Below are 72,089 nucleotides of genomic sequence, written 5' to 3'. Positions count from 1 at the left end.
CTTGACCTTTGACCTTTCATTTTAGTTCTTTGGACTCATTTGTCCCAAATCTGAGGAAAAATGTCCTCCATTTTTTCCCATCACACAACCAAACAGGAAACTGAGACACAGTCATCATCCCATCCACACGTCTGTTCTTTAATGAGGAAAAGTGCACAATAAACAACAGTGACTGTCAGTAGGAGCTCCAGCGACTGCACTGAGGTGGTTCCATCTGCGTCTCAGTTGCAGAGGTCGGTGGAACAGGTGAAGACGTTAATAAAGGGGCTGGTCTGCAGAGTGAAGGCGTCTGCTTGACTGATGCACCTCCTGAAATATGAGGAAACTGGAAAAGAAGAAACAGAATGTAAAGGTTTTGAAGCACTTGGATCAGTTTAACAAATGAAGAGACACAAAAATGGAACTTTATTCACAAAAATGTAAAAATAAAAGATTCATAATTTACAATAATTAAAAAGAAATTTAATATAATTTAACCCATAAAGACCCAGTATTACTTTTATGGCAGTTCCAAAATATGTTTTTTTTAACTATATGCAACTGTTCTTAAGTGATTTATCACCATTTATTTTGATATTATCCTCTGCATTTGGCATTTTTTTCAGTGAACATCAAGTATTTTCCTCTACCTAATGCATTGATCATGTGGATGTTCATTAAAGCTCAGATTAAAGTTGAGGGTTATTCTATCAAAAACAGAGAAAACTGAAGAAAAAGTCACTTTTTCAGCCAAATTTCTCATTAACTGGTCATAAACAAACTGTGTCCATCCACTGTCATCGATCCAACCCCATGAGTTTTACTGGTGAATCAATGTTGTAGAAGATGACGGTGTTTCCAAAAACCTATCAGTAATGACAACTCCAAATTTTTGTCTTTGTTTTAATGCAAAAAAAGTAAAATTACTTCATCAAAATGTTCATATTCATCAACTATCCTTTTAGGAAAAATAGGAATAACATGAACAACTTGAATTGTCTTAAGAAAATAAATACAATTTTCCCAGTATTCTGCCTCAGTTCATCATTTACACATGTACATTTCAACATACAGATCACAGTGGATCTACAAATACACAAAACATTTAATAACAGGCAGAATATTGGTCAAATTGCATTTATTTGTCTTAAACATTTCAGGTTGTTCATGTTTGTTCAGGTTATTCACATCTTTTGTGAAAGGATAGTTGATAAATGTACTAAACTGTCATTGATCCAACCCCATGAGTTTTACTGGTGAATCACTGCTGTAGAACAGGGGTGTCAAACATGTGGCCCGGGGGCCAAATCCGGCCCGCCAAAGGGTCCAGTCCGGCCCGTGGGATGAATTAGTGAAATACAAAACTTACACTGAAGAAATTCACAATCAAGGATGTTAAAATAATTGTAGGTTAATTCATTCTAAAGTGGGTCAGACCAGTAAAATACTATCATCATAAACTATAAATAATGAAAACCACAAACTTTCCTCTTTTTTTAATTGTAAAAAAAAAAACAACGTTAAATTACACAAAAAATTTTATATTTACAGACTAGCCTTTTACAAAAAATGTGAACAACCTGAACAAATATGAACAATCTGAAATGTCTTAAGAGAATTAAGTGTAGTTGTACCAATATTCTGTCTGTTATTAAATGTTTTGTGTATTTGCAGATCCACTGTGCTCTGTAAGTTGCAATGAACATGTGTAAATGAGAAGCTGAGGCCAAATAATGGCATAAATTGTTAAAACTGCACTTTATTTTCTTAATAAATTTCATTTTGGTCATGGTTGTTTATGTTTTTCACATTTTTTTAAAGGATAGTTTGTAGATGTAAACATTTTGATAATCTAATTTTACTTTTTTCCACTCTAAAACATAGACATTAGACATACAAATTTTGGAATTGATATTATTTGTATATTCTTATGTTATTATTTTAATCATCCGGCCCACTTCAGGTCATTTTGGGCTGGATGTGGCCCCTGAACTAATATGAGTTTGACATCCCTGCTGTAGAAGATGACTGTGTTTCCATGGTAACTACAGAGCCTCTGAATGTCCAAATGGGTCGTATCTGATGACCATGAAAAAATGACAAACTGCATTTTACACCAATTATTTACATGTATTGATAGGTTCAGTGGTTAAGGAGTTATTAAACATTTAAGATCAGTGGATGGTTTTGGTCGTCGGTGGCTGTTTGGGTCTTTATGGGTTCATTTACAAAGTGTTCGTGGGTGTCTTGGGTTCAAAGCTGCAGATAAAGGACTTACTCGGTGGCTGAAAAATAGCTCTGATGCAGACGTCTAATGGTGATGAACAGGTTTCCACTTTGTTGATGCATGACGCTCCAGCTCGAGGTGGGACACAGCGGTTGCACTTCAGAGCCTCCGCTGGAAAACAATCCGACATCATCCATTCTTAGTCACCATGAAACGACTAATTGACTTAAATTGATTGAAAAAAATTTAAAAAATCTATTCTAATTTTCCTGAATCAAAACTTCATTTTCTTAATTTTGCTGTTGTTAGACATTGGTTCCACTGCTGTTGTTGCACACGGACATTTATTGTGATGCACATGATGCCAGGATCAGTTAGTTTGGTTTGCTGTTGTTTATATCTATAGATATTTTCATATACTTTTATACTGTTGTTATTGTTACTTCTATTTAGATATTTTTATGTAACCTTTTACTTTTATACTTTTGATTGTTGTTCAGCTGGTTCTGGAATAAAGGACAAGTTGTTTATCATTTTCAAATGTCATGTTTACATGTTTACTATTTTTTTCACCTGTTCAAATAATAATTGAATTGAATCTACTGAATCCAAAACAATCATAATGACTGGATTTACATGTACGCTGTTATTATATTTTTCCCTTATTCTGAAAAAAACAATATTCAGAATAAGATGTTTACATGGCCAATGAAAATGAATATTTCTCTGTTATTGCTGTTTATGCAATTTTTCTTTGTCTTTCCTAAGTGATTTATCACCATGTATTACAACATTATCCTCTGCATTTTACATTTTTCTGCGTAAATTGAGTATTTTTCCATATTTAATTCACTGATAAAGTAAACGTTTATAAAAGCTCAGCGTAAATTCAAACATTATTATATAAAATCAGAATTTTTTGGGGGGAAAAAGTGACTTTTTTAGCTAAATCTATCATTAACTGAACATAAAAACAAGTGTCTCCATCCACTGTCACTGATCCAACTTCATGGGTTTTACTGGTGAATCAATGCTGTAGAAGATGATGGTGTTTCCATGGTAACTACGGAGCCTCTGAGTGTCCAAATGGGTCATATCTGATGACCACGAAAAGATGAATAACTGTATTTTACACCAATTATTTACATGAATTAAACAGTTTAGATCAGTGATGCTTTTGGTCACAGGTAGATGTTTGGATCTCTACGTGTTAAACATCTTCTAAAGTAAATAAATAAATAAATAAATAATCATAATAATAATTTAGTCATATTCATAAGACTGTCGATATTCTCTGTTCTGATTTTTAACATTAGATGTCTTCCATCCAAGGATTTTTGTCTTTACAACCCAAAAAGTAAATTTCACAAATTAGATTCATTTTCTGACCACACGCTAAACATGTCCAAATAATCATAAAACCAGCATATCCCACATGTTTGAATAATGGTTGACCTTTCACCTTTTGACCTTTTGACCCTAACTCTAACCCTAACCTATTAAACCCTAGCCCATTTGTTTCCAGGGGGAACCATTTCAACGTGACACAAAACAATGGATTATTCTTTGGCAGAAGCTTCATTCATTTAAACCAAGATATGATCAGAAAACAGTAAAGGTAAGACAACGACCACATTATCTGTTTTTTTTTACCCACAAAAGAACCATGAGAAGGCTGGTGTTATATTAGAGAAAACTCACCACAGCTGATGCACACAATGAGGAGGATGACAGTGAACTGTAAGACTTTCATTTTTACTGTCTTCTTGAACAACAAATTACTGTGGAGGGACACGGAAACAGGAAAAAGAAAGTCAAACACATAAAAAATAATGAAACTTTTGCTCATAAAACACTTAGAAAAATAAAAACACAACCATTCTACCCACATTAAACACTGAATCCCCCTGTAGTTATTTCATTTTTCTCCAAAATCTCTCGGTTTAAGACAAATAAACCTTGTAAAATGAAACAGTATTGAACTCATACCTGTTTGTGTTTGCTTCAGGATTCTGTCTTTTGCACTGAAAGAAAGTGTTGTGGAGATTTTTATATAGTGTGGTCGATGGAATATGTTGAAACGTGATGACATAGTGGAAATTTAGTCTTTTCTATAGTTGTGTGTTGTCATTGTTGTGTGTTGTCATTGTTGTGTGTGTGCTGACACTGGTTGAGAAACAAAAGCAAATAGTGATTGTGAAACTGAAAGGCCTGCCTGTCTGGACACGCTGTGGACAGGAATTTCCCACAGTCATCTGATCATATTACATGATCAGAAACACAGTGTTCACGTCATTTAAACTAATACATTACAACACATTTGTTCTAATGCAGGGGTGTCAAACATGAGGCCCGTGGGCCAAAACCGGCCCACCAGAGTCCATTCCTCCCATGGGATGAATCTGTGACATGCAAAAATAACACTGAAAATATTAAATTATTTCAGTTCAGGTTCCACATTCAGACCAATATGAGCGAAAGTAAAATACTATTATAATAATCTATAAATAATGACTCCATTTTCTCTTCGTTTTAGTGTAAAAAAGTAAAACTACATGAAAATCTTTACCTTTATAAACTATCCTATCACAAAAAAATGTGAATAACTGGAAATATCTTAAGAAGTAAATGCAACATTTTCGTGCATGTATTGTTCTTGTCTCTGTTTAATTGGTTGCTGTTTTTGTTTTTTTTTATAATTTTTCTCAAATTTTTGTACACTTTTTGTTCTTGTTTAATTTGTTCAAATTTGTTTGATTTTTTTTTTTTTTAATTTTTGTTTATTTTTGTTCATTTCCTTCATGTTTCTCAAATGTTTGTGCATTGTAAAAAAAAAAAAAAAAAAAAAAAAAAGAGAGAGGGAGAAACTAGAAAGGTCTGAGGGAAAATAACTGCAATTTGACCAATATTCTGCCTATTACTAAATGGGTTTTTTGGATTTGTAGATCCACTGAGGTCTGTAAGATAAGATAAGGAACAGTATTATTCTTATTGTTTTATTAAGAAATTCAGGCTCTTCATGTTATTCCCATTTTATTGTAAAATTTTCATGACATTTTACTTTTTTTGCATTAAAAAACAAGAAATATTTTGAGTTGTTATTGCTTTTTAGGTTGTAATGACAATTTTTGACCACTTTTGTCCTCGACTGTATTTTACTTTATTATTTATTGATTTATTTTTAAAGAGAAATTCAATGCAAGTCTATGGGCTTTTTAGCAGAGCCCCTAGTGGCCATCAGTGGTATTACATTTAACCTTGCCTCATGTTCTCTGTTATTAGAACATATTCCCTATAAATGTAACACACCTGTGGATAAATTAACCATAGAATCAGAGCTTGTTTATTATCTGCAGACCTTTATTACATTAAAAGTCACGAGGATAAACACATAATATTTAATAAATTACACTGTATACACTTTATCTGCTTTAACAGCTACATCTACAAACCTCTACTGCACAGGTGTCAAACATGCGGCCCGGGGTCCAAATCCGGCCCACCAAAGGGTCCAGTCCGGCCCTTGGGATGAATATGTGAAATGCAAAAATTACACTGAAGATATTAACAATCCTTTCAATCCACATTCAAACCAATTCAATCTCAAGTGGGTGGGACCAGTAAAATACTATCATAATAACATATAAATAATGACAACTCCAAATTTTTCTGTTTGTAAATGTAAATATTTTCATGTATTTCATGTATAATTTCGCAAAAAATGTGAATAACCTGAACAAATATAAACAACCTGAAAAGTCTTAAGAGAATTAAATACAATTTTAATAATATTCTGTCTGTTATTTTAAATGTTTTGTGTGTTTGTAGACCCACTGTGATCTGTAAATTATAATGTACATGTGTAAATGATAAACTGAGGCAGAATATTGTTAAAATTACACTAATTTTTTCAGTTTGTTCATGTTATTCACAGTGTTTGAAAGGATAGTTTGTAGATGTAAACATTTTCATAATGTAAATTTACTTTTTTCGCTCTAAAACATAGAGAAAAGTTTGGAGTTGACATTATTTATATATTATTATGTTATATTGTTATATATGATATAATATTTTACTGGTTCAGCCCACTTCAGATCAAATTTAGCTGAATGTGACCCCTGAACTAAAATGAGTTTGACACCCCTGCTCTACTGAATGTAAAATAATTAATAATAAATGAAACACAGCTGATTGCCTCATGCTTTACATACTATTGTCTGCATACGCTGTGCACTTCTGCCCATATTGCCCCATATCACACTTGCACACAGTACTAAATACATGAGCATGTCAGTGATTAAGTGATGTTATTGTCCAAGTGAACTTTGTGTGCTGCCGTCAGCTGTTACATGTCGTACAGATGACTCAACCTGCCCTAGAACACAGTGTGATTCAGCCAGATTCAGTCAGAATCCTCCCAAATATTAAAAAAACAACAAAAAACAACAAAATGCATCAAAACAAACCACAAATACTTTATTACTTACTTCAGTACTTAGCTGGAGTTTTCAGGTGTTTATGCTTAATCTTATTTTTCTCACTACTTTTGTGCAGAACCAACCCACATGAATGTAAAATGGATGTAGACACACACAGATATGGTGATAATGATCCAAAATGATAATGGTTATTATCTCAGAGTTAATAATTCTAACAAAAGCACCCACATAAACTGCCCCAGTCAGTGTAAGTCCTGCACAAAAATAGACTGTAATAGTTTAGAATGATGTTAAAATGACCATGAAAATGAGCTTTTGCATAACATTTTCTGGTATGAGGAACCCTTAACAACCCCCTTATTGTAAATACACCAAATAAACCTCTCAGCAAATTAGTGGAAAACGCTTTAATTATTTTTATTACGTATTTTATTTTAAATGAATTAGTGTCTTCGATCTAAATCAGTGCATCAAAGTGGACCAGACCAGTAAAAGGACAGAACAAAAACCTATCAATAATGACAACTCCTAATTTTTGTCTTTGTTTTTATGCAAAAAAGTAAAATTACTTCATCAAAATGCTCATATTCATCAACTATCCTTTTAGGAAAAATAGGAATAACATGAACAACTTGAATTGTCTGAAGAAAATAAACACAGTTTTCCCAATATTCTGCCTCAGTTTATCACATTACACACACGTACATTACAACCTACAGATCACAGTGGATCTACAAATACACAAAACATTTAGTAACAGGCAGAATATTGGTCAAATTACATTTATTTTTTTTAAACATTTCAGATTGTTCATGTTTGTTCAGGTTATTCACATCTTTTGTGAAAGGATAGTTGATAAATATGAATATTTTCATAAAGATAAAGAAACTAGAGGTTGATGTGAAATTGGACAATTTCCATTTAGAGATGACCATCAGCTCCCTCTGGTGGCTCGAATGTTGGTTTTCTCCTTATAGATGAAATAATGTGTTGTCTCTGTCCTATTCTCACATGGTCACAGGTCCTTGGTGTTAGATTTTCACCCTGTACCAGGGGTGTCAAAATCATTTTAGTTCAGATTCCACATTCAGCCCAATATGATCTGAAATGGGTCAGACCAGTAAAATACTCTATAAATAATAATAATAATAATAATAATAATAATAATAATAATAATAATAATAATAATAATGTCAACTGGCAACTTTTGTCTATGTTTTAGTGTGAAAAAAGTAAAATTACATCATGAAAATGTTTATGTCCACAAACTGACCTTTAAAAATCTATCAATTCCACATACAACTTGATATTTCTTAAAACAAATAAATACAGTTTTAACAATATTCTGCCACAGTTTATTATTTCCACATGTACAGTTTAACTTACAGATCACAGTGGATCTACAAATACACAAAACATTTAATAACAAACTGAATATTGATAAAATTACATTTATTTCTCTTAGGACATTTCATGTTGTTCATATTTGCTTTGATTGATTTGATTTTACATTTTTTAACAAACAGACAGTAAAACAAAAAAAGTAAAGACGTACGAAACAGAGACGTCAACAAGCACAGACAGGGTCATATCAAAACTGAAAATACAACGATAAAGAAGTGGGTCAATGAGCCACAATATTATCCCATCATGATCAGAGGGTTGAGTTAGTTTGGGTGTTGTCCTGTTTCAGTCCATGTCAGATCATTCACATATATTCTCATGTTGCATCAGATCATGTCCCGTAAACCTGCTGACAGAATTACATCCATCATTAAACATTTATGCACATTTTCCTGGAATGCATATTTACACATGTTGATAGTAAAACACACAGATGTTGACATATATGTGTATTTCTCATGAGAAAAACAAGGTGTTGTCCTATTGGGGCGTCACATCTTCTGGGATAGATGTCCATTTTAGCCAATAATTAGTAAATATTTATTTATTTATTTATTTAGTTAGTTAGTTAGTTAGTTAGTTAGTTCATGGTTGTGCATTGCATCAGTAAACATTCAATAATCATCAAGTAAACAAACATGTACACACCCATGCTTGAAAAGGAGCAAGATGAAGAAAATCTTATATTTCCTGCCCCCTTCTAAATAATAATAATAATAACCTTAATGGTCAGCCATACACAACTAGTTATAAAATCATACTGTATAAAGTCAGACAAACCAACTAAATACATAGAAATTTGTCCAAATTCTAATTCAAAGAGAAAGTTAGTTTTTCCATACGGTATATTTCTTTAATAATTCCAATCCATTCCTTCTTTGTTGGGGGTTCTTCCCTCAGCCGTTTTCTTGTTATGGCTTTTTTACAGGCTGCCATCATTATATTAATCAGATATTTGTCTGTAGAATTGACTGTGGGTGGTAGATTTCCAAAATAAACTGTGCAGAAATCATGTTTAATCTCAAACCCCATTATTGTATTAATCAACCAATTTTCTAAGATCTCATACCCCACCTTTAAATGTGAAGAGAACCTCATTTAGAAGTGACCACAAAAAAAGTTCTCAGTGTTAAAAGGGTCATTTAGGCTAAAATTGAACACTTAAGTGCTGAGAGATGCTGAGGAACTATATCTGTAATCCTACCTGTCCTATTTCTGAAATGTGGACAGAATGCTTGATGACCCCAAATCTCCCATTTCACAGTCAACATCCTCCTTTGTCCACTCTTTTGCAGGAATAGTGATACCTAAACACGTTTCCTCCTCCTTGGCTTTTATTGTCATATAATGCTGTAATGTAATGCCACAGGAGGGTGGTACTGACGGTCAAATGCTACAAAAGGCCACTGTGAACATGTAGAAATTTATTGGACTTTATATCCTGAAGGAAAGTCACCCAGGTAAATATGTGAAACTACTTTTTTTGGCTTTTTATGTTATTTTATATACACACTATATGGACAAAAGTATGTGGACACGTTGAATTCAGGTGTTTCTTTTCTAACAGGGGTCTGGGATACAAAACAATAATGACAAATGCCATAATATAGTTTTAAATTGGGATAAATATCATTACATTGTATCGGTTAGTTTGGTTTGAATTGTTATCTTTGTTTCTAAAATGCCTCAGAGATGGTTCTTACTCAAACATCAATATTTAAAATCATGTCATGGATTAAAAAAAAAAAAATAGGAAGAATGTTGAGGGAAAATAAGTAAAAACCATTTCTGAGGCATTTTGGAAGCAAAGATCATTTAAACCAAAGTAATTAATGCAATGACATTTATCCCAATATAAAACTATATTATGACATTAGTCATTATTGTTTTGTATCCCAGACCCTTGTTTGAAAAGAAACACCTGAATTCAGTGTGTCCACATACTTTTGTGCATTAGTGGATGTATATATGCAAAGCAATCCAATCAGGGAGCACTGAAGAAGCTATGCCAGGATATCTGATCTTTTTTTTTTTAACAAGTTTAACCCTTTTCCATTTTTATTGATTCCTGTGCTCACTGTAAGTGTGGTTGAACAGTGTGAATTCTTTTGTGCTTGTGACTTATTTTCTATTTCACAGTGTCTCAGACAGTCATCATTTTCCAAGGAAACAGTAGAAATGAAAGGTTTCCAGTTCGCTGTTGTCCTCCTTATTGCCTGCATCAGCTGTGGTGAGTGTTTTAAGCAGCTCCCCGAAATATATGTAAAAAAAAAACAAAACAAAAACAAAAAACAAACAAACAAAAAAACCCTCCAAAACACCTGCCTGTTCTCGTCCTATAATCAGACGGTTGATGATGTTTTTTCCTCTGTTTGGACTCTATTCAATAACTGTGACTAACTGTGGTTGATACTGGTGTGATTTGCAGCTGAGGCCCTGAGATGCTACCGCTGTATTCCGAGAGGTGGGTCAAGATGCTACCGAACAATTGAAACGTGCTCCAGACCTAATTCAGTCTGTGCCACCGTCATTTTCACATGTAAGTAAAACAGCTCTGTTTTTCACCCAAAAAAGGAACTGATATCCATCTCAACATGACATGCTTTTAAGATGGAAAATAAAGGTGTACATATACACTTTAAAGCCCCTTTTCCACTATAAATGTATTTTAGGTCTGTTTCCTTCATATTTACAGGTCTAGATCTGGTGGAATGACTTTAATAATTACAGTCTCCAGTTCCAGTATCTGTTATCTCCATGTGTTCTGAAACTCAGAACAAAAAGCTTTTAAATATTCTGCTTCCAAACCTACAGGAGGAGATAAAACTGAAAAATCTGGTCTCTGTAAACACATTTAAAGTTATTTTAAATAAATGGGGGGAAAAAAGAATAAATCTGGATGTACATGTTTTTCTAACTGACAGAAAGAACATTTTATATATATATATATATATATATATATATATATATATATATATATATATATATATATATATATGTATATGTATGTGTATATATATATATGTATATATATATATATATATATATATATATATATATATATATATATATGTATGTATATATATATATATATATATGTATGTATATATATGTGTGTCTATGTGTGTGTGTGTGTGTGTATGTATATATGTATATACACACACACACACACACACACACTTTTAGCGCCTTTTAAATGAAAGTTGGTGTGTTATATGTATGTTTTAAGTTTGGTGTTTTATGTATGGTTTTATTATGTGTTTTATGTGTTTTATTGTGGATGTTTGGTTGAAATTTCTGTTATCTGTAACTTCTGCTGCTGCTGTCTTGGCCACAACACTCTGGAAAACATATTTTTAATCTCAACTTTTTGTGTATGTGCATGTGCATGTGCATGTGTATGTGTATGTATAAGGGTGCTTCTATGAAACTTGGTTCATTTGGGGTTTTTTAGACCTAATAATAATATTTCCCCCCAGTATGCACCTAATGATGACCTCAGATAAATGCAAAAAAAAAAAAAAATCTCTTGCTCTGAGCAATCCCATAATTAATGAATTTGTAATAAATATTAGGGCCAAAAATAGGACCAAAATTGGGACAGGAATAGCTACCTAGGTGTCAGTGCATTTGATCTGAAAACATGGCTGTAAATGGTCTTATATAGACTCTAACTAAAGACACTGGGTTAAATTTGATGATCCTAGTGCTTATTTTTATCCAGACATGCAGGTTTTTCATGATTGGCAGTCTCATTCCAGGTTTCGTGTGTAACCCATTGTGTCCACTCATGTTACACACAGAACCTGAGTGATTTTGCAACAGTGGTCATTTTTGTGAAGCGCTCTGCCTTGCATAATTAGTTTGATTCCCAAAATGTACCTGTGAGAGAATAAAGACGTATTAAAAAAATTGTAGTGTGTAATTTTCATGTCCTTTTTACTGTGCTACATGCATATTTTTGTATAAAAAATAATATAAAAAATATAAAAATGTGTTTTATCTGAAAAATAGAGAGTCTTTTATCTCAACAAATATTTATTTTTCACATAGACCCAAAGTGCTTCCAAACTTGCTTCATAACATTAGTCTACATTTGGTTTGAATATTTAGCCCCCATGTCCTGTTTTAGGGACCAGTTTCATAGAAGCGCCCATAAGTGTTTGTCCAATCACATTTCAGCATCACCTGTTGTCGGGTAAAAGAAACCTGCCTTGAAGCTCAAAATCAACACTGATCCCATTTACGTGACCATAAAAATCTGATTACTATTAGGAATCAGATAATTAAAGCACGTTCATATTCATAAGACCAGGTCTGTTCATCCTGAACCTTTGGGAATAACATTGAACTGAGGAAAACATAAGCAAAAATAATGTTCAACATCTCAATTTTTGATCAGTGGATGAAAAATCAGTGGATCTTTGTCATTAAATTCACTCTTTTCTCTTCTACAGACAACTACTCCTATTTTAAGAGGTGCGTGACACGTTATGAAGAATCAATATACCGAGCCTACCCACATCTTTTTCATATCTCCACCTGCTCTACTGACCTCTGCAACAGATGAAGATGAGGTTTCTGAGCAGAAATTATGACGCAAATTATGAGGCATTCTGAGAGTGCTCATAAATGGTCATTTAGTGACATGATACAGCGACATGTAGTCTGGATTGTGAGTTAGAATATTGTGTAAGCTGTGTCCTTATTAAAGAATAGAAGTGCATTTGTGATGACTGTGTCCCTGTTTCCTGTGACCTGAGGAAAACTAAAGGAAATGACCTTTACCATAAGTTCTGAAAAGAGACAAAACAGTCAGTGGATGCGATGATGCTGAGTGAATAGGTTTGATTTAGATCATTTACATTCTATCATAGCTTATCTTTTATACCACTTTATTTATTCTTATTGTATTTACCTCTTTTTTTTAATTGCATGACATTTAAATAGCAAAGTGAGTAAGAAACAGAATCTAAATTCTCTGTATTTGCTGTAAATCTAGTGAATTGACAATAATAATAATAATAATAATAATAATAATAATAATAATAAACTCTGGATCTTGTATATTATTGGAAAGGAATTTTTAAATATTAGTAAAATGTTAAAGATGTCTTGCACCTTTCTCATTAATCTTGCACAACAACCTAAAAGCTATTTACAATGACAGTGATAGTGCAATACAGTAACGGTGATAAAAGGTGAGGAGATGCAAAATGTATTTATTTATACAATTAAAACAGGGGTTCCCAAAGTGGGCTACGTGTACCCCCTGGGGGTACTTGAAATGATTTTGGAAAAATACATTAAATAAGTCATCATGTACTGAATACACAATAAATAATGAGAATTACTGCTGAGATATAAAACACAATAAATACATTCATATAACAGTTTTATTGTCAATCATCTTGTTTAAAGCTTTGGTAACATTTTAAGAACATTTTATTTTATATTATTCAAAATGAGTTTGTCTGAGTAGATAAGTAATTATTTTTGTTGATGAAAGGTTAATTTATTGATTAATGACCAATTTAGCGGGAGTTGGGGGTACTTGGATAAAAAAGTATATTTCAGGGGGTACTCCACTGTAAAAAGTTTGAGAACCACTGAATTCAAGTATAGTTTTACCTGTTGAATGAAAATTTGATGAATTATTGTTTGCAAAATCACCACATATTTACCAATGTGTTGACAGTCTAATAAATAAAAGAAGTGTCACAGCTGTTCACAGCTTACAGTCATGGTGTCACCTCAGAAAATAAAAATATATGTAAAAATGTAAGATAACTGTTTTTACACCCATACATTCACCCAAACTCTCATAAAACACAATAGCCCCCTTGAACCCCCGCACATAACACAGAACATGGTACACAAAATGTCCAACACCCACAATGCAATGCTACAATATACCGCACCACGCCACAATATTTAAGTAAAGGAGCGATACATGAAACAGCCTGTGAGAACCATGTAGAATCTGCATTCAAGTGTGGTTTGAATACATTTTTGGTCGTGTCATGTTGCTGTTACTATGTTGTTCTTGACCATTTTGTTCAATTTGCTCATTATGTTGTTGTTTTTAGTTATGATAAGTTCAGAATGAATTTTCCTCTACATTTAACCATTACCAAATGATTTATCACCATTTATTAAAATATTATTCTCTGCATTTAGCTTTTTTTTGTGTGTAAATCATGCATTTTCCCATATTTCATTCACCGATCATGTAGATGTTCATGAAAACTCAAAAATTCAAAGGTTATTATATCAAAAACTGAGAAAACTGAAGAAAAACTGACCTTTCCAAACAAAATCTCTCATTAACTGAACATAAACCCAGTGTGTCCATCCACTGTCATTGATCCAACTCCGTGGGTTTTACTGGGGAATCAATGTTGTAGAAGATGACAGTGTTTCCACGGTAACCACGAAGCCTCTGAACGTCCAAATGGGTCATATCTGACGACCATGAAAAGACGACAAACTGTATTTTACACCAAATGTTAGCATGGATTGATTGGATTAGCAGATTAACAGGTATTAAACGGTTTATATCAGTAGGTGGTTTTGGTGGATAGTTAATAATACGAGCAAATTTGACTACTGAATGAATGACATTCTTGTGGTTCAAACACGTTCTGTACATGAAATCACCTGGTAATACAAAAATTGAGTTACAATTAAATTGACACTTTATTGTTAGATAGATAGGTTAATATTTTAAAATATGTTTGTAGTTATTTAGAACATCTGAATTTATTAAAGATTATAATGTAAATTGTCTTTTTCATCACATGTCTAAGAGTAGGTAGGTAAATATTTTTTTTATTTTAAAATACATTTGTAGTTGTTTAGAACACTTTGATTTATTAAAGATTATAATGTAAATTGTGTCTCTTATCACATGTCTAAGAGTAGATAGGTAACTATTTTATATTTTAAAATATGTTTGTATTTAGAACATTTTAATTTATTAAAGATTATAATGTAAATTGTGTCTGTAATCACATGTTTAAGGGCCCCCATTTATAAGCTGAGGACTGCCTCTGGGGTGTCCTGGTACAAAATGTATCTTTTAAATGAATTGTCGATTTTGACTGTTTATAAAACATTTTGTAATAAATTGATTGATTGACTGATTGATTGACTACTGGTATTATTATTATATATTTTTGTATTATTACAACAATTATTATTTTCCTCCTCTCTCTTTCTCACTTTCCTTCACACTTCCCTCTTCCCCTTTTCCCTATCGCCCCTAACCAAGCTATATTGTTTAGTTGCTCTTTACATTTATTATCTTTTTCACTGTAATATGATGTTGTCGTTGTTTGTCATTACTCTGTCGTTGTTGTTTTTTGTTTGGTTATTTGTTTGATTTTCCCTTTGTTTATCTGTTGTCGTTGTTTTTCTGTCCACAATGTCTTGATAACGATCACTAATTTAAAAAAAAAAAAAAAAATTTAAAAAAGAAAAAAAAAGAAGATAGTAATACAATAAATGGTGATAAATCACTTAAGGATGGTTAAATATAGAGAAAACTTCATTTAGGAACTGACACAAATGTCCCACTGGGTCCTTCTGGGTTAATGTAGTCTCTTAGTGCTTGAAACAAAACATAATGAACAGAATCATCAACAAAATGATAAAAACCCAGATGTGACTGTGCTGCAGACTGTCTGGTCTAATTGGTCCAATCAGGAGGCTGCGCTGCACCTGCTGGTCCTCAGGCTTCAGGTGAGTGTGTTCACCTTTAACCTGCAGGAAACCCACTGACTCCACACTTCCACTCATGAGTTTCCAGCTGAAAACCAGCGCACGACTGTCGGAGCTGCACTGCTCTGAGGCGCTGACGGACTGGGACCTGGACCAGGAGCTGAAGCTGCAGACCACCACGGACCACCTCCACCACGGTCAGGTTCAGACTAGTACCAGAATGTTCAAAACCTCCTCATAGACCAGGAGGGAACGAAGCATATGGAGTATATCACCCTACATCTGTTTTAAATGTGGATTGATTGTTGGTGTTTCTGTGTTCGACAGATGATCAAGTGTGTGATCAGTTTCCGGTTCCGGGGCCGAGTGATCGAGCTTCCAGAAGAAATGATGACTTCATCTTTTATGACAGAACAACAGGTGAAACAAACAGAACCTGGTCATTTTATATCCTCATGTAATTTGAGTTTAAATGCTGCAGTAAAATGCACTACAGGACTTTACCAGAGTAAATACTTCTATTTATCTCAGAGACAGATATTGTACTTTTTACTCCACTACTGACATATTCTTAACTTTAAATCCCTTTCTCTGACATTAACTGATTAATTATTTTACCACTAAAAATATGCCACAACTTTAATAACAGATCTTAACAAGATGCTCATTTGTGATGATGTGATTATTTTGTCAGTCATAGATGATTATAAACTGTATAAAATGGATGTTAGATGGTGGTGAGGTTATCCCTGGAGTTGTAACAGTATTTGGCAGATGGAGAAATAGAACATTTGAAACATCAGATTTGACAGAAAACAGAACAAAACAAATGTGATGAACTTGATTATGAAATGTGTCTATAAATATTTGCAGTATAAGTTTTTGTGTTATAGCTATCAGAGGTCTAAAAAAAGTGTAAAAAAAAAAAAAAAGTCCTGTTTTCAGACAGATTTTTGTTTCCTTTATCATATCCTCTATTGTTATACATAGAACAGATGGTAAACTCAATACTGTTGGACAAGTTGGTTTTTTTATCAAGAAAATAAGCAAAAAAAAAAGATAAATGTAGATAAAACTATTAATTACGTAATGTGTAGGGTTTTTTTTTTTTTTTTTGACAGAGTACATAGTTTGTCTTATTGCATCATTTTCATTTTGTTGCACACAATTTTGGACAAATCATCAAATCTGTAATTCAGTTTAAAGGCTGATTATTCACTTACTTATTTCTACATTAATTAATAATTACATTAGATAATTATTGGTTCTGACAGAAAGTTGAAGGATCCAGAAACTTACTGAATATTTTATGGCGTTTATGACCGATGGGAGACGACAAAAAATGAATGTAAAAGACACAAGATAGTGGAAATGTCACTAAAGATGCAATGAAATGAAAATGCAACTGACACAACAAGATGAACACATGACGGATGCAACAGGAGGAAATGCTGAAAAAGATGTAACAAGATACAACTGTTGGAAAAAGCTGCATCAACACAAAACCACACCTGTCATCTAAGTGTTTTTCTTTTTTAATTTCAGAAACGCTGGCTTTTGTAACTTCAAACTACAGATTCAGGCCATTTTTTTTTTTTTTTTAAGTATAAATTTTATTCCCATGAAGCCAATGTGATGACTGAGGATGTTGTGTTGTGTATGTATGTATTTATTTATTTTTTCATATTTCTTCATCCTCAGACAAGTTTGTGAAGCCCAGCCCGTGGCTCATGGTCAACCCCAACATCGTTTGTCCCATAAACTATGGGTTAAACGGTGAAAATGACGGCGTCCAAACCCCTCTGTTACCACCTGTGTTACCGCCTCCGTCACCGCCTGTGTCTCCGCCTGAGTTACCTCCTTTGTCAACGCCTCCGTTACCACCTCCTTCGGCCATGTTAACCTCCCGTGATGCTCCACGGCGCAACTCTGCATCGACCTTGCGTCAGAACCAGGTAAACTCTGCGTCAGTCACATGTTCATATAAACAGCAGGATGTTTTCATGATGTTTTTTTTTTCCCATTTTGAGTTATTAGCACCCATGTTTTGTTTTTTTGTTTTTTTTTTAATTGGATTAAGTCCCATGTCTGGATTGACCAACTTTAACAGGTGAATGATTTATGTCCAAATGCATAAAAAAGCCTCTTTGAGCCAAAACCTTCATCATTTTAAGTCCTCACATGAATTGAAGAAAATAATCAATTACAATATAATCAGTAGTGGTTATTTGTATGCTTGGAATAGGTAGAAAACAGGTGGTGTATACATTTCTATGTCTTATATAAATATATACCCTATAGTTTTCTTACTTGTTATTATTTTGTGTAGTTTGTCTGCATTACCTTATGCATGCATATTTTTCTTGCACTTTATCCTGTTGCTGCATTAACCGGTAAATTTCCAAACTGTGGGATCAATAAAGTTTCTACCTATATTTATCTCTTTATATATCGATTTATCTGTACATCCATTTATCTAACCATGTATATATCTATCTATTTATCTCCTATATATGTATTTATCTCCCATATGTCTGTCCTATCTGTCTATATTCATCTCTATATATCTATCTCTATTTAGTTCCTATACATCTCTATATAGCTATATTTGTCTCTGTATATTTATCTCTAGCTCTGTTCATTTCCTATACATCTATATTTATCTATATATCTATCTATCTCTATTCATTTCCTGTATATCTCTATTTATGTTTCTATCTACTGTATATACATTTATTTATTTTTCTTTCTATTCATTTCCTATACATCTCTATATATCTATCTCTAATTACTTTCTATATATCTCTATATCACTATATATCTATATTTCTCTATATACAGTATATCTCTATCTCTCTATATCTATATTTCTCTCTATTTCTCTCTATTTCTCTGTATTTATATATATATCTCTTTATACATCTATATTTCTTTCTATATATCTATATTTATCTCTATTCATTTCCTATACATCTCTATATATCGATCTCTATTTATTTTCCTATATATCACTATATCTATATGTATCTCTATAAATCTCTATTTATCTCTCTATCTCTATATTTATCTCTGTTTCTCTCTATACATCTATATTTATATCTGTCTTTCTATATTTCTTTCTATATATCTATCATCTCTGTATAGCTGCATCTATATTTATCTCTATATATCTATATTTCTCTCTATTTCTCTGTATTTATCTATATTTCTCTGTATTTATATATGTGTGTGTGTATATATATATATATATATATATATATATATATATATATATATATATATATATATATATATATATATATATTTATCTCTATTCATTTCCTATACATCTCTATATATCTATCGCTATTTTCCTATATATCGCTATATCTATATTTATCTCTATAAATCTCTATACATCTATATTTATCTCTGTCTCTCTATATTTCTTTCTATATATCTATTTATCTCTGTATAGCTGCATCTATATTTATCTCTACATATCTATGTATTTATCTCTGTATATCTATATTTTTCTCTATATATCCATATTTATGTCTATATAGCTATACCTCTACTTCAGTTTGTCAACTCCCAGGTCAGCCTCATAAATGGCTTATGTAACTGAGGCTGTTCACTGAATGGAACATGGTTGGAGATGCAGGTTTGGGTGTAGTTTGACCATCTGTCATGGTTAGGTCAGGAATGAAGAGGTTTCCCACCGACCTGCCCAGGGCCAACGCCGACCAAGGACCACGAGGACCAGGGTGAGGATGTCCAATCAGCCCCCACTTAAACATATCTGAATACAATATTCTATAAATGTCAAAGACTAATGGAAGTATCCACATGTTTTCAGCCTTTCCCAGAATTCTTTTGTAGCCGTCAGTACTTGAAATAATAATGCATTTGTTTGCAGGTTAATCAGCCCGTGATGAACGCAGGAGGGTGGCCTCGTCCTCCGGTCAATTACTGCATCCTGATTGCTTTGGCGTTGAAGAACAGTTACAGCGGGAGCCTCAGGGTGCAGCAGATCTACAGCTTCACCAGGTAAGGCTGGGAAAAACGAAACAGGACCAAAACTAAAGTGACGACTCCATCGAGTATAACTGCGGGGTTTGTTGTGTAATATCTCGTTAAAGTCTGGGTTTTCAGCGTCATGAAGACGATGTTCTTTTACTTCTTACTGAGGTGAATCGCCATGGTAACCTGACTCTGAACACAACAGTAATTTGGAGTTGTTGTTATTTTACTGGTCTGACCCATATGTAAATGAAACTATTGTGCTGTTCTTCTGTCTAAGATTGTTTTGATTGTTGATGTTTGTTTTATTATTTATGTTTTGCTTGTTTGCATATATGTTAAATTTCATTGCATGTTCGGAATAAATCACTAAAATAAAACAGGGCTGGATGTGGCTCCTGAGGTAGATTAATCAATATATTCAGTGTAAGTTTAGCATTTACAAATTCGTCCCATTGGAAGCATTAAACTGTACTGGTGGGCCGTATGTTTAACACCCCTGATTTAAACATTCACAGTGATGTTTCACCATTTACCTTCCTGACTTTGATGTCTTGCTTTTTGTCTGTACTATATATTTTTTTAAACATCTAAAACACCCTGGTGGTGATCTGATGCCAACTCTGCTCCATTTTAAGAAAAGATAAGACTTTACTCATCCCGCGATGGGGAAATTACACAGCTGACAACAGCAAACACAAAAATAAAGTGCAGGGAAGACAGAAACAGAAAATATAAGCTGGTGAAATAACAAATATCAAGAGAAAAAAGGAAATTTGAGGTGAATGTGGTTAGCCTCATAGAGTTCGTTCTTAACCATGTTCTTGACACTGTTTAGTTTAGTTGGACAGAAAGAAATGTTTGGTCTGTTCACCTTGGTTTGTGATCCAGCTACCAGGTCATAAACAGAGTTTGTAGAGGGTTTTTTGCAGAACAGAGGTATTGTTTAGATATAGAGCCTGTTTACATGACCATAAAAATCTGATAAATGGAAAAAATGAGATAATCGTAATAATTGGAAATGACTTTCAATTGTCTGTTTAGTTTATTTTGTAGTTTTTCCACGTTTTTTTCTGTCTCCAGTCGTGTATGTTAGAGCAATAATCCTATCATATTTCAGCATCATGTGTTGAGGGGTAAAAGAAACCTGTCCTGAGGCTCAGAATCAACACTGACCCTGTTTACATGACCATAAAAATGTGATAGCTGTTAGTAATCGGATAAGTGTAATAATCAGATCTGACGTGTTTACATGCACTTCAGAAATGATTGAAAAACCCTGGTTTATGTTTCAGTCCATTATTGGATTTCTTTGAGTACATACATATGAAGTGACGGTAGAAACTATTATTGTCCTCCTTTTACTTCCATTTGCTATCAGTTTTTGCTTTTCCACATGTGCAGATGTAAAAGAACTAAATAAATCAGATTAGCAGGTATACAAACATGAAGACATCAGATTATTGGGGACAAATCCAGGTGTGGTAATCTGATTCCTCATAATCAGATTACTGATGTTATCTGATAAAGCATATGAGATTATGCTGTTTACATGATCCCTAATAGTCTGATGACTCCACAAATCGGTTGATGATCAGAGTATTAGTGTGAATGTAAACAGGCCCATTGTTTGGTTCACCTCTATCAGCCTCCTTGTGGATTCTGGATTTGTTTGAGAATGTTGGATTATTCTGTCCTTTTCCAGAGAGCACTTCCCATTTTTCCAAACTGCTCCGGACGGCTGGAAAAACACAATCCGCCACAATCTGTGCTTCAACAGCAGCTTCCGCAAAACCTGCAACACGCTGCGTCGAGACGGGAAGAGGAAGTCCTGTTTCTGGCACCTGACGGTGGACGGACACCGCCGCCTCAGGGACGAACTCTGGGCCTTAACGGAAGAGTCCATGCAGCAGCTGGAGAGGAGCATGACCCGCCCAGGTGAGTGTGTCTCCACCTCCAGGTGAGCACGTCCCCGCCCCAGGTGAGCGTGTCCCTGTCCCTGTCCCCGCCCCAGGTGAGCACGTCCCTGTCCCTGTCCCCGCCCTAGGTGAGCATGTCCATTTTGGCCGTGTTGCAGCTTGTGGTAAGAACTGTGCTTAAAAGTTAAATAAATGAAATCCAATGTTTTTCATACTTTACTGATCCATTTTGCACTCTCTGAACATCTTTATGGCAAAAATATTACATAACATATGCAAAATACTGCTATTAAATCATAATTAATTCAAATGATTAAAATGGCATTTAAAGGATTAAATTCCTAAAAATGACTGAATGTTTAAGAGATTTGGGGGGGGCAGGGGGGACATTGCTGTATGATGATTTAGTAGGAGTGTTTTTTTTCATGTTCACATTAATAAAGTGATAGTTGGTAGATGTAATAACTTTCAAGGTTTATTTATATCGCACACTTAAAAACAGACACTACAGTCCCAAAGTGCTGCACATAATCATGAAACAGAATAAGAGTAAAAGACAATAAATAGAATAAAACAATACTGATACATAGTTCATGCATTAAAAGTATTAAAACAATAAGTAAAAACACTAAAGACAATAATTTAAAACTCTAAAATAATTAAAATGTCCATCTCATTATATAATGTAATTTAACTTTTTTTTTCCCACTGTAAACCATAAGACAAAAATGTACATACAGGTAAATAAAAATTTTCTGAGCTGTTATAATCTCGTATTTTGTGTATTTGATTCGATGTCTGTTAGACTTAGAATCAGAGTTTTAATTATTTCTGTGGGCCCATAATAAACTGGCGTAATTATTTAATCAATCTGCTAAGTACTATTAGGTCCAGTAGATGGCAGCATTGTTCACTAAACTCAATTAAAAAAAAAAAAAAAAAAAAAAAAAAAAATATATATATATATATAATATATATATATATATATATATATATATATATATATATATATATATATATATATATATATATATATATATATATATAAATAGAACATTAGTCCAATTATTTAATTATTAATTAATTAATTAATTAATTAATTAATTAATTAATTTACTTTTTGGGGGGTGGAAATTATCAATCTATCATCATAAATAAATGTTTGCCACTAATAATACAATTTATTCTTGGCATTAGTTTTGTTTTTGGAAAAAATAATAAAATCCAGTCATTCATTCTTCTTTTCAGATATAGTTCGGAGTCTGCTCGTGCTGTGATGGTGAATTAAGAAGTTAAGGAACACTTACATACAGTTTTCTTCTTTATGATTTTAGGGGTTATACACCTATATTTTGATTAATTCAGTTCAGTATTTAAATGATATATCCATATGGAAAATTTTGACTTTATCACCTCAATAAATAAAAGCAGTGCATAAAAATGTTACTGTCCATTCAAGTGGGCCGTCTGCATTTTAATATGTATTCTTACTTTATTCTGTGACTTGTGATTGTGGTCTTAAGGATCTCAAATCCTCATTTTTGACAGATTTTTGTTAATGTGATGCTACATCTGTAATGGCATCAACAGAGAACAGATGGAAATTAGTAGGAAATAATCAGAAATAAAAGTCAAAGTGACAAAATAAGTGTCTAGTGTGTTCTGCCACTTTGACCACAGCGTCCCCAAACTGCCTAAAAAACACTTACTGGACAAATCCTCAATCCTATTTCAAAACTTTGTGGTGAGTATCACTTTGTTAAAGACATGTTTTCAGTTACATCTGTAATTTGCAACTGAAACGAGTCCCATATTTGCCACGATTGTACAGTGGTATTAATTTACATTTAACAGTAATAATGGTTAGTAACAGGCTTTATACGTAGGAGGGTCTGAGGCAGATGAGTGGGACCTAAGCCCCAAAAGTAACACTGGTCAACAACAAATTTATTGTTGAAGTTTTCTGAGCTGATTTAGGATAATTTTGGTGTGCTGAATCCAAAAATCACATTCATTTTGCTCAATCGGGTCAACTTTCTGAACTATGCTACATATTGGCTTTTGAACATTTTTGCTTACATTTATGGGCATTTTCACATCATATGATACAAAATTCTTTCATATTTCTTGCAATAAACGAGTTCTGAAGATTTTACTTTTGCCAATTTATGATTTTTTTTGTAATATTACAGGTGAATGAAATGGCTTCGACTAGAAGATCTTGCAAAAATAAGCCTGACGTATTCTGCTACATCTGCGGTGAATACACCGTTGTACCTAACAGGAATCAAGTCACAAGTTTCATAAAGTGTGCTTACCAATCTTATTTTGGTATTAATTATTTTATTTTGTGAGAAGATCCAATTTTTCAAAATCAAATTAGCAAAAAAACCTGACCTGATTGAGAAAAACAGATGTCATTTTTGGATTTAGCGGTGCAGAATGGTCCTAATTCAGTTGAAAAAACCTAGACAACTTGCAAAAAACATTTTTTTGTAACCCAGTGTAATCAACCATCACAATGTTTGAACCTTGACTTCACTTCTAAAAACAACCAAATACTTTATTTATTTTTTTTTTTTTCAGCATCATTTGACCCAGTGATGCCGATGTTTTTATAATGACTTGAACTTTATTAAGTTTTTCTTTTTTTAAAATAAAAAAAGGGGAAAATAATAGTCAAAAAAAAATTAGGCCATACATGATATACTATTCCATACCTTAAGCCAGTTATCAATGCAAGTACAGTGAAGATATGAGGACAATCTGAAACAAGATAAAACCTAAATTAATAATAAAGACTATGCCAACGATACACATATACATGCTTACAGCAGTCATTACCAGTGATTCCAATGTAAGACAAATGATAGTATTCCACTGGATCCAGCTCCTTTATTACATTTCACTGCCCACTGAAGAGTCCAAACCCTCCCATAGGATGAATTTGTGAAAATGCACATGTCTTGTTTTGGTGATTGATAATGCGACCCATCCTAAGGGTTGTATTAGACCCTGGTTTTGGCCCGACTCTGTCGCATGACACCAACACAAACATGGCAAACCACCTGCCAAACTCTGAATATCCTTATTTGATCACTAATCTCAACCCTTTAACCCCTGACGTGTCATTGGTGAGCGTTCTGAATGTATGATTTAAATAGAATAGTCATAAAAAATCCACCGTTTGCTCAATGGGAAACATTTCAAAACATGCCGATAGAATCCACCGTGTTCTTTCCATACATGTTTGAGCATGCTCCGTGCACCCCCTCACCGCCTGTGGAATGGGAGGCACAACGCAGAGCAGTGAGCAAGACCGACTCACTAGAAAAGAGACGGTTTGGGGTTATTTTTTTATTTTATTTTTTTTTTTACAGTTTTCCTTGTTGCTTTTTGTTTTTACTATTTGCAGTGTTTTCCTTCATCTTTACCCCACCACCTGAAGGGGTAGCAAGGGGTATTGTTTTTGATTCAGTTTAACACTTTAGCAGCAAAACATACTAAATTGGGATTATAGATTGCCAGTGACCCAGAATAAACATGATTACATTTTGGAAAAAGTAGATTAACCCTTTCATACATGTATTATGAGAACCTTAATCAAGATTTTTTTCCTGAGTGTTTTTATTCCTCTTTAGGCATGAAAAAAAAACAAACAATGCGATTGAAAATTTGCTTATGAAAAATAAATAAATTAAAAAAAAAAAAAAAAAAAAAAAGTAATAATAATAAAAAAAATTCTTAGGAACCTATTTTTCATGAAGTTGCAAGAATGTCCACTCAGCTGGACACCATGCATTTAATTTTTGAAGTGAAGAAACATGCATTTACTGATATTTGCATGAAAACTATAACTATTACACTCAGGGGAGATCTACACAACGTTACCAATTCATGTCAGAAACGATATGTAATGTCTTAAAACTTTAATAAAGATACGTGTAAAAAAAAAAAAAAAAAAATCCATGAATATACAAGAGAACAGCTGTAGAAGAAGTGTTCACTGTAGTGACCAGCATACATGAAAGGGTTAAAGTTCACATTTTTTATGAATTTTTAAAATCTTTTTAATTTTTTTGCATTTACTTGTAATGGCTGACATTTGTCTGTCTATGCTGACAGGAGTTGGATCGCTGCCAAAATAAGCTACAATAAGTGCGAGGGACAGGGTTTGTTGTGCCTGGCACCACTTGTTTTTACCAAGTTTTGACCATGTACCTGCTTTTTGGAGTTCAACATGTGCCAAAAAACAGCTGGACTGATTTAAGAAAAAAAAAAAAAGAGCCCAAAACACAAACGACTGGACCTAAATTCAAATCCTTGTTGTTGTTCAGTGTGCTCCAGTTTTTGTTCAACATCCTGAATCTGTTATTGATGTATATTCCGAGTGCCTTATTTAGTAAAAACTTGTCAAACTTCAGTTCCTCTCTTTATTTTTTTCTGTTATTCCACCTGTTTTGACCCTAAAACACACAGTAAAGAAAAACCACTGAAGAAAAAAAAATACAAGCACATGCTCACAGCAGCTTTTATGACCCTTCCACATGTCAGGGGTTAAAGGGTTAATATCTCAAAATATCTTTCCATCCACTTTGCCTTTAGAAAACCTTAGAATAATTGCCCTTCATTCACCTTGATCTCAGCTTCATTTTACCACAAACACTTCAACGGATCAACGGTAGATTCCAGTTTTGCGAAACACCTGCAGACGGTTAGATTGCAGTGGTTGTGTATTTCCACAAACGGCCTGTGGATATCTGTGACTGAGTGATTGCACAACTCTGTGAAATACCAGAGCAGAAGGTGAAGTGAACACTTTGAGACTGAACGAACTGAACGACGGGCTCCACATCACAGCTCAAGGTAACGACACATCTCTACTTTCCAGCAGTTTGTCTTTAACTCACATTAAGTATAAATGCTGTGATAATGATTTTACCTCAAGCTTCTGACTGAGGATCTGAACTGTTAATACTGTTAGTTTTTCTGTGTTATTTGCTTCCATAGATCAAGAGGGTGTCAATGATAGAAAAATGTACATATTTTATCTGAACTAATCAATACTTTAGTATTGAATGGGCTGCTTTTAACACTCAAAGTCTCTGAAATGGATCAAGATTTACAGTACAGTCTGATGAATGTTTTTTTAAGTACTTTCATGGATATTTCAGCATTATCTGCTTTAAATTACAGCATCATATTTTAAGATGATCATGTGTCATTTTCCAACAAAACTGAATACAGTCAAAAAAGGAACTATTCCTACTTAACTGTGCATAATCATTAACCAAGCTGTATTTTTGAGGATTAATTTCATTATTGAACAACTACAATACTCTGTAAATGCAAAATGTGAATACACTTCCAACCTGAATATTTAAGAAGATAAAAAGGGGGGTTTTGGCTTTTCTAAGGAAAATATGTGTGTGTGCACGATTATTGGGCAACTATTAATGTGCAGAATTATTATGCAACTAAATAAAAAAGGAAAAATGTTTCCATCTCAGTTGTTTGTTTTTTGCTGATGCAGCCATGGGTCTGTCAAGAATCTGCTTCCCACTTGATTCTTTTGCAGTTAATTTAAATCTTCCCTATAGAATAGAATATTTCTATCGTCATTCTAAGAAATACAATGAATTAAAAGTGCCATCTAATCTGTATATCATATAAAAAAACATTTTTTTTTTTTTTGCTACCCTGTTCACTATTTGCAATAAAACATGTGATAATGTGTTCATGCTTCAATAGTGTAATTATTTCAAGTGTGTTTCATCTGTCTGAGAGGTCAATTTCTGACCTTTCACTATTAGCAGTTTTTTTTTTTTTTTTTACCCATTTTACATGAAGTAAAGAAGCTGCCTAATAATTCTACACACTTAAATATAAGGTGTTAATCCTTTTAGGCCTGATGGAATGATTAAATCCAATACAACATTGCATTTATGTGGTTTGAAGTTGGAAAATATGCATCAAAATGATAATATGGTGAAAACGCTTGCCTATTAATTGTGCACAGAGTAGAGTAAAAATAAGTGACATTAGTGAAAAGTTAAGTATTTTTTGAGTGGATATAATTTCCATAACAGGCAGAAACCTTCAGCCTAGTTAGTTCAGTCTTAATTCCTGTTCTTTAGGAAGCCATATGCACCATGTTAAGGGAAGTGAAAAAATCATGTTCACAAAACTGTCTTGTTTTGTCCAGAGTCCAACCCACACCTTAACAAACGCTGATGCAAGTTTTCTTTTAAGGAGAAGTTGTGGGAACAAAACTTTCCCACAGAAAAAGATTATCATTATTATTTTTACCCATGTTTTAATGGTAAGCCACTTGAAAATGTACACAGAACACCTAAAAATGAGCCCCTTTTCCACCAACATTTCCAGGAACTTAAAACTTTTACAAATGAATATATTCAGTTTAATTGTAATAATCAATATACTGATAGTTATAGCACATGGACATAGTTAAGACATCATGTATTCACTCTGACTGTAAATAAACCCTAGTATTCCTCAGTGTAAGTACATATATTCTTTTTTCCCCCCAGATTTCACAATGAAAGCTGCAGTGTTTTCCGTCCTTCTCTTGCTGACTGTGTATCAAAGTAGGTACTGCATGTCTGTGTATGTCCATATATGGACGTTTCATTCATGTATTCATTTTATTCATTCATGGTTTGACGTCTATAATAGAGCAAATATACTACTAGTGTTTTGATTTGTCTTGTTTAACCCATAAAGACCTAAACATCCATCACCAACCAAAATGTTTAATACCTATTGATCCATTAATCCTATCAATACATGTAAATAATTGGTGTAAAATGCAGTTTGTCATCTTTTTATGGTCATCAGATATAATCCAGTTGTGTAGTTACCATGGAAACAGTCAACATCTTACAACATTGAGCCTGTTTACATCCACACCAATACTCCGATCATGTTCCTATTTCTGGAGTCATCAGATTATTAGTGGCCATGTAAACGATACAATCTGATCCGTTTTATGAAATAACAGCAGTAATCTGATAATGAGTAATCAGATTAACACACCTGCATTTCTCCCCAGTTACTGTCTTCATGCATGTGTACAGGTTATTCTGATTTATTTTGTTCTTTTACATCTGCACATGTGTACAAATAATAAAAATCAGTGAAAACGGAAGTTACATAGTAGAACATGAGTGGAAGACCATAACAGGAAGTTTGATTCTACCATCACTATATTTGAACATACTCAGGGAAAAAAATCTGAAGCGGACTGGAGCGTCTAAATCGAGCCATTTCTTAAGTGCATGTAAATGTATCAGCTTACATTACATTATTACAATTGTCTGATTACTCCCAGTTATCAGATTTTTATGGTCATGTAAACGGGCTCAGTGTTGATTCTGAGCCTCAAGGCAGACTTTTTTTTTTTTTTCTTTTTTTTACCCGGCAACACATGATGCTGAGATATGATTGGACAACCACGCTAACGTAAACATACACTCCTGGAAACAGAGAAAAACTAAGAAATAAAGAGAACAGACTGTTGGGAATAATTTAACACATCTTCATGGAACAAATAGCTATGATTTAGTGGGGGAAAATTAAATTTAAATATTCATAAAGTACACTCTACGTTAAAACGTTTCTGTATTACCATGGAGTAAAACTGTGGAACAAATTGTGTGTGGAGATAAAATAAATATCAAACATAATTCCGTTAAAAAAGAAAGATATAAAGAATTGATTCTTGTGAGGTACAGTATTTAATAATGACGATGAGGGCTGTTTGTTTATGGATAATGTTGTACTGATAAATATGCTGTAATTATTGAAGAAAATTGTTGAATTGTTTGTATGACTGTACTACTATGATCATATTGTGTATAATTCAGTTACTGCACTGTGTATTAGTTGTCGTTGAATGTTAAAATTAGGAAAAATGTATTGTTTGTTGTATTAAGTTAGTGATAAAGGTGTAAAAGCACTTGAGGGGTTGGATTAAATAAGTTTATACTTCTTCCTACTCCTTTTCGACCATGCAAAATTCAGACTTGCACGTACTTAAAGATAAATTCATTTAAATGTTTTGTTTTTGTCTTAATTTGCTTCGTTTTATTTTGTTTCTTTGCATGTTCGAAATAAATAATTGACAAAATAAATCAAAAAAATATATAAAAATGTAGGACAGTGATTGTGATTGGTCAGATTCGCTGATGTTGTGATTGATCGGTTCTTCTCTACGTGTTTGTTTTTTCCAGGTGAAGGACTGAAGTGTAATTTCTGTTTTTCCAAGGACAGCACCCTGTGTTCCCCCACCAGCACCCAGACCTGCCCAATAGGACAGAATGCCTGTGGTGCAGTCATCATCACACAACCAGTCCGTAAGTTTAGAGGCGTCCGAGTGGCCCGAGGACACGCCCCCCTGTCTGTAGATGATCTGACAGGACGTCTTACAGCTGAAATCAGACAAACTCTGCCAGTATGAAAAATGCACATAAAAAAAAGAAAGCAGTCATAATCTAATAGACTTAGACAATATGAATACAACATACTTTCTTTTATTTGACTTCATTTTATTTTTCTATGCGTCTATTCCTCACATTCAGACTGCAAATATAGAGGAAAGTGACATTATTACAATCAAGGACACCTCATACATTTCACCACTTTCCTAAAAATATTCACATCTTACAGGAAACACAAAAAAGTAATCAGAAATTTAGTATTTGATGATTTTAAGCAAAAACAAGTAATCTAATCAAAGGCTTTTGGGGCTTAAAGCAGGAGTTCTATGTTTGTGCTTTCTGCTGTAACTGGTTGCTGTAGCTGGTTAATGATCATTAACGGACTTTTGTGTCGTATCGTTTTAGAGTCATCGTTCCGACAGTGCATGAACATGGCGGTGTGTGAGGGGTGGAAGAGAACTCCGGGTGCTTTTGCCATTTGCTGCAGCACCGACCTCTGCAACTGAGGACCTTCAACCCAGACCTGACCCCTGCTTTCTACTGTTAAAAAAGCCAATTAACCTGAATTAACTGAACTTTGCGTTGATGTCAGATTCATCTAATGTTTGACCTTCGTACTGTCGATGCTGTGATTAAATGCAAATCAAATAAAACAAGCGGTAATTTGTATTTGATTCATTTCATTTTTTTTTCCTGGGTTTGAATTAGAATTGGTTTAGAATGAGGAATCACTGAGCTGTAAAAACATCCACTATACAGACAAAAGTATGTGGACATATTTGTTCAGGTTATTCAGATTTTTTGAGAAATGATAGTCTGTAAACGTGAACATTTTCATCTAATTTAACTTTTTTTTTTTTTTTTAACTGAAAGAGGAAAAAATTGAATTGTGATATGATAGTATTTTTACTGCTCTGATCCACTTCAGATATTGGTCTCATATTGGTCTGCATGTGCAACCCCAGTCTCACATCAAAATGTGACATAGCTACATAAAGAGCTACATTTTATGCAGAAACTAACTAATTTTTATTTTTTTTCTTACCTCCACCAAGGAGCTTATGTTTTCATCTGTGTTTGTGCGTCTGTCTGTTGGCAAGATAACTCAAAAATGTATGGACAGATTTTGATGAAATTTTCAGGAAATGTTTTATTTTTCACAAAAAAAATAGAGAAAATTAAAGAAACTATGTTTTTTGTTCTCAGAGGAATCTTTAAAGTCACGTGATTCGGACACAGGCCAATGGAAAAGAACAGGCTAAAAAACGTGACCATTTTACAATTTTCAGGCCCTAATTGTGAGGTTTGCTAGAAATTTAACCACAATGCATTTTTATGCAGAAACTAACTCAAAATATTTATTTTTTCACTGAATATGAGAGAAATGTCCACTATTTTTTAAAAATTCTCACAGCCTGAATTGTGAAAGTCACGTGACTGGACGCAGGCCAATGGAAAAGAATAGGATTTTTAAAAAAGTGAACATTTTACAGTTTTCAAGCCCTAAGTGTGAGACGGCGCACTGTGAACAAACGTAGCTATTTCACATTTTGATATGAGACTGGGTTGGTGTGTGGAACCTGAACTATATCCTGACGTGGGTTTTACTGGTCCTGCATTATTATTAAATGTTGTAGAGGATGATGGTGTTTCCACGGTAACTACGGAGCCTCTGAACGCCCCCATGGTTCATATTTGATGGCCGTGAAACGATGGAAAAACTGCATTTTACATCAGTTATTGACATGTATTGATAGGATTAGTGGATCAAAAGGTTTTCAGCAAATTACATCAGCAGATGGTTTTGGGTCTTCAAGGGTTAATGATTCAGCTTTTACTTAAATACCAAGTTTGTATTCGATGAACACAAAGTAGCAACAAATTCTGTGGATGTCTGTGTTTGTATTACTTTGACATTCTCTACATTTCTATATTTTCTTTCAGTCGGTGTTGCTTACTAAGTTAGATTTGACATCTATCCAGCAGAACTGGTTTCACTTAAATGGACCCCTCCCTGTTCTATCTGACAAAGTACTGCATTATTAAAGAATCATCTGCCACATCGTGTGACACCGACAACCGAGGATGTTCAGCAGCTGTTCGGGTAAGGCCTCAGATTTACTTCATTACGATGTTGTTTTATATTTCAAAGGTTTTATCCATAGATTTATATATATATTCATTAACTCATAAAGACCCAGCGAGTAAAACCATCTACTGATCTACACAGTTTAATACATGTTGATCCACTAATCCTACTAATACATGTAAATAATTGGTGTTCAGTTGATGATATATAAAAAAAAAAAAAAAATCTTTTTCTTGGACAGTGGATGGAGACACTTGTTGGAAAAGTCACTTTTTCTTCAGTTTTCTCTTTTTGATATAACGACCTTTGAATTGACTCTGAAATGAACATCTACATGATCAGTAAATTAAATATGGAAAATACCTGATTTACACCCAAAAATGCAAAATACAAAGGATAACATTATAACAAATGGATATAAATCACTAGGTAATGGTTAAATGTAGAGGAAAAATTTATTTGGAAGTTGCCATAGACAATTTTTTTAACAAAATAATGAAGAAACTGAACAAAATTGCCAAGAACAACATATAAATGTGTTTATTTATTTTTTTAAATGTATACAAATTGACAAAATAAGTGCCATGAACAAAGTAAGGTTGTAGACGCTTGTTTTATGTTCACTTAATGATATATTATGTTGAAAAAGTCACTTTTCTTATCTCTCTTTTGATATAATAACCCTTGAATTTACTGGTCAGTGAATTAAATATAGGAAAAATCACGATTTACACCAAAAGATGTTAAATGCAGAGGCTAATATAACAATAAATGGTGATGACTTGAGAAAGATTATAATACAGAGAAAAAAATTTTAGGAAGTTGATACAAAAATAGTTGTGGGTCTTTAAGGCTTAAAGGTACAATGCATTTTTTTTTTTTTTGTTAGCATCAATGAACAAAAATATAAAAATTCCATCCAACTAGTGCATCTATGGGAATCTTTGGTCAAGTAAATGGACATTATGTCTCATAACTGTCATGACCAACTGCAAAATTAACACTTTTGACTCAAGATGTGCAAAGATGAATGACAAATGAAATGTATGTAAATAATACAGACATGGTGTGTCGGTGTAGGTCTTGTTTGTAGTTTTGTTGCATATTTCCATTTAGTAATGTTTTTTTCAGATGACACTTTTACAAAGTTATCCATATTTGGTGTTTTTAAGTCATCCCAGAATTACTTCCTTCTTATTGTTTTAGGATTATGTCCATACAGGAAAACATGCAACATTTGCTTTTTGGTACTTGGTTGAACTCCAAAAAGCAGTCAAACTTCAGTGAAAACACAGTAAAAAAAAAAAAAAAAAGAAAAAGAAAAAAAAAGGAAAATCACCAAAACACTGCAAACAATAAAAACCAAAAACAACAAGGAAAATGGTGTAAAGAATAAAAGCCCAATCTATCTACCTTTATAGTGAGTCATTCTCATTCACTGCTCTGTGTTTTACCCCCCATTACACAGGTGGCAGGGGGCGAACTGAGCATGCTCAGAACAGGGTCTATTCGTTCTGCACATTTTGAAATGTTTTCCTATTGAGCAAATGGTTGAATTTTTATTATATTATAATTATTTATTAATTAAATTATTTATTTATTAATTATTATATTAAAATAAATCATGCATTCAAAACACTCACCACAGACACGTCAAGGGTTAAAGGGTTAACCTGTAAATTTTCATGTCCATCCAAATAATTGCGGGAACAAATGTGCAAAAAGCACATGTCTATTTGGTACTGTTTTGTTCAGCTGACACTATTGCGTGCTGCTGGTCATGTGTGTTTTCCATTTAGTGCAGATGATATTATAATATTTACTTAGGTTTCCGTTGAGTGTTGAGCTTTCAGAGCCAATGTAAGCACACATCACTATTTACTACGCCCAGAAACAATAAGAGTGACTTCAGTTAACAAGAAAAATTCATTCATCTGAGTTTGGTTCTGGATGTGCTTTCAAACACTTGTTGCAAGATAATTGGTCACATGAAGCAAACACACCTACATTGTTCAGATCTGTCTAAAAGAAAAACCAGTCTGACGAGTAACAACAGCCGGAAGCATCTTTTTATTCGTCTGGCTGCTTTAAACAGTATGTCCTACCTGTGTGTTATTGTGTCACACCCTAAAAACAACATTCAACACAGTAAAATGGCGTCAGTGCACCCACGCTGCAGGTCAGACTAGTGTCACAGTTCAGTCACTAAACATTAAAACAGAGGAAAACCCTCAGACCAAGTATTTAAATGCTTTTACTCCAGATGGAGGTTTGTAAACTCGATGTGTAAAACACAACAGTACAAAAACAGCTTCAGTCCTGTTTTCATCAGTATATTGTACATAATTTATTTCTTTAATAAATATTTGTAAATTTATCTGATATTTATGTAGGTATTGATTGGGTTTTTAACTTATTTTTATTGCATTCTAAACTTCTTTTTACTTGTTTTTTTTTTCTTTAATTTCTTTTCATTGCATTTAAACTTCTTTTAGATATATATATTTTTTTAATTCTTTAAGTTGGGTTTAAACTTTTCAGTTGCATTATAAGCTTCTTTTTAGTCACTTTTTAAATTTTTTTCTTTATCATGCTTTAAACTTTTTTAGCCAGTTTTTAACATATTTTTATGGCAATTTGATTTTCTTTTTACTCAATTTATAAAATTCTTTTTGATGCATTTTTAACTTCTTTTTAGTTTACTTTAAAGTTCCTTTTTTGTCTGGTTTTAAACTTCTCTTGATTTGATTTTTAGCTTCTTTTAGTTGGTTTTAAGCTTCTTTTTAGTTGGGGTTTAAACTTCTTTTTAGTCCTTTTTTTTTTTTGAGCCAGTTTTTAGCTTATTTTTATTTGTTTTAAACTCCTTTTAAGATGGTTTTTAAAGTTCTTTTTACTTCAAACTTTTTTTTTTACATTTCATTTTACTGGGTTTTGAATTTCTTTTGAATTTGTTTTAAACTTCCTTTTAGTCAAGTTTTAAACTTCTTTCTGTGTTTTTTTTTTTTTTTTTTTTTTTTTTTTACTTTTTCAAACATCTTTTAACCTTGGTCATAGCCCACAGGTTTATTTTGACCTTTTATCGCAGTCATTATTTTACTTACCCATATAATTGGAGGAACTTGGAGTGTTTTTATTGTATCGTATCTAAAATCGTCATCATCATCATCCTCATCCTCTGACTGCAAACAAATCTGCCTACGGACATAACTACAGTAACCAGAACCTGAACCAGGGCCTGAACCACAACCAGAACATCTATGTTTTAGTTCTCTTCTTTACTTTTCTCTTAAATGTTTCCCAGTGTTTTCACTTTCTTCCCCACAGATGGTCATCCCTCTGGATTCACCCTGGACCTCGACCAGGGGGATCAGGGGTCTCATGGAGGTCATGACAGAGGTCATAAGCCAGATGGTGGGCATGGAGGGGATCACCATGGAAGAGAGGATCCCAGTGGAAGATGTGACGACCGCCGCAAGGACCGTGAACATGGTGGGAGTCCACACCGCCACAGCGGAGACTCTGACCATGGTGGGAGTCCACACCGCCACAGCGGAGACCGTGGCCACTCTGGAAGCCCTGGTCGCTGCAGCCCTGGTCGCCACAGAGACTCTGGAAGCCCTGGTCACCACAGCCCTGGTCGCCACAGAGACTCCGGAAGCCCTGGTCGCCGCAGAGATTCCGGAAGCCCTGGTCGCCGCAGAAACTCTGGAAGCCCTGGTCGCCGCAGAAACTCCGGAAGCCCTGGTCGCCGCAGAGACTCCGGAAGCCCTGGTCGTCACAGCCCTGGTCGCCGCAGAGGCTCTGGAAGCCCTGGCGGCCGCAGACACCACAGCCGTGATGGCAGCCCTGGATGTGACTACAGTGACGGTAGCGGCGGTAGCGGCGGTAGTGGTGGTAGTGGCGGTAGTGGTGGCAGCGGCAGCGATGGCGGCAGAAGAAAACATGGAAAACACAAGCACAGGCGTGGCCATGGTAAAGGCCATGGACATGGACATGGGCGTGGGCATGGGCGTGGGGGTGGCCATGGCCGTTTTTAGAGAAGAAAATACAGGTGAGATGTAGAAGTCAACCTATATAACCATGAAAGGTTAAGGATTTATGTAAGGCGTGGATGGAGGGTTAGTTTGAACACGGTAGAAGCCACATTAAAGAGGAACTATGTAAGATTTCACCATTTTGGTTTGTCACTGTTTTTCACCCACACTAAACCCTCCCCCTCCGACCATGTGCATTTGTTTATGATGAAACCAGCAACGAGAAGGTAATCCTTGGAGCGATGACTACTGAGGTGGGTAAAAGTCTAACGAAAATGAGACTACCGAATGCCCTGGTCGTGGAACGAGCAGTTTTTGGGATGTTTTACAAGACTTTGAGATACAAGAAAGTTACTAATGTTACACAAAGCACTCAAACATCAAGGCTGGTTGTTACGCCAGTTGCTATTCAGTCAAAACAAATTAGGCATGAGTCAAATAATAAACTATGTACATCTGACAAAAACTAGATTCAAATGACAAAATACTGTGGCTAGGAATAAAAACGCACTCCTGAGGCAGACAAAGGGCGATCTAGTAAACAAAACAAACATTCGCTTACGAGACAAACAACTGTGATTATTTGTGAGTAAGCTAACATCTCAACTAGCTAGCAAGCATCCGGGCATCGTTTATAAAATGAGTTGACAAACGAGTAAACATCGTTAAAACCAATAGAGCACAAATCCACTGAAATACACAGAGTATAGAGAATTTATCTCAGCAATGCTTACAAGTGCAACAGCAACAACGCCAAGTCTGCATCTGTTTTGCGTAGCTAATGCTGTTGTAGCTAAGCCGGCGGTACCTGGCTGGGGGTGTGTTTGTGTTAGTGTCATAAACTGTGCCATTTCTCGTGAGAGATGAGAAATAGGTATCGGGACGACGGCAGAGAAGTTGGAAGTGTCCCTAGAGACCCAGTGGGAAGGGTGGGGTGGGGTGGGGGGATTTCCATTCTCCCTCAGAGCAAGACATTTAACCATCACAAATACTTTGAAGCTGTTTAATGAAGGTAAAAAATCTTACATAGTTCCCCTTTAAGTAAAGTTCTACAAGGTTTAACCACTTTATAAACTATTGAGGTGAATTCTCCTCCATACTCTTCTGTTTCTTTAATGAGGTGATGTTGAACACTGTGTGAATGTATGTATATGTTAACTGGTGACCTTTGACCCCTGACATTCATGGATCAGTTTCAATGCTCTGTTATTAATTTCATGACATTCTACTGATTTTAGGGTCATTGTTGTTTTGTTTGATTGTTGACTGGAATAACTGACATCTACATACCTGAGATTGGAAAAAATGTTTAATTACTATTACGGCAATTATGCCTAATGTCACTAATTTGCATAATCGTTATTATATGTGATATATTCAAATTTACAATCTACACTTACTTTAGCATCTGCGTCCCAGCAATAGCACATTTCTTTCCTATAACAAGTGACAAATAACTATAACAAATAAGTATTTACATATTTACTATGTACATATTGTACAAGTTGCTGTTCTAAATGTGTTTTGTTTACTAGAGTATGGTATGCTATACTCAAATTAACTATCTCTACTATCTTACGTTTTTATATAATTCTAAATAAATATAGGCTGTAAGGGTTTACCTCATTGTCAGTTTTCTGGATCAGTTTATGATTTATTTATTTACTCACTGTGGTAGACCATTGAAGTCAGTGATAAAAGAATTTATACCAGACTTTTATGACTCATCTGTGTTTTAGGAGGTTTTTTTTTTTTTTTCAAATAAGTAAAATCGGACATACACTGTGCATCTCTAATGAAATACACCTATAGTTGTACATGATTCTGCACTGATTTCCATTCAATTCAGTTCAAACTATTTGGAGTTGAACCACATTGTCCCTGATTTAGAGATCTTTCTTCTGCATTTTTTTATTTCAGTCTCTATACTAGCTGTCTTACAGAGAAAGGTACTGGATTTTATATTATTTTTTTCTATGTTGTGTCTTCCAGGCCCAGACACACTGACCAGCAGACATGATGTGAAGCTCTACCTTCCAGCGCTTTTACCATCTACAGGAAAAAACACCATACACTGCATACAGAGTGTGATATGTAGTATTTTAGGGCACAAGTATCTCAATGTGGCATGGAGTAGTTTATCAGCCTACTGCAGTATGTGATCATAATGTTGTTATAATGGTGCTGGGTTAACGGAATGTGTGCTTAAAATAAATAAAATATTCTGAAGACAATAACTCTCAATGTCCTCTGTTAGACTCTCAGAAATATAGTGGATTAGTTGAAAACAGGCAAAATTCATAACAATATAAATGTATATCATTTCAAATATAGGCTAAAGGATTTAGAGTTTAACGTTTTTATTACAATAATTTTTTTTCTGCAATTCTTTTTTTAATTTAACCCATGAAGATTCAGTGTTACTTTTGTGTCGGTTCCAAAATATTTTGTTCTTAATATTTAACTTTTCTTAAGTGATTTATAATTTATTATGACATAATCCTCTGTTGTTGTTTTTTTTATTGATCAGGTATTTTCCTGTATTTAATTCACTGATCATGTAGATGTTCATAAAAGCTCAGAGTAATTTCAGAGGTTATTATATTAAAAAGAGAGAAAACTGAAGAAAAAGTGACTTTTTCAGTAAAATCTCTCGTTAACTGAACATAAACCCAGTGTGTCCATCCACTGTCACTGATCCAACTCCATGGGTTTTACTGGTGAATCAATGTTGTAAAAGATGACGGTGTTTCCACGGTAACTACGGAGCCTCTGAACATCCGAATGGGTCAAATCTGATGACCATGAAAAAATTAATAACTGTATTTTACACCAATTATTTACATGTATTGATAGAATTAGACGTTCAGACGTTATTAACCCATAAAGACCCAAACATCCACCATCGACCAAAAGCATCTACTGATCTAAACTGTTTAATACCTGTTGATCCACTAATAAGAACATATCTGTTCTCATATCTTGTTTTTTTTAATTTCTTGAAAAATAAAAGCAAAGTTCTCATATTAATGATAAATTTAACTTTAAGTTTTAATAAAGACAGATATCGTCAATAGCCTTGTAGATGTGCATTTATTTTTGTGAAATATTTGGTGAATCTGTGTGTGAACTTTACATCTACTCAATAATAAAATCACCAAATCAATTTGATCATTTAACGAACTCAGTAACTTAAAGGACAAATCACTGATACAACATCAAATCCTCCTAATTCTATTCTATCTTCTATGCACTGACAAAGTATTTAGTCGGTGCATTGGGTGTGACATTTTAATGCATCCAGTCAAACTGGTTCAACTTCAATGAAAGCGACACAAAATGTTCAGCACTAAACTCCAATCTAAAAGTCAGTTACAGGAAAAATGATCCTTCAATTATTAACCCATAAAGACCCAAATAACTGCCAGCAACAAAAACTGTCTACTGATGTGAAATGTTTAATACCTGTTGATTCACTAATCCTATCAATACATGGAAATAAGCAGATGCTAGTTTTATATATTAAATAAAAAAGAAATCAAAAAGAAACAGACAAAAAATTTGAGAATAATAAATAATATGAAAAAAGTTTAAAAAATACTAAAACAAAGTTAAAAAAAAGAACAAAATAATCAATAAAATGAACAAAAATCAACAAAGTAGTAAGCAACATGAACAATATAAGCTGCAAACTGAACAAAATTGAAGAAAAAAAATAGAAAATTGGCAACAAAATGAACAAAAACTAATAAAATGATAAATAAAATGAGCAGTCTTCTACAACATTAATTCACCAGTTAAACCCATGTAGTTTGATGAATGACAGTGCTTGTAGATGCTTGTTTTTCTGTTCAGTTAATGATATATTTTCTGGAATAAGTGACATTTTCTTCATTTTTTTTTTCTGTTTTTGAGCTTTAATAAAAATCTGCATGATCAGTACATTAGGAAAATACATGACTTACACTTAAAAATGCAAAATACAGAGATTGACATTGTAATAAATGGAGATAAATCACTTAAGAAAGATTAAATACAGAGGAACATGCATTGGAACTGTCACAAAAGGAGCTCTGGGCCTTTATGGGGTAATGATTGCACAGGTCTGATGGTTTACAGGTGACTTGTTTGTGTTTTTTAGTCGTATGTGATGAAAATACTTTGATGTGTTACTGGTTGGAGCTGCAGCTGCTGCCAACTTGTAAGGGTGGAGTTGTCGCAGTGTCATTTACCGTCAAAGGTGGAGTGTGTATTTGTTATATAAACACCTGAGCTTTAACAAAATGCAGAGTTTTACTGTTAATTACACTATTATATATCATGATACTGTAAGTGACAAAAATGTTTGTGCAGGTAAGAATGTTGACAATGTCTAGACGTCACCTTAACTGACTCCACAACCCCTTATATGACTGATTTACAGGGATTATGATTGACAGCTGAGGTATTTGAACATCACACGCTGTGTTACTGCAATGACAACATGACTTTAACAAAGAGACATGTTCGTGTGCAGAGCATTAACACCTGTATGTTTAGGATTAGAGATGAAGATTTTAACTCCTCGCTAAATATTAAGGTCTTTTGGTTTATGGCAGTTGAACAGTTTAGGAATATTGTATTTGTATAAACAATGTATTTATATATTTAACATATATAACCAATGCAATGAACATATAGGACTTATAATTCTCAGACTGTGTAACTACTTCGGCTTTTGAGAAACAACACTAAGACAAACAAAAAGACAGAATAACAAAACAAAGACTAAACATTTGACAAGATATTTACATGTTAGCACAGATTTGGAAATAGTCAAACAACACCTTCCCTTCCCAGGTCCTTCTAACTAACAAAAGCACATAATCTGCACAGCGCCATAATAATGTCAAAATGATTCTCAAACAGTTTTTGTTTTTTTGTTTTTTTTCACATGCAGTTTTTAAACTTTTTAACTGTTTTTTACATTTCATCAACCTGAGCCATACACAAAAATACCAATTACTCAATAACTGTCATGTTCTTTAACCCATTAAGTGTATTTTTTTATGCCAAAAATACTTTTTTCAACATACTTCATAGTTTTTTGTTAGTTAGTTAGTTAGTTTGTTTGTTTGTTTGTTTGTTTGTTTTTTGCAGACTGACATATGTCAGTGACTCAATTCCAATTTGTGTCAATTCATGAATTTAATTCAATTTATGTTAGTGATACATTAAACATCTCTGGCACATGTCCATTCATATATTTAAATTGAACCCTGGTCCATTTGTTTCCAGTGGGAATCATTTCAATGTGACACAAAACAATGGCTTAGCCCATAGCAGAAACTTCACTTATTTAAACCAAGTTATGATGAGAAAACAGCAAAGGTAAGACAACCTTTATCATCATCTCTTCTTAATGTGACCTTTCAGTGAGTTTAGTGAATTTTATCCGCAGAAATAATCCTTGTACTGTTGGATCTGCTTAGTGTTAGCTTAGCTCTGTTAGCTTAGCGTTGCAGTTTCATTAATCTGTTGTTTATTAAATTATTCATGACATACGTTGGTCCCAGACTGTTAGACTGGTTTACAGATTTGAATATATAGGTGCATGTTTAACCAAAACATAGAGATAATAAAGAATTGTAACAAAATTATTGAGAAAATAAGAACAAATTACAAAAAATAAATTAAAAATTGATAAAATAATCAATAAATGCTGACCATATTAACAGAAATGAGCAAAGGCAAACTAAGAAAAGAAAAAAAAAAAAAAAAAAAAATTCAAGATAGGAAATGAAGAAACCAAACAAACATAAACATAACAAGGAAGAAAATTAATAAAATCACTGAGAAAATTAACAAAACAATCAAGAAAATGAAAAAATTGAATAAAATAATCATAAAACTGAACAAAATCACCAAGGATGAAATAAAAATGGAAAAAGTAATCAAAAATGTTTAAAAATAAGCAAGAAAAAAACATTTCAACATAAGATGGAAAATGCACAAGAAAATGTAAAAAAAAAAAAAAAAAAAAAAAAAAAAAAAAAAAAAAAAAAATCATAATGACAAAGCTAAAAAATAGTAGGTAAAACCGTCAAAAAAAATTAACAAAAGAATCAACAAAGTTCTCAAAATCAAAACAAACAACAACAACAAACACCTGTCGATAAAGAATTTAAAGTGTTTGAATTGTGCTCATCTTTGCTGTGGTTTTACACCTGCAGTGTGGACTGAATCCAGCAGGGGGCAGTCTACCTCCACTGTTAACACTATATTCACCCTAGTGTCTCTTTGAACTCAGGCCAATTTTACGTTCTCTGTCTTAAAACTGAAAATCAATTATGCAAAGAGCAGGATAAGACAGATGAAAAGTTAAAAAAAAAAGAAAAAGAAAAACCCTCACAGAGTTTATTTAGTCTCCTCTTAACATCCTCAGACGTCGGTATAATATATTCTATCTTTGAGTGCTTCAGGACAAAAATATTCACTAAAAAAAAAAAAAAAAAAAAAAACTGCTATAGAATCCTTACAGACTAATATTTTTCTACTTATTTTATGCATAAATCTCTGAAACAACTTCAGCTGTGCTCAAAACTACCAATCATTCTAAGTATTTTAAAATGCTGATATTTATACAGTGTTATTTAGTTTTCATTGGGCCTCAAGTTTATTAAAATATTTAAGTGAAAAACGCATGAAAAAATTAATCTATTCTATTTTTTAAAGCAGTTTTTGGAAGTGGACATTTTTGTCCTCAATGACTCATGATAATATTAAATATTAAATCTGATTCTACACAAAAACTATTAATATACTAAAGTCAGTATTATGGCTAATATTTGACATATCCCAAAAAAATAACTCCTTCCTCAGCCACATAGCTAATTTTTCTGTATTTTCCATGAATAAAGACAGAGACAAGTAATCGAAATGGCATTTAAAGGGTTAAAATCCTTAAAATGATTGAGTGTTTTGTAGTTTTGAGCAGCGCCGAAGTTGTTTAAGACATTTATACAGAGAAAAAAAACAGAAAAAGTGATGAATCTGTGAAGTTTTTAAAGGCCTTTTTTTTGGGGGGAAGTGGACATTTTTGCCCCAAATGACTCAAGGGGGTAGTAATTTTTTTTTTTTTTCCCACAATGTTCTGATGGTTTATTGGAAAACCCTGGTCCATTTGTTTCCAGTGGGAAGCATTTCAATGTAACACCAAACAATGGATTCGCTGCTAACAGAAGCATTATTCATTTAAACCATTTAAACCAATTTCATTTAAGACAACATTCATCATCATCTCTTCATAATATTATAACCTTTATTTTTGTTCTTTTTGCCATTCAGTGAGTTTTATCAATAGAAATAATCTTTGTACTGTTGAATCTGTTAATTTTTAGCTGCAGAGTTATTTATTTATTTGTTTATTTATTTATTTATTTTAGTGCTGCAGAGTTTGTCTCATTGTTCAGTTGTTTATTCATGACATAAGCAGGTCTTAGACTGTTAGACTGGTTTACAGATTTGAACATTAAAGGGTTTGCTTAAACAAAATGTAGAGATAATAAAGATTTTGAACAAAATCATTGAGAAATTTAACAAAAACTGAAAAAAATCTATAAGAAATGAATAAGATAATCAATACAATAAATAACAGTGTACCAAATTGCTGATCATATTAACACAAATTGACAATAGTGGCAAATTTAAAAAAAAAAAAAAAAAAGATAGAAATGAACAAGAAACTGAACAAAAATAAACATTAAGAGGAGGTAAATGAATGAATTCACTGAGAAACTTCACTTAAGAATCAAGAAAATGAGCAAAATTGAACAAAATGACAACGAAAATGAACAAAAATGAACAATTTTTCTTTTTTGATTGAACTTCTCTTGTTGTTTTTGTTTTTTTGTAGTTAGCTGATGTTCTTCCGGTTACATGGATATATAGAATGTGTATACTGGTTCTGGCATAAACACCAGGTGAGTGTGTATTTTAACTCTGATTTTAACTGATTTTAACTGTCATACAGGCAGATTTGTCCAGAGAGTGAACACGTATAGTTAAAAATAGTAAGTGTTGATGTAAACTGCAGGACACAAATGTTTTAATTTTAATTGGGGCAGCTCTTCACACCACTGAGTGTGTCTTAAAAAACGCCCAGATGGCGTTGACATGTTTTCATGTCCATAAAAAACTCAAAGGACAAGGTCGTCAGGTTGAACAGGTGTCACACAGGTTTAATTTTCTCAGCGACACAGAGAGAAAATCATCACCTGTCACCGTTTGATCAAACACTGTCCATAGCCCTGTTTGTGTGTTTCAGCAGACCTCATCATGTTTTTATTTAATTTTTGTTTTTTTGTCTAAACACTTGAAATCAAAGTATAACTGTACAGGAGGTACCGTTGATGTCTGCAGTTAAATATCCTAAAATGTACCCATAGGTCACATGTAACATAATGTACAGTCTGACATATTCATATTCTACTCTGCTGTAAATATGTATGTAGTCATTAGTTAGTTAGTGTTTATTACTTATTATGATTATTATTTGATATTGTTTGTCTTTTGCATGATCTTTAAGCTGCACATTTTTCTTGGACTTTATTCTGTTTCTGCCTCAACCATTGAATTTCCCCGTTGTGGGATCAATAAAGTCTAATCTAATGTAATAAATCGAATCTAATCTAAAACTGTATTTTGAAAGAGAAGATCTGGGACCTATCAGCCAATGGTGAATGATGTTTCTACTTATCAAATTTAACCCTTTGAGAGCTTTTGTGGTGATTTTCAAATGAAATTTTCTCTACATTTAACCTCTATGAAGGGATTTATCACCATTTATTATTATTATTATTATACTCTGCATTTTACATTTTTCAGTGAACTCCGATATGACCCATTTGGATGTTCAGAGGCTCCATAGTGAATTTTGCTTGTTTTTGATTTAATAACCTTTGCATTTACTCTGAGTTTTTATGAACATTGACATGAAAATATTAGTTTTTTTTTAAAAAATCCAAAATTCAGAGGATTATATTCTAATAAATGGTCATAAATCACTTATAAAAGGTTAAATGTATTTTAAAATCACTACAACAGGGATAAAACTAAAGTATGAAGCCTGTTTTGACAATATACACAGGAGAAAGTACAGGTATTTTTATGATAGTTTCTAACTTTTATTCCCAAATACAAGTAGAATAATGAAGTATGATATTGTGTCAAGTATCACAGTTTTATCTAAGGTTTAATGTGGAGATATGGTTTGTTTTTAAAGTCTAAGTTCACAAAGAATCTATTAAACTTAATAAAAGTCTGAAAAAAACTAAACATAAATCTGACTCTTTTTAAGGTTGTATTCAGTCTTAAACTGCAGCTGTACCTTCTAAACCTGTTGATCCACTAATCCTATCAATACATGTAAATAATCGATGTAAAATGCAGTTTGTCGTATTTTCATGGCCATCAGATATGACCCATTTGGACGTTCAGAGGCTCTGTAGTTACCATGGAAACACCGTCATCTTCTACAACACTGATTCACCAGTAAAACCCATGGAGCTGGATCAATGACAGTGGATGGAGACACTTGTTTTGCGTTCAGGTAATGATAGATTTTGTTGGAAAAACTCACTTTTTCTTCAGTTTTCTCTGGTTTGATATGATAACATTTGAACATCTTCATGAAAATACCATAATTTGACTGAAAAATCCAAAATTCAGAGGATGATATAATAATAGATTGTGATTAAATCACTTATAAAAGGTTAAATCCATTTTGAAATCACTACAACAGGGTTAAAACTAAAGTATGAAGCCTGTTTTGACAATTTACACAGTAGAAAGTACAGGTATTTTTATGATAGTTTCTAACTTTTACTCCCAGATACAAGTAGAATAATGAAGTATGACATTATGTGAAGTATCACAGTTTTATCTAAGGCTTAATGTGTAGATTTGGTTTGTTTTTAAAGTCTAAGTTCACAGAGAATCTATTAAACTTAATTAAAGTCTGAAAAAAACCCACATAAATCTGACTTTTTTTTAAGGTTCTATTGAGTCTTAAACTTCAGTCCTATCAATACATGTAAGTAATTGGTGTAAAATGCAGTTTATCATCTTTTCATGGCCATCAGATATGACCCATTTGGACGTTCAGAGGCTCCATAGTTACCATGGAAACACCATCATCTTCTACAACATTGATTCACCAGTAAAACCCATGGAGTTGGATCAATGATAGTGGATGGACACACTTGTTTTGTGTTCAGTTCATGATAGATTTTGCTGGAAAAACTCACTTTTTCTTTGGTTTTCTCTGGTTATATATAATAACATTTGAACATCTCCATGAAAATACCAGAATTTGACTGAGAAATCCAAGATTCAGAGGATAATATTATAATAATTGGTGATAAATCACTTATAAAAAGTTAAATCTATTTAAAATCACTATAAGGGTTAAAACTAAGGTATGAAGATTGTTTTGACAATATACACAGGAGGAAGTCCAGGTTCAGTATGTTTTTAAAGTCTAAGTTCACAGAGAATCTATTAAACTTAATTTGTCTGAAAAAAACAACACATAAATCTGACTCTTTTTAAGGTTGTATTGAGTCTTAAACTTTAATCCTATCAATACGTGTAAATAATTGGTGTAAAATGCAGTTTGTCGTCTTTTCATGGTCATCAGATATGACCCATTTGGACGTTCAGAGGCTCCATAGTTACTATGGAAACACCGTCGTCTTCTACAACATTGATTCACTAGTAAAACCCATGGAGTTGGATCAGTGACAGTGGATGGAGACCCACCCTGGTGTTTGATTCCACAAGCTTTGGCCGTCTGTCATCAACACCACGTCCACTTCAGTCCTGTCCTGTGGTCATGTGACTCATATTGTATAATCACACTCACTGTCGATGAAGGGCAGTTCATTGTAATGCATGTCCACCGTCCAGCAGAGCAGCAGAGCTTCAGCAACGATGTCCTCTGACAATCTCTGAGCAAAATCCTGTACTGGTTTACCCACTGGAGAACAGGCTGAAAGGACCCAGTGTTCCCTGTTTGGTTCCAGTTTCAGCGTCTCGACTGAACACACCGGACTCTTCCTCTCCATCACATCATATAGGAACGCTTTTGTCTCATTATCTGATTGGTCGATGACTGGTTGGTTCCTCGTCTGTTCGTCGGAGAAGCCCAGAGACCAGCATCTGGACTCGGTACATCCCATTTCAACCCTGCAAATTTAAGATAACAATATTAACACCAACAGAGTTTAAATCAGCTGATAAACACTGCTGAACCTGTTTCCTTCTGCTGCTGCTGGACCTATGACCCAAAACAATGCTTCCAAACCTGCTTAAAATGGTTTACTACTGTTAGAAGTATGTAAAAGGTATTTTAAAGATGTGCTCAAGATGTTTGTTGGTGTTTCTGATGTCCCAGACGGTGTTTGTTCTGAGGCTTTTGTCCCACACGTTAACCTTGTGGTATCCGGGTGAGCATATTATGCACACTTTGCACTTTGTTATAAAATGTCATATTATTTTTCACAATTTGTATTAAGTCAGAAGTCAAAAGTTGTTAATTTTTGCAGAACTTTTAATATTCTTACCCAGTCACTGAAATCAGCATATTTATGAAAAAAAAAAAAAAAAAAAAGAAAATTACTACGCCAGCATCCTAGGGCCACATAAGAAAATAAAAAGGCTTTTCACTAAGAGAATAAACCACTGGACGATTTTGTCAGGTTCTACTTTCATTTGGGGTTAATCCTCTCCAACAGAAGTGAAAGTTTCTGCTTGTAACCGGAAACTCTGTTGAATTTATTTTCAAAATATTACAACTTTAATCTCATAAAAGTATAACATTATTTTTGTTAAATAATGAGTTTTTTGAAAACTGTGATTTTATTCTCACTATATTATGACTTTATTCTTGAAATATTATGACTTTATTCCCGTAGTGAATAAACAAGTGTTTTTATTTTCTCATGTGGCCCTAATGCACCGTCATACCCTTCTACAAAGAGAGTAAACAAAAAAAATGCATTGACACATTTGAGAACATTTGACCTAACACAAAAAATAATAATGCATATTAACCAATGTTGCTGTTAATCAGTGACATGTGCCAGACTGTAAAAATCTAAAAATAACGAATCCAATTTTTATGCAATATATTGAAAAATAAATTTTTTGTGTTTTTTGCATCAAAAATATGGTTTGTTTACTTTACAAACATGACATTTAAAGGGTTAAAAATATGACCGTTATTGAGTATTTGGTATTTTTGTTTACGGCTCAAGTTGATGAAATATGTTTTAAAAATGTAAAGAAAAAATTTAAAAACAAATGAAAAAGAAAGATGAAAGATGAAAAAGATTTTGACATTACTACAGCGCTGCAGTTTACATGTTTTCACTGATTACGAATTAGGATTAATGATCATATTTCAATTCTATTAACTCAATAACCAATAATACAGTCTGCAATAATGCTCTACATTTTTATACATATATATGTGTGTGTGTGTGTGTGTGTGTATATATATATATATATATATATATATATATATAAATATATATATATATATATATACATATATAATTTATCTGTCTCATAGATTAAATGTGTTAAATCTTATATACTTGAAGAAGATGAATTGGAAACAAATGGCCAAAGTGCTGCTTATCTGATGTTTTATATGTATATGATGAAGTGTAATTACACATATATATTGGTTTATGTCCATTTATCCAATAGATTTATGGATGTTCCAGTATAACGAACCTGTAAACTGAATGTATTATAATGTGCAGACAGTGTTTTGCTCTGACACAAACATTCTTTCAGAGTAAAACTCATTCTCTCATTATTTCTCACAGTTTCACATTTTGACCCAAGACTGTATCAGTACCAGGATTTTTGACTTAATTTTTCTTTATTAGTGACTCAAACCTATTTTGGCAGCATTTTCCTGAGGTGTTATTTTCTAACCAACAAAAATATATGTATTAAACCCAAAGACTGTCTGAAGCTTTAATACTACTTTAAATAATCAGTAATTAATCATCCCATTATTTGGACTTACATAAAAGTAGACCAATATTCAAAATACCAGCTAAATAATAAAAAAAGCAACAAAGATGAATGAAATAATTTTACCTGGATGTCTTCAGGTGTGTTTAGGTCCAGATTTAGGGATAGAATGCTGCTGCAGGACACAGTTGAAATATTAGAAATGAGAGGTTTGTCCTCTCTGTGGCTCCGCCCCTTTTGTAAATTCCCAAAAAGGTTAATTAAAGGTTAGCGCAGCCTTCAGAGCTGCTGATAAACACTGCTGAACCTGTTTCCTTCTGCCTCTGCTGGAGCTATGACCTAAAACAATGCCTCCAACCCTGCTTAAAAATGGTTTACTGCTGTTGGAAGTATGTAAAAGTATTTTAAAGATATACTCCGGGTGTTTGTGGGTGTTTCCGGTGTCGCAGACAGTGTTTATTCAGATTGCAGCCCATTTCTAATGAGAGGGGAAATATTGTGTCCATTGATCAGTGCTTAATTTTTATTTTTTATTTTTTGATATGATGTTGTTTATTGAAATATACAGAACCATGACTGAGTTGTAAAACTTTCCACGACACTGTTGACTTTAGATGAGTATTCTATGGAATTAAGGAAAAATAAGAAAACAAAAACAACTTTAAGTGGAAAACCATTTGTTTTCATTGATGCCAAGATAGATTTAACTACTTTTCAGACTACCCTAGCAACTTTTTTTCCCCAAAAAAACATCTCATAATAAATTTAGCTACTTTTCAACAGTGTTACCAAGTATCTATTGTCTGTCCTAAAAGTTGCTCGAACAAACTGTATGAATAAATGTTGATATTACTATGCTACTGTGCAGATTTCTTTGTTGCTTTCTGTGGTTTCAGTGGACAGGTCTCTCTGGGCGGAATAATGGAGGGTTAAACAGTTTAGATCAGTAGATGATTTTGGGTTTTCGAGGGTTAAAGCTATAGTTAGTTTTAGCTGCTGCGTCCTGGGCTCTGGAGGGGTAACCCTTTAACCCTTAAACCCCTGACGTGTCTGTGGTGAGCGTTCCAAATGTATGATTTATTTAAAATATTCATAAAAATTCAAGTGTTTGCTCAATAGGAAAAATTTCAAAACGTGCTGAGAGAATAGACCTTGCGCTTTCCATAGACACCTGAGCATGCTCAGTGCACCCCCCAACCCCTGTGTCATGGGGGTTGGGGGGTAAAAATAGACAGTTTGGGGGTTTTTTTTGTACACTGTTTTCCTTGTTGTTATTTGTTTTTATAGTTGTTTGCAGTGTTGCCGTGATTTTCTTTCTTTTTTTTTTTTTTTTGTTAACTGTGTTTTTACCAAGATTTTTTTCCAGTTAACACCTTTTTGAAGTTCAACCAGTGTGAAAAAGCAGCTGGACTGATTTAGAAAAAAAAAGAGCTCCAAAACAAACACTACTGAGCCAAAATTCAAATACTTGTGTTCCAGTTCAGTTCACGTTCATCTGAAATCCCTTATTGATGTACATTCTGAGTGTCTTATTTAGTCAAAACCTGTCAAACTTCAATTCCTTTAATTTGTCTTTTTCTGTTATTCCACCTTGTTTTGACCCTAAAACACACAGTAATGTAAGATTACTATCAAATATTGAAAGTAGAAGGATCATGAGTACATACTCACAGCAGTTTTTATCACACTGAAACAGACACAAATTCCAAGCAGCTCATTTCATTGAACTAATGTCTCAGGATTTAAAGGGTTAACCCCTAAATATTGCTACCACTTTAAGTCTTAAAAAAGTCGTGCTTGCAGCCAATCATCCTGTGGTGAGACTGGAGGACAGACCCAGACCGTCCACCGTCACCACACTGAGCTCTTCACTCCAGAATGCTCTGTTTGTTGTTGTTCTTCTCTGCGGCCTTTTCCATGGAGATAAACCAGACCTCCAGGCTGCTGGCGGAGAGCGGAGAGCAGTGCTCTGCGTGCGACTTCCGGGAGCACAGCAAACAGATGAGGCTCCACAGCATCAAGTCCCAGATCCTCAGCATCCTGCGGCTCGAACAGGCGCCCAACATCAGCCGGGACATGATCCGCCAGCTGCTGCCCAAAGCGCCTCCGCTGACGCAGCTGCTGGACCAGTACGACCCGCGGGTGGAGGATGAGGACCACGCCACCACGGAGACCATCATCACCATGGCTACCAACCGTAAGGATACTAAAAGCATATACTCTACCTCTGTCTTCTATTTATGTAGCATTATCATTCAGTGACGCTGTGCATAGAAAATAAAATCTGTGCTTTAAGTTACTAGTTTGTGACTTCAGCAGAGATGTCAAACTTATTTTATTTCAGGTTCCGCATTCAGTCAGTATGATTTCAAACAGGCCGGACCATTAAAATAATAACATAATAACCCATAAATAATGTCAACTCCAACTTTTCTCTATGTTTTTGAGTGAGAAAAGTGAAATTATATTAAGGAAAATGTTTACCATCTGTTAAAAATGTGAATAACATGAAAAACCTGGAATTACTTCATTTAACATAAGTGTAATTTTACCAATATTCTGCCTGTTAATAAATGTTTTGTGTATTTGTAGATCCACTCTGATCTGTAAGTTGTAATGCACATGTGTGAATGATAAACAGACGCAGAATATTGTTAAAATTTCACTTATTTTCCTCAAGAAATTTCAGATTGTTCATGTTATTCACATTTTTTAAAGGATAGTTTATAGATTTAAATATTTTCTTAATCTAATTTAACTTTTTTTCACTCTAAAACAGAAAAGTTTGGAGTTGACATTTATAGGTTATTATGTTATTATTTTTTACTTTATATCATATTGGGCTGAATGTGGAACCTGAACTAAAATGTGTTTGACACCTCTGGTGTAGATGAGTGTAATTCTAAGCCCCACTGAATTCTAAAGATGTTATTTATCTAAAAATCTCTTACTGAAAACTCTGTTACTAATTGTCGGTTTCGAGTAACTGATAAAACTGCACGATTCAAGGATAGTGGACACACTTGTTCTGCTTTATAGTTAGTGATTGCCAATGTAAAGATATGTAATTTTATGTTTGAATGTGAAACAGAATTGAGCCTGTTTACATGACCATAAAAGTCTGATAACTGTGAGTAACTGGATAACTGTTATGCATTTACATGTAATTAAGAAATTGTACAATTTTAGTTGTGTTACACATGCTCAGATGTAAAAGAAATAAATGGGATTAACCTGTTTGCATGCAGGAAGACATCAGAGTATCTGGTAGAAATGCAGGTGTGTTAATCCGATTTGTCATAATTAGATTCCTGCTGTTATGTGATGCAACAGATCAGATTATACTGTTTATATGATCACTTAAATAATCTGACAATGATCACAGTATTGGTGTGCATGTAAACAGGCTCATTGATATCTCCTTCAATAAAAAGGACTTTGACGTGTTTCCAGCCTCCATAGAGGAGGGTGTTTAGTTGGTTGTAATCTGCACCTTTACCACCAGAGGTCAGTAAATATTAGACAGAGCCTTTAGGCCAACATGATCACTTACCATTATTTAATGAATGTTTTCTTCCAGCCAATCCAGTCACCCAGGACGACTTGTCCTCCTGTTGTTTGTTCAGCCTCAGTCCCAAAATCCAGCCCAAAAACATCCTGAGTGCTCAGCTGTGGGTTCACCTCCGGCCAGCCGATGTCGTCACCACAGTCTTCTTGCAGATCTCTCGCCTCAAACCAGGGAAGGAAGGGAACAACACCCGCATCCGGGTCCGGTCCTTGAAGCTGGACATCGATGCAGGCGCCGGATCCTGGCAGAGCATTGACATCAAGTCACTGCTGCAGGCGTGGATGAGGCAACCGGAGACCAACTACGGCATCGAAATCAACGCCTATGATTCCAAAGGAGAAGATCTGGCCGTCACCTCAGCAGAGCCGGGACAGGAAGGACTGGTGAGTTCACTTGAAGGCAAAGGATGACAGATAGATAGATAGATAGATAGATAGATAGATAGATAGACAGACAGACAGATAGACAGATAGATAGATAGATAGATAGATAGATAGATAGATAGATAGATAGATAGATAGATAGATAGATAGATAGATAGATAGATAGATAGATAGATAGATAGAGACTCCGGGTACATGAAAGAAAGTCTCCTCTATAACATCAACTAAACATTTAGGCCAGTCCAATTTGATCTCAGTCAGAAATAATATTATAATAACCTATAAATAATGAAATCTCTAAATTTTCCTTTGTTTTAGTGCAATAAAGTAAAATTAAACTATAAAAATGTTTCCATGCACAAACTATCCTTTTAAAAAAATGTGAACAACATAAACAACCTGAAATTTCTTAAGAAAAATAAGTGCAATTTTAACAGTATTATTCCTTAATTTATCCTTAACACATGTGCATTACAACTTACAGATCACAGTGGATCTACAAATACACAAAACATTTAGTAACAGACAGAATATTGGTAAAATTACACTTATTTTTCTCAATGCGTAGTAACAAAAAAAAACAAAAACAAAAATGAGCAATTATGAGCAAATGAAGAACAAAACCTGCACAAAAAGGAACAAAAATTTGAGAAACATCAACAAAAGGCTGTAAATATTCCACTTATTTCTCTTAAGACATTTCAGGTTGTTCATATTTGTTCAGGTTATTCACATTTTTTGTGAATGGATAGTTTGTAAATGTAAACATTTTAATGTAATTTTACTTTGTCACACCAAAAGAAAGAGGAATAAAATGGAGTTATCATTATTTATAGGTTGTTTATATGACAGTTTTTTACTTTAGATCATATTGGTCTCAACTTAAATGATTTTGACATCCTTTATTGTTAGTATCTTGGGTGTAATTTTTGCATTTCACAACCATGAACAACCTGAAATCTCCTAAGAAAAGTGTAATTTTAACAATATTCTGTCTGTTACTAATTTTTTTGTGTATTTATAGATCCACTGTGATCTGAAAGTTGTAATGCACATGTGTAAATAATAAACTGAGGCAGAATATTGTTAAAATTGCACTAATTGTTGTGAATAAATTCCAGGTTGATCATGTTATTCACATTTTTTAAAAGGATACTTTGAGCATGGCAATATTTCCATAATGTAATTTTCCTTTTTTTTTTACTCTAAAACATACAGAAAAGTTTGGAGTTGTCATTATTTATAGGTTATTATGTTATTATTTTACTGGTCTGACCCACTTTAGATCAAGTTGCTCTGAACTAAAATGAGTTTGACACCTCTGGTCTATGGGGATTGATAACCTGAGAGCTCCAGCTCTTAAACTTCTGTGTGTTTTCATTTTTCATCTCATAAGTTTCCATTTTGATGAATTCTGAGTGACAGGTCAGCTACATCTATGATCTCCGGTTCTAGACTGCCATCGTATACTGTCATCATTTAACTCAATGAATCAAAGGTTGTTTCATTTTTTTACTTGTCTTGTCAACGGTTGTTATAGCAACCATTCATCGAAGTGAAGGTCCTCGACACCCCTAAAAGATCCCGCCGGGACTCGGGCCTCAACTGCGATGAGGAGTCTGCAGAGACGCGGTGCTGCCGCTACCCGCTCACCGTTGACTTCGAGGAATTCGGCTGGGACTGGATCATCGCGCCCAAGCGCTACCGGGCCAACTACTGCTCAGGGGAGTGTGAGTTCATGCACCTACAGCAGTACCCACATGCACACCTGGTGAATAAAGCCAACCCACGGGGCACTGCAGGACCCTGCTGCACACCCACCAAGATGTCGCCCATCAACATGCTTTACTTCAACCGCAAGGAGCAGATCATCTATGGGAAGATCCCGTCCATGGTGGTAGACCACTGTGGCTGTTCCTGAGAACTCAGACAGATGATACTCCATATCAGGGGTGTCAAAGTCAGTTTAGTTCGGGTTCCACATTCAGCCCAATATGATCTCAAGTGGGTCAAACCAGTAAAATAATATCATAACCTATAAATAATGTCAACCCAAACATTTCTCTATGTGTTTCTCTAAGTGAAAATTGTAAAATTACATTATGAAAATGTTTATATGTAAAAAATATCCTTTAAAAATGTGAATAACTTGAAGAACCTAAAATCTCTTAAGAAAAATAAGTGCCATTTTAACAATATTCTGCCTCAGTTTATCATTTGCACATGTGCATTACACCTTACAGATCACAGTGGATCGACAAATACACAAAACATTTAGTAACAGATGGAATATTGTTAAAATTGTGCTTATTTCTCTTAAGACATTTCAGGTTTTTAATATTTGTTGAGATTATTCACATTTTTTGTTAAAGGATAGTTTGCAAATGTAAACATTTTCATGTAATTTTACCTTTTTACACTAAAACAAAGAGAAAAAAAAAGGAGTTTTGATATGATAGTATTTTTACTGGTCTGTTCCACTTTAGATCCTATTGGTCTGTATGTGGAACCTGAACTAAAATGATTTGAGCATCATTGATTGTTATTGATTGCATTTCACAAATTCATCATACTGGACTCTTTGGTGGGTTGGTTTGGGCCCAGAGGCCATATGTTTGACACCCCTGCCCTATATGGACAAAAGTATGCGGACTCGTTGAATTCAGGTGTTTCTTTTCTAACAGAGGTCTGGGATACAAAACAATAATGACAAATACCATAATTTAGTTTTATATTGGGATAAATATCATTACATTGGTTAGTTTGGTTTAAATTGTTATCTGTGCTTCAAAAATGCCTCAGAGATGGTTTTTATTTAATTTCTCTCAACACTGATTTTTTTTTTTTTTTTGTAACCTCGACTATGATTTTTAATGTTCTACCTCTAAATTTCAAAAATATTCTTAATGCTCTGACTGTAAATAATAATTTTCTACCACAACTACCCATCTACTTTCTTCACATCTTCAATTAAACTTTAAGGAAATATTGATGTTTTTATCTCAAATCATCATGAACAGGACATCTTACAGCTGTAGATATGATATGTCCCAATATTTTTGTCCATATAGTTTAGAAACATCAATATTTCCTTTAAGTTTAATGGGAGCTTTTTCTTCCTCAGTAAAATGTGAAGAAAATAGATGGCTAGTTGTGGTAGAAAATTATTATTTAAAGTCAGAGCATGAAAAATATTTTAGAAATTTAGAGGTAGAACATTTAAAATTATAGTCGTGAATAAAAAAACAAAACAAAAGTCAATCTCAAAATGTTGGGAGAAATTAAGTAAAAACCATCACTGAGGCATTTTGCAAACAAAGATAACAATTTGAACCGAACTAACCAATGCAATGATATTTATCCCAATATAAAACTATATTATGACATTAGTCATTATTGTTTTGTATCCCAGACCCCTGTAAGAAAAGAAACACCTGAATGCAATGTGTCCACATACTTTTGTCAATATTGTGTAGATAGATAGATAGTCCTGCTGCTTCCTGTTCACATCTGAAAACATGTCCTGATCTGAGCCTTGACCGCAGTAAACCCAGCAGGGTGTCTTCCATGTGTTCCTCTGTTTTTTTAATTTTAAAAAACATGAACTGAATGACTCTGACACATCGCCTGTTCCTGTCCATGTGCTTGTTTGCAAACTCCTCGCTGTGATCCGTTTTCTAGAGCATCAAAGATGAGAATGTGTCGGAGGATATGTGTTGTTGTGACCCTGAATGTCTCACAGCAAGGACTTTGTGAGAACAGAACTGCCAAGATATAAGCAGGCAAAGTAAATTAAAAGGTGAATTTGGGTGAATTTATATACGCATGAGTATCTTGATTATGATTTTGTTTGATGGATGTAGTGACAGCTCATCCCCCACCCACCCGTCGGTGGCTGGCTGCAGTGTGTAGGGATGGGAATCAAATCAATAATCTGTTTAATGATTTCTCTTATCGGTTCTGTGACATCATCAGGTCAAATGCATCATCAGGTCATTTCCATATTTTGGTTGTTTCCTCTAAAGTCTGGTTGTATTTGACCAGTAAAGACGACACTAGGACCATTTACAACAGTTACAACAAAGGGTTAAAGACCTTAAACAAACACAAGCATTTAACCACAGCATCAATTAAACTGCACCGATGCAACGTCTCTGATTGGCTGCTTAGCAAAGGGGGCGGTGACTCTAGGGGCGGAGCCTACAGTGATGCGTCGTCTGTCATAGCTGCTAACATTAAACTCCTCCGGGTTTTATTGATACTGTTAATGTTAGCGTCATTTCACTGTGTCAACCTGCTTTACTGTTGTTTATGAATAATCTCCATGACGACCAGGCTCTGTTTACATTAAAGCCCTGGTGATTTTCACACTGAATATCCTCTGTTTCCTTTTATTCACTAACTTTTTCACCTCGAGACCAAAAGATAAATGTGCCGTCTCCTCAGGACCAAAAAATACATCATGAATTCCAACAGATCCATATTTATCTAGAATGAAACTTCCACTGGAAAACTGTCTCTGAAAGTCTCTTTAACTCTTTACATAGTTGTTTCAGATTGCAGATTCATCCTGTGGGCCAGATTGGAACCTTTAGCGGGCCGGTTTTGGACCACAGGCCACACGTTTGACACCCCTGATGACACCATGCCTCATATACAGTCATGGAAAAAATTATTAGACCATCAAAAGTCATCAAAAACAATGGTTATGCAATCCAGTACTAACTCCTGTGTGTATCATGTGACTAAAACAGACAGAAAAGAAAACAGGGAATGCCTAAAAGCACTGTTTTTGTCAGTACAGTGCCATAGATATTGATGTAAGAACTGAAGTGATTTTGGTTATTATCAAGACAACTATGAAAAATAGATAGATATCAGCTCTGAAATTAAAATACTATGAGCTGTTTTTGTTGTTATTATTATATTTGTCCAAACAAATGTACCTGTAGTTGTACCAGGCATTAAAACAAACAAGAAATTTAAGAAAACAAGGTCGGTCTAATAATTTTTTCCATGATTGTATATGAGGTATGTCGTTATCTGTGAGGTTCAAGGTGTGTTTTTATTGTAGAAATGGCCTAGACAGAGTTTTATATCTGGTCTTAGTCATAAGAAGGTTCAAAACCACCATGTTCAACTGGCCTTAATATTGGCCATATTATTGAAATCATATAGTGTAAATATTCTGACGTAGAAAATGATTGTTATTGATCTAACAGTTTGTACAGAAGTTAAAACTGTCCCCCTTAACTATGATACTAATAGGATGTTTGTTTATGGTGTTTTTACATTTAAAAAATCCAACAAATCACTGTATATAAAATGCCCCTTTTACACTCACTCCTTTTATTTCCTTTTTTATAAGAGTATATTTTCTGCTGATAGTTGTGTGTTTTTCCTTCATTTAATTTCATTTTAAAGGCTGAATCTTTACATGTAACAGGTAAGTTTTGTGTTCTTATGTTTACTAAACTAAAGGACCTGAATATTTCTGTCACCACTGAGTAAGTAAATGTCAGTGGGTTTTTTTTTTTTTTTTTTTTTTTTTTTTACATTTGACATTTGTTTTTTTGCACATTGCATTTGCAAAATACATATGTGCATAAATTGTATGTATATTATATTATATTATATTATATTATATTATATTATATTATATTATATTATATTATATTATATTATACTGTGTGTATGCTATAAGATATTAGCTGCTTATAAAAACATTGGTTCTAATAGTCACAAATGATTTGCATGGTTCTGCTAGAATTCTGAGGAAACATATAAAGCCTTTAGTTTTTTTCCATCCCCTTAAGCTATTTACAATCGGTCGGCCAAAATGACAATGTGAGAGCAGAAAGTGTGATCTCAGAGGGAGGATTTGAAGCTGAGTGCAGATGTCCTGACTGTTGTTGTGCTTTACAGGGGGTTTCTGACCTAAAAGACTTTGTTCTGCTATTGGAACAGAGCGTCTCAGAGCAGCACAGTTTCACGTTTGTGATTCTGCGGTGACCTTGAGTTAACTGCTTTTTTTTTTTTTTTTTTTTTTTTTATAAGTCACATTTCTGCAAAATGGCTTTTTAGACAAATGACATTTCCTGCTAATATATATCAACATATATTGATATTATGTGTTTCTTTTATTCTTATATTCTACCCTTACCATTCTGTATGTATTTAATCATGTAACTTTTCATACAGTTTTAACCCTTAAAGACCCACAAATATTATTGTCACAACTTCCTAATGATTTTTTTTCTCTTTCCCAAGTGATTTATCACAATTTATTACAATATTATCCTCTGCATTTTGTATCTTTCAGGTATTTTCCCATATTTAATTCACTGATCATATAGATGTTCATAAAAGCTCAGAGTAAATTGAAAGTTTATTAGATAAAATCTGGAAAAAAAAAAAGCAAAAAGTGACATTTTCATCAAAATACATCATTAATTGACTGTAAACCCATTGTGTCCATCCACTGTCATTGATCCAACTCCATGGGTTTTACTGGTGAATCAATGCTGTAGAAGATGACAGTGTTTCCATGGTAACCACAGAGCCTCTGAACGTCCAAATGAGTCATATCTGATGACCATGAAAAGAGAACAAACTGTATTTTACACCAATTATTTACATGGATTGATGTAATGATTGGATCAACAGGTACTAAACAGTTTAGATCAGTAGATGATTTGGGCTGTTTGGGTCTTTATGGGTTAAAAAGTTCTATGTGCCTTTGTGGAAGAGTACAAAAAGAAGGATTGAGGTGAAGTTTTGTGCATATAAATACAAATATCTTGCATCTAAGACTGAAGTAAACAGCTTATCAAACATGAGGCCATTTGTTAAATCTGTGTGTAAACTGAACATAAGTTGTGTGAATGTAAGGGTGTTTTTTTTGCTGATCATTGTTGCACGTTAATTCATGTTAGTTTGACTGTTATATGTGTAAAAATATATATGTATACCCAAGTCTAACTAATGTCAAAATGTATTTAAATGCACCATAAGAAATTCATCAATAATAAAATAACTGATATGATAGATGCAATTTTATTGGCTGAAACCGGTGATTGCTTGTAAAATAAAATGATGGTTATGATGTAAAGCTGTGGTTTTTGTATTCTGCATTTGACCCTTTGTAACTATTATAGATTTATGTTTCCAATGGTATGGTTATGGTATGTTCACTGACATCAAACCCTCAATTGAACCAAAAGAACAGTATTTGACAAAGACAATTATATTTTCTTCCAACACTAGGGAGAGCCAAAGTACACTGTTTGAAATATCTGCAACCAGTACATGACTTTCATACATTCATTCATTCATTCATTCATTCATAACCTTTGTTTAAACTCAGAGATATATCGAGGAAGCAACCTCATTTACAATATAGCCGAGAAAACAAAACATTTGAAACATACTGTACACTGGACATATCAGAAATACCAAAAGTAAAAGTGACAAAGATGAATTAAAAACAGAGAAGTCTAATTAAAAACAGGAGCAGCTGGAGGTAAAATAAGATGGAATTATAGATTTTAAACTTTAAAGGGAGAATACTGGTTAGTTCTTCAGCTGAGGGTTTAATTCATGGATGTTCCTCGGCTTATTTAGTGTGAATGACATGTTGGTTCTGGTGTAACTCTAGCTGGTTCACTCAAAAATGGAGTAGCTCTTAAAAAAAAAAAAAAAAAAAAAAAAAAAAAGTATGATTCATTACCTCATTTCTTGGAGTTAAAAAAAATCAGTTGATGAAATGGACTCCATGTTCTCTACTTCAATAGATATATTTTTTACTTGATTTATGTGTATGGCTACACTAAACCCCTTACTGTCTAAATTTATTTCAGAATCAGATTCAGAATACTTTATTAATCCCAAAGGAAATTGTGTGTTACAGCTGCTCTGTGCAAGTGTAATAAAAAAGTAGCAGGAAATAAATAATCAAAACTACAAAAATATATATACACGCACATACGCATATGTATAGCTCTAAATATATATGTACCAAATATACATATAAAACACTCTATTAAAACACAGTTAGAACACCAATATGTACTGGACAAATATTATCTATATAAGTAAATATTTATTATAGTTATTTGTTACTTGTTATAGAACAGTTTGCATTGTTGCTGTAATGCAGATGCTAATATATTAATAGATTGTTAATTTTAGTGTAACACATTCAATAACTATGATACAGATTAGTGACATTAGACATAATTGTCATAATAGTAATCAAACAAATTTTCCAATCTCAGTTATGTAGATTATTTTATTGATTCTGCTATTGATCAGTTACTCCAGTCAACAATTCAAACAAAAAAAACAAAAACAAAAACGCTCCAATGGGGATGAGATTGTAGTTCTAGTAACCAATTGCTGTACAGATGCTTAAATAGATGAACATGATGCAAATTCATGCTGCTGTGTGGTTCATTTCTCTTCATATTTAACCTTTTTACAGTGAAAAAAGTGAAAAAAAAAAGTCTATCACATTGCTTATCCAAAACAAAAACAAACAAACAAACAAAAAAACCCAACTGTATAATTGTATAATCACTAAATATAAATATTCTTCAAGAGCAGTGTCAAATCAACTTGATTTATAAAGCACTTTAAAGACAACACAGTATAACACAATTACATCAGGGAAAGATTAGTCATCCTGCGTGTGTATATGTACAGCCTGACAAAAAAACGAAAGTGTCTAAATTAAAGTTAAAGGTAGTCTGTGTGAGACCCTTTTTACAGTAGGCTTTTATGTGAAATAGGACTAACAGTAGCGCTAACATATACAATATATTTCTCATGAAATAACAGAATTACAGAATAAATAACAGTTGTTTTCATGTCTGAACAAACTAAATATCTCAGATACACTTGTAATTGTTCTGATTTTGTGAATTAACAGCATTCATGTTTAAAATTTATTGTCACATTATTAACAAACAAGAAGGGTTCTGTGCTGAAGTCATGATAATTTACTAATGACAATAGTAATACACTGTTTGTAAAGGTAAAAAAAATGGGATTTTGTATTTAGCACATCTTGTTAAAATTACATTTTATTTCGATTTTCAAACATTCTAACATCCAGTAATGTTTGATGGTTTAGGATTCAGTCATAAATTGTACATAAGTTTGTAAAAACATAAAATAAAACTATCACAGCCTTTTTAAGCAGTAAGTTTCAGTTTCAGAGTTGTTTCGCTTTCTCTGAAAACACGTGATCACAGTTGGCTGTTCTAAGAATTGGCTTTTCCTCCCTCTATAAAAATCACATAATTTTAGTTTTGATCATGATAAAACACTTAATTGGTTATTCACATATTTTTTTACGTACAAAAAAATAGAAGCACATGCTTAAATTCATCTTCAACCCTAATTAAGGAATTTATAACGGGAAAAACATTGTGATGTATTGTTTTTACGGGTGATCTTGCTGATTGTCAGAACAGCCGCTTCTGCCTGAATCTCATTGGCTGATACAACTAAGAGGCGGGTGTATGTCCTGAATTCTGTTTACTGATTGGCTCACACTATTTCCTTACTGTCAGACGCACTACAGCAAGGTAATAGTTTGGTTCGTTGCACAATTTAGGAATAAACCTCTCCTGAAATCGAAATTGAACCGTAGCTGTTGGAGAGTGAATTTTCTTAAAATAAAAGGTAAGTTTTATGGCTGGCTTCCTCACGGAGCGGCAACACTTAGCCCAAACCTTCTAGCATTAGCCGCTAAATAGTTTTTAGCTAGTTATACGACGAACTTGCAGATTAACAACAAAACGTAAGGGGTGTGTAGCTGAAGTGTGTGGAACTAAAACAGACTTTGACAGCGAAAAAAAAGGGTTTTCATGCTTTAATATCTTCCATAACAATATTAGTCAAGCTTGCTGTAAACCTAGCTATATTTGATTGAGCTACATCTCAACTTTTTCCAGTGGTTTATGGTCCACATGTTAGCGTAAACAATGAAATGCTAATGTGTACTGTGCTTTATATTCCATAGGTTATGTGGTCAGACAAATGAAACAGAGAGTTGAGTTATGTGTATGTGTGTAATTTATGTACTGTTGGATTTGTAAATGACTGTGAAGCCAGCCAGGTTTCACTGATGGTCGTGTTTTAACCCTTAAAGAAAGTTACGTGATTTAGCACCATTTATTTTAACATGATCCTCTGCATTTTGCATTGTTGGAGTGTAAATCTGGTCTTTTCCTACATTGAATTATCTGATCATATAGACGTTCATAAAAGCTCAGAGTAAATTCAAAGGTGTACGATCATTAACTGATCCCAAACAAGTGTCTCCATTCACTGTCATTTATCAAACTCCATGGGTTTTACTGGTGAATCACTGTTGTAGGAGATGACTTGGTTCTTTATGGGTTAATATTTCCCTGTCTGCATGTATTATAACTACAGGAAGTACGTCAGAGAGTTGTGTTTATACAGGGTAGATGAGGACTCACGGGAGTGTTTCTCCCATGAAAAATGGTCCACAGTTGTCTTTAAGTCTTGATATAAACCAGGTGAGTTACAGAGTAATGGAAATACAGTAGGGATAGGAGGACATTACATAGTGCATCTATTTGAAGCAGATATTGTCATTTTTTTCAAAGCATGTCATGTACAGTTTCAAGCCATAACCCATAAAGGCCCAAACATGTGTTCTGAATATCCGTTTACACTGTCAGGCATTTTACCCTTCGGACTCCCTGGATGCATCCAAATTACAAAATTTGTCACATGACAAAATTATGTAGAACAATTTACATTAAAATCCAGGCAATGCCTCAGCAGTTTTCTTTGTTGTTGTTATTTTTTTTAGGAAAACTGTGTACAGCTATTTACAAAACAACCAAGTGTCACAGTATGATGCACAAACATGTTTAATTAACCATTTTTACAACTCACAAAACTATATGCAACTATTTATAACAACAATCAGGTGTCACAAGATGCCACACATCTGACTGGTTGATGTAGTGCACTTATACATCAATAGGAAATGTGGTGATATGGGTTTTTTTATTCTTAGAAGTCTGTTTTTTACTGTCTCTTCTTGCACCAAACATGATGACAGTATTGCTGAAAATTCTGTTTTTATTGTGTATTATATCTGGTTTTACTCCGCCATTCAACACAATTGAATCAGAGTATTACTTAGATAGCTGCACTTTGCACACAAGTCGAAATGAAGAGTCAGTGAGGCTCCGTCTGCTGATACGGCATCTTATATCAGTTTGTGATGTGTGGATGCATCCAGGGCCTCCGAAAGGTTAAATGCCTGACAGTGTTGACAGATATTCACAACACGTTTAGTAGATTAAAAAGTACTTGAAAATAAATCTGACTTTGTAAGCTTGAATACTTGTGAGACGATTTATTGACATTACTTCCATTTCCTAGAAGATGGCGCAGTGGTACCAGCTTCAGATGCTGGACTGTAAATACCTGGAGCAGGTGGACCAGCTGTACGATGACTCGTTCCCCATGGACATCCGACAGTATCTGAGCAAATGGATTGAGAGCATCGACTGGTGAGACTCTGAGACATACAGTCAGACCCTCATGGTCTTTAAAAACATACATTTGTAAGTTTTCCACTGTGACATTTATGTTGAGGTTTGCATATATGGAAGGCTTTGCACCTTAACAGCCTTGATACCGCTACACTACAGATGAGATGAGTGGTGGTAGAGTTGGCTATGCTGCTTTACACTGGCACATCTCAAACCACATCTTGTAATGTCTTTAACATCATTGGACTTGTTTCACCTTTTTTGATATTCACTGACAGACTGATGAAGGATTGTCTTCATTCATTTTTCTTCATGTAGGTTGGATTTGATGTGGATGTTTTAAAGACATGGCAGGATACAAAATAAAAACAGATAATGAAAAACAAAGGGAGATTAAGGATTTACCTCTTGTTTCTCTATTTCATTGCTTTGCAAACAAACTTGTAGCTGTATTTTAGGATGTTTTCTTTGCTTAAAAAGAGGGGGACCAGACTGGTGGAACTCCATGAGGTTCCCTTCTCGTCTTAGTGATGGACAGTAAGAGCTACATCTGTTTCTGCTCTAATATCCTACGATGTGGTTCGGTTCTTCCCCTCAGGGACACGGTGGCCTTTCAGGACTCCCTGGCCACAGTTCGTTTCCATGATCTCCTTGCTCAGTTGGATGACCAGCACTGCCGCTTTGCCCTGGAGAACAACTTCCTACTGCAACACAACATCCGCAAGATCAAAAGGAACCTGCAGGTCGAACCATGAATCAGCAATCCTAGGATTGTATTGATAAAGATTATGAGAGTTGTTTCAGAGCTCTTACGTTAACCCTTGTCAATCATGTTGCTGTGGGAATAATATACAACTCCTTAAATGGACATCCTGGGGGTGTGTTTATAGGTCACATGTTCAGGTTTTACAAAATGTACTTTTTCTGCTTCAGAACCCAAGATTTTTTTTTATTATTAACCTTTATTTAACCAGGAATAAAACTTGTTAAGATTAAAAATCTCATCGTGGTTCAACTACTTCCATAAACAGGAGAGTCTCATCTTTCTGTTCAACATTCCATTGATGTCCCATGTGATTGACAGCTGGAATTAGAGCCAATCACAGATCAATACACACATATTTTCACCTCTTACTGCACAGAATTGGATCAGTTCTTTTTCCATCAGCTTGTGCAAAATAATAGCTCGAATGCCTTTTATGTCTACTTTTACCAACCAATAGGCTCTCTGGAATCACCAAGGCCCACCCAAACACATTCACTGAGTCTTGATCTGTGATATGACATCATTACTCAGCCTCATTTATCTCACATTAGAGACATTTGGTGAAAATAAAATGACTGACAACATTTATGCTCAAAAACGATATCACAAAACTTCATTTTAGACATGTTTTCTACACTTACCTATTATTTTATTCATATAATCTACTACTTTTGTGAAGTTCAGACCTTGTTAAACCTATTTCAACACCAAAACACTTGAACACAGTGAAGAGATTTGAACATTTTCACTAATCTGACTTCTAATTTTCACCATTTGGGCTCAATTATCTCTTTCTACAGTGAGTTAGGATAAAAGTAGGCCCCATTATTCATAAAACTGACATTGTCTTGAACACTTTGATATAAAACTCTGGGTATTGTGTTATTTGCAAGTACTTTTAATAGCTGAATTTAAGAGAGTAAGTCGAAAATACCCCTAGACCATAAGATACAAACCTGCTAGGAGTTTAACTAAGGAGTAATTTAACATTTAACACTCTCTTTTAAAAGGCATAATTGGTTGAATGGTTAAAGGTGGAATAGGATGCTCACCATGTTTATGAGTACGACCCAAGGTTCTCTATGTGGAAGTGCACTTTTATTCAGATCTAATGGTAGAGTGCTCTTTACAGGATCGGTTCCAGGAAGATCCCGTCCACATGGCCATGATTATCTCCAGAAACCTGAAGGAAGAGCAGAAGATCCTGGCCAATGCTAAAAGTGCTGAGGTCAGTCCAGGAGACTATATTATTACATGAATTGGATTTAAAAAGATAATATTTTTTAGTTTCTCATTGTTATCGCACATTATTTTCTTCTACTTCAGCCCAGTGGTTCTGGAAAGATTTTGTTCATGACTTTATCAGTCATTAATTTTATTCTTGTGTTCATTTGCAAAAGGAGAAAGAAAGCCCGGTGTCAGCCATGGTGGTGGAGAAGCAGAAGCTGGACAATAAAGTCAAAGAGATGAAAGACGGAGTCCAAGTAAGACACACATTATGGAGAGGCCTTTATGCTCAGTAGATTCACTTACCATGGGTTTACAGTAACAGGACTGTATAAAAGTGTCCTAGACCTATAGGTGGTCCAGGACATTTGCACAGTCATGCAGGACTATGTTGGCCGTACAAAAACCTCCTGTTTTTCAGGTGGCAGATCAAAGTATTAAGAATCTGGAGGATCTCCAAGACGAGTATGTCTTCAAAGTCAATACACTGAAGAGCAGAGGTGAGGTTATGGAAACAAATGTCACAGATGGTAGACAGGCTTTTCATGCAAATATTTTCCAGTTTAAGTGTAAACGTTATGTACCAGGAAATTTAAATTTTGTGTAAAGACATGTCCAAAACTCAGCGTGAAATTCATTTATATAGTTTGTTAATTATTATGTTAATTATCATATTGATAATAATTAATTTTCTAGTACATAATGTACAAATTGCTATTTTAATTGTGTAATTATATATTTGGTATATATATACATATGTGTGTGTGTGTGTGTGTGTATATATATATATATATATATATATATGTATGTGTGTATACAGGGCGGGGAAGCAAAATTTACAATGAACATTTAGTTGTTTTTTCTCAGCAGGCACTACGTCAATTGTTTTGAAACCAAACATATACTGATGTCATAATCATACCTAACACTATTATCCATACCTTTTCAGAAACTTTTGCCCATATGAGTAATCAGGAAAGCAAACGTCAAAGAGTGTGTGATTTGCTGAATGCACTCGTCACACCAAAGGAGATTTCAAAAATAGTTGGAGTGTCCATAAAGACTGTTTATAATGGAAAGAAGAGAATGACTATGAGCAAAACTATTACCAGAAAGTCTGGAAGATACTATTAAAGAAAAATGGGAGAAGTTGTCACCCGAATATTTGAGGAACACTTGCGCAAGTTTCAGGAAGCGTGTGAAGGCAGTTATTGAGAAAGAAGGAGGACACATAGAATAAAAACATTTTCTATTATGTCAATTTTCTTGTGGCAAATAAATTCTCATGACTTCCAATAAACTAATTGGTCATACACTGTCTTTCAATCCCTGCCTCAAAATATTGTACATTTTGCTTCCCCACCCTATATATATGTTTATGTTTATGTTTACGCATTTGGCAGACGCTTTTTTCCAAAGCGACTTACAGGGGAAAACCAATTAAATCACTCAATCAATCAAATTTTATTTATATAGCGCCAGATCACAAAAAAGTTATCTCTTGACACTTTATATATAGAGTTGGTCAAAACCAGACTCTAAGCCAATTTACAGAAACCCAACAGAATCCTCCTGGAGCAAACACTTGTGACTGGTGACAGTGGAAGGAAAAACTTCCCTTTAACAGCAGAAACCTCAAGCAGACCCAGACTCCTGGAGGATGGACGTCTGCCTAGACCAGTTGGGGTTAAAGAGAGAGGGTAGAGAAGGAGAAAAAGAGAGAGCGATAGAGATGGAGACTCGGGGAGAGGGGGAGAAGGGGGGAGACACATGGAGGCAGTTGAGGATAAGTGAGTGGTGATGATGAGGGCAGGGAAGAGGCCGGTATATATGTGTGTGTATTGTTTTTTGTTGTATTGATGATTTCTTTCCTGCTTTTTTATTCTACTTGAATGGAGCAACTCTTACACACAATAATTACTCTTTGGATTAATGAAGTATTCTGATTCAGAGTCTGAAATATTTCTTAAAAGTACTGTATGAAGTGAAGCAGGAATCTGCAATAGCTGCTTGTTTTTGACCCTGATTTTTTCTTTTTGTTTCCTGTGTGTTAGAGAATGAAATGAACGGCATGACACCGAAGGAGTTGGAGAAAGAGAAACTGAACGTTGGGAGGATATGCTTCGAACTGAAAGCTAAACGACAGGTGAACACTGAAGCTCCTTTTCCACCAACATTCCCAGGAACTTTTATTACCAGGAACTCATTTTTTTGTTGATCCTGGCGTCATGTGTGTCACAATAGGCGTCTGTGTAAATCAACAACAGTGGAACCAGTGTTTAGCAGCGGTGACATTAAGGAAACAAAAATTCAATTCAGGAAAATTGGAATCGAATGCTTTTTTAATTGATTCAAGTCAATTAATCATTTCAGCTCTAGTTTTATTTATTTTCGGGGCAGATGGAATTTGTCAGGCCTAGCCACAATGTCACATTTCATGACAAGCTCTAAAAATAAAAGTATGAAAAAACAGGTCGAGGAAAATAATGTAAATAAAATTTTTGACACATTGGGTCTTGAACGTCTAAAGGAGTATGGAATTTTGAAATGCTGTTTACCAGACCTTGAAAAATCTGGAATTTTGCGTGAAAGTCTTAATAAAGTATGGAAAAAAGTTTCTTTCATAGTTGACTTTTAATGAAACACACGAGGAAAGCATGTAAAAATCTTGATATAATTTCACTAACCGGTCGGTACTGGAATGATTCTAGTGACACTTGTTTGTGTGATGTTCATACACTTTTGTGATTTTCATATGTTTTGAAAATATTTCTTTTATGAAAACATGATTTACTTCGAATTATGCATTCATTCATTCATACATATATCAAAATGAACTTTTCTACTACACACAACAGGTACAATCTCAACCAAAAAAGTAGGAACACAAGTATAAAAGTACTTAAAGTCAAGGTCTTGGGGGGGGGGGCAGTTTTGAAAAAGTCTGGAAGAGCAAGCACCCTGGTTATGGTTAATGTTAATTGAAGTAAGAAGAGCAGCAGCATATGAATGTTGACATGTGTGGTTACGGTTCTGTCAGGATGTCGTGGTCCAGCTGGTGGAGGTCCTGAACGTCACACAGGCCTTAATGTCAGACCTGATCTCTGAGGAACTCCCTGAATGGAAGCAGCGGCAGCAGATCGCCTGTATCGGAGGTCCGCCCAACGCCTGTGTGGACCAGCTGCAGACCTGGTGAGACCTCACTCAGACCTGTCCTTGTCCTTTTAGCTCAAATTCATCAACTTTACTTAACAGCATCTTAAAAGGTCTCTGTGTCAGAAAGTGTGTCAAAATAAGCACAAACAGGCCATTCTTTGTCTTGTTCTTCACCTCCTTCCTCTCATGTATCACCTCCTCCCCCTCTGCCCTCTTGTCTTGCTCTTCCTGTTTATCATTCTTAGGTTCACTGCTGCAGCAGAGACTCTACAACAGGTTCGTCAGCACCTGAAAAAGCTGCAGGAACTGGAGCAGAAGTTCACATATGACAACGACCCAATCACACAGAAGAAAGCTTTCCTAGAGAGCCGGGCCCTGGACCTTCTCAAGAACCTCCTGTCGAAGTAATCCACTTTGAAAAGCAAAGCTGTAGACCAGGGATGTTAAACTTGCTCTAGTTCAGGTTTCACATTCAACCCAGTATGATCTCAAGTGGGTCAAACCAGTAGAATTGTAACAGAATAACCTATAAATAATGTCAGTGCCAAACTTTAAGTGTGAAAAAAATAAAATTACATTAAGGAAAATGTTTACATTTACAAACTATCCTTTAAAAAATGTGAATAACCTGAACAATCTTGAACGGAATTTGAACAATATTCTGCCTCAATTTATCATTTACACATGTGCATGACAACTTATAGATCACAGTGGATCTACAAACACACAAAACATTTAATAACAGGCAGAATATTGTTAAAATTGCACTTATTTCACTAAAGACATTTCATTTTGTTCATATTTTTTCAGGTTATTCACATTTTTTAATAAAAAGGATAGCTTGTAAATGAAAATATTTTCATATAATTTAGTTTTTTTGGACTACAACAAATGGAAAAATGTGTAGGTGTCATTATTTATAGCTTATGATAGTATTTAACTTTATATTGTATTGGTCTGTATGTGGAACCTGAACTAAACTGATTTGAACATCCTTGATTGTTAATATCTTCAGTTTAACTTTTGCATTTCACAAATTCATCCCACAGGCCGGATCGGACCCCTTGGCGGGCCGATTTTGGCCCACGGGCCGCATGTTTGATACCCCTGATATAGATTATTTAATTATTGATTATTAGCTGTGGTTATTACCTGTCAGATCAAAATGTATATTCATATGAGGAAGTAGTTTAGAAAATAGTCTGAATAATGGAGTTATTTTGTGTGTGTGTGTGTGTGTGTGTGTGTGTGTATGTGTGTAGCTCTCTGGTTGTGGAGAGACAGCCCTGTATGCCCACTCACCCACAGAGACCCCTGGTGTTGAAAACAGGCGTCCAGTTCACGGTGAAACTCAGGTAAGAAAAAAAAAACACCCACAGGACTGAAAACTCCTTTTTTACACAGTATACATGTCACACTGAGGCCAACTAGAACACTTTGCATTTTTTTTTTTTCTTTCTTGTAATGTTATGTAATGTCTTTTTTTTTTTTTTTTCCTGTAATGTTTTCAGTCAGTGAAGACGAATTTCCCCACGGGGACCAATAAATTAAATCTAAATCTAAAATTTTTAGCTGTTTTCTCGTCCACAGGTGTTTAGATTTTTGGGTTTAAAATCTGCCAGTGTGTTTATTTACTTGTTAATCTCGTTACTTGATTAATGACTGCAGAGTATTTTTATCCTTTGTCCCACATTCTGAAGCAGTGTCCTAGATTTTGATGTTGACGTTACCTCAAATGGGCTAGAGTTACTGACACGTTACGTACAGTGCATCTCAATAAATCAGTATTTTAGTGTGAGACAGTGTGAGACATGTCACCAGCGCTGAGACTCTTACATTCGGACGTGATATTAGCTATATATTGTATATAGTGTTAGCTTTGTTGCAGCTTTTGTTCATTGTTTGTGCATTTTTTGTTCATTTTGTGGATTATTTTGATTCATTTTTCTTTGTTCTGTTGAGGATTTTCTTTTTTTTCTTTAATTTTGAGCATTTACTTTGCACTTGGACAATTATTCTCTTAATTTTCTGTTAATTTTTGTTCAGTTTGTTGCAGAAGTTGTCGTCCACTTCTTGTAGCTTCTCTTTTTTAGCGCCAATTTCCAAGCGAACAAAACATAAATGAAGCGAGTCTTGTACAAAT

The 72,089-nt window shown here is 34.1% G+C and overlaps 5 protein-coding genes across 11 annotated transcripts in view; all 5 read left to right on the top strand.

The window, feature by feature from the left end:
• The first annotated feature begins 10,173 nt into the window (after positions 1 to 10,173).
• LOC115432898 (ly6/PLAUR domain-containing protein 2-like) lies at positions 10,174 to 12,782 on the top strand. Its single transcript, XM_030153989.1, has 3 exons — positions 10,174 to 10,279; positions 10,478 to 10,588; positions 12,507 to 12,782. Exons 1-3 carry the CDS (start codon positions 10,228 to 10,230, stop codon positions 12,617 to 12,619), a joined length of 276 nt encoding a protein of 91 aa, XP_030009849.1. The 5' UTR covers positions 10,174 to 10,227; the 3' UTR covers positions 12,620 to 12,782.
• A 3,065-nt stretch (positions 12,783 to 15,847) lies between these two features.
• foxr1 (forkhead box R1) lies at positions 15,848 to 21,873 on the top strand. Its single transcript, XM_030159177.1, has 7 exons — positions 15,848 to 15,968; positions 16,099 to 16,191; positions 17,473 to 17,726; positions 19,449 to 19,517; positions 19,670 to 19,800; positions 21,479 to 21,711; positions 21,755 to 21,873. Exons 1-7 carry the CDS (start codon positions 15,848 to 15,850, stop codon positions 21,871 to 21,873), a joined length of 1,020 nt encoding a protein of 339 aa, XP_030015037.1.
• Positions 21,874 to 32,102: 10,229 nt separating this feature from the next.
• Positions 32,103 to 38,695, top strand: LOC115432601 (uncharacterized). 2 transcript variants are annotated; one of them, XM_030153517.1, is made up of 4 exons: positions 32,103 to 32,255; positions 35,565 to 35,834; positions 35,877 to 36,291; positions 38,267 to 38,695. In XM_030153517.1, exons 1-4 carry the CDS (start codon positions 32,154 to 32,156, stop codon positions 38,434 to 38,436), a joined length of 957 nt encoding a protein of 318 aa, XP_030009377.1. In that variant the 5' UTR covers positions 32,103 to 32,153; the 3' UTR covers positions 38,437 to 38,695. The 2 variants fall into 2 exon arrangements, with proteins under 2 accessions (XP_030009377.1, XP_030009371.1); XM_030153511.1 differs by having other exon boundaries at positions 32,121 to 32,255; positions 35,565 to 36,291; positions 38,267 to 38,692.
• Positions 38,696 to 38,893: 198 nt separating this feature from the next.
• On the top strand, positions 38,894 to 55,272 carry LOC115432567 (growth/differentiation factor 8-like). Of its 2 annotated transcripts, XM_030153487.1 has the most exons (4): positions 38,894 to 38,905; positions 50,955 to 51,500; positions 52,884 to 53,254; positions 54,795 to 55,272. In XM_030153487.1, exons 2-4 carry the CDS (start codon positions 51,182 to 51,184, stop codon positions 55,173 to 55,175), a joined length of 1,071 nt encoding a protein of 356 aa, XP_030009347.1. In that variant the 5' UTR covers positions 38,894 to 38,905; positions 50,955 to 51,181; the 3' UTR covers positions 55,176 to 55,272. The 2 variants fall into 2 exon arrangements, with proteins under 2 accessions (XP_030009347.1, XP_030009341.1); XM_030153481.1 differs by lacking the exon at positions 38,894 to 38,905 and having other exon boundaries at positions 50,829 to 51,500.
• A 7,535-nt stretch (positions 55,273 to 62,807) lies between these two features.
• stat1a (signal transducer and activator of transcription 1a) overlaps positions 62,808 to 72,089 on the top strand; it is a 26,139-nt gene continuing 16,857 nt past the window's right edge. For 3 of the 5 annotated variants that reach the window (XM_030152995.1, XM_030152979.1, XM_030152987.1), the window contains exons 1-9: positions 64,688 to 64,815; positions 65,396 to 65,540; positions 66,696 to 66,791; positions 66,964 to 67,047; positions 67,212 to 67,290; positions 68,845 to 68,936; positions 69,831 to 69,982; positions 70,192 to 70,350; positions 71,209 to 71,301. In XM_030152995.1, the coding sequence (XP_030008855.1) occupies positions 64,688 to 64,815; positions 65,396 to 65,540; positions 66,696 to 66,791; positions 66,964 to 67,047; positions 67,212 to 67,290; positions 68,845 to 68,936; positions 69,831 to 69,982; positions 70,192 to 70,350; positions 71,209 to 71,301 (1,028 nt within the window). Of the gene's footprint in view, positions 62,942 to 64,684; positions 64,816 to 65,395; positions 65,541 to 66,695; positions 66,792 to 66,963; positions 67,048 to 67,211; positions 67,291 to 68,844; positions 68,937 to 69,830; positions 69,983 to 70,191; positions 70,351 to 71,208; positions 71,302 to 72,089 lie in introns of those variants that run through there. The other 2 variants (XM_030152962.1, XM_030152972.1) reach the window with 2 other exon arrangements.

The sequence above is a fragment of the Sphaeramia orbicularis genome, chromosome 2 (assembly GCF_902148855.1).
Source record: "Sphaeramia orbicularis chromosome 2, fSphaOr1.1, whole genome shotgun sequence".
NCBI classification, from domain to species: Eukaryota; Metazoa; Chordata; class Actinopteri; order Kurtiformes; family Apogonidae; genus Sphaeramia; species Sphaeramia orbicularis.
The sequence above is the reverse complement of the archived record's forward strand: the minus strand, read 5'-3'. Positions and strand labels throughout refer to the sequence as shown.

Excerpts from the sequence above, each read along its gene's own strand:
- LOC115432898 (XM_030153989.1), top strand. The coding sequence starts at position 10,228 with ATGAAAGGTTTCCAGTTCGCTGTTGTCCTCCTTATTGCCTGCATCAGC. Across the intron at positions 10,280-10,477 it reads TATTGCCTGCATCAGCTGTG|CTGAGGCCCTGAGATGCTAC; the intron begins GTGAGTGTTTTA and ends TGTGATTTGCAG. Across the intron at positions 10,589-12,506 it reads TGCCACCGTCATTTTCACAT|ACAACTACTCCTATTTTAAG; the intron begins GTAAGTAAAACA and ends TCTCTTCTACAG.
- foxr1 (XM_030159177.1), top strand. The coding sequence starts at position 15,848 with ATGAGTTTCCAGCTGAAAACCAGCGCACGACTGTCGGAGCTGCACTGC. Across the intron at positions 17,727-19,448 it reads CGACCTTGCGTCAGAACCAG|GTCAGGAATGAAGAGGTTTC; the intron begins GTAAACTCTGCG and ends TGTCATGGTTAG. Across the intron at positions 19,518-19,669 it reads CAAGGACCACGAGGACCAGG|GTTAATCAGCCCGTGATGAA; the intron begins GTGAGGATGTCC and ends ATTTGTTTGCAG.
- LOC115432601 (XM_030153511.1), top strand. The coding sequence starts at position 32,154 with ATGGACCCCTCCCTGTTCTATCTGACAAAGTACTGCATTATTAAAGAA. Across the intron at positions 32,256-35,564 it reads GATGTTCAGCAGCTGTTCGG|ATGGTCATCCCTCTGGATTC; the intron begins GTAAGGCCTCAG and ends TCTTCCCCACAG. Across the intron at positions 36,292-38,266 it reads TTTTAGAGAAGAAAATACAG|GCCCAGACACACTGACCAGC; the intron begins GTGAGATGTAGA and ends TGTGTCTTCCAG.
- LOC115432567 (XM_030153487.1), top strand. The coding sequence starts at position 51,182 with ATGCTCTGTTTGTTGTTGTTCTTCTCTGCGGCCTTTTCCATGGAGATA. Across the intron at positions 51,501-52,883 it reads CATCACCATGGCTACCAACC|CCAATCCAGTCACCCAGGAC; the intron begins GTAAGGATACTA and ends GTTTTCTTCCAG. Across the intron at positions 53,255-54,794 it reads AGCCGGGACAGGAAGGACTG|CAACCATTCATCGAAGTGAA; the intron begins GTGAGTTCACTT and ends CGGTTGTTATAG.